A 60,948-nucleotide genomic window follows, 5' to 3' on the forward strand; every position below is an offset into this window, starting at 1 on the left:
TACTGAGTCAATGTGTGGGGGTACAGGTTAGTAGTGAGGCTATATACAGGGGGTACTGAGTCAATGTGTGGGGGTACAGGTTAGTAATGAGGCTATATACAGGGGGTACTGAGTCAATGTGTGGGGGTACAGGTTAGTCGAGGTAATTTGTAATGTGACTATGCATAGATAATAAACAGAAAGTAGCAGCAGTGTTACAATGTTGTAATGATGTGCAAATAGTTAAAGTACAAAAAGCATAGGTTGTATTTACAATTGTGTTTGTTCTTCACTGGTTGCCCTTTTCTTGTGGCAACATGTCACAAATCTTGCTGCTGTGATGGCACACTGTGGAATTTCACACAATAGATAAGGGAGTTTATCAAAATTGAATTTGTTTTATAATTCTTTGTGGATCTGTGTATTCTGAGGGAAATGTGTGTCTCTAATACGGTCATACATTTGGCAGGAAGTTAGGAAGTGCAGCTCAGTTTCCACCTCATTTTGTGGGCAGTGGGCACATAGCCTGTCTTCTCTTGAGAGCCCGGTCTTCCTACGGCGGCCTTTCTCAATAGCAAGGCTATGCTCATTGAGTCTGTACATAGTCAAAGCTTTCCTTAAGTTTGGGTCAGTCACAGTGGTCAGGTATTCTGCCACTGTACTCTCTGTTTAGGGCCAAATACCATTCTAGTTTGCTCTGTTGTTTTATTAAATCTGTGTATATAACTGTCAGCTCTCTCTTCCCCCTCTCCAGGAGAAAGATGACCTGCGTCGGGCAGAGAATATGCTGGTTCAGGCTGACAGATTGGGCTGTAGACAGTTTGTGACCCCTACTGATGTGGTCAGTGGAAACCCCAAACTCAACCTGGCCTTCGTAGCCAACCTGTTTAATAAATACCCATCACTCACCAAGCCTGAGGGGCAGGACCTGGACTGGGCCAAACTGGAGGGTGGGTACACATATAATATACATGTACCACCAAGTCAATTCTGCTCTGCCCAGAGTACCCCTGAAGTACACACTTATTTTACTAGTAGGCCTATGGTCTCATGACTCTTCTCAAGTACCCCTGTAGATATACCTAGTACCCTGTAGATATACCTAGTACCCCTGTAGATATACCTAGTACCCCTGTAGATATACCTAATACCCCTGTAGATATACCTAGTACCCCTGTAGATATACCTAGTACCCTGTAGATATACCTAGGACCCCTGTAGATATACCTAGTACCCTGTAGATAGGCCTAGTACCCTGTAGATATACCTAGGACCCTGTAGATATACCTAATACCCCTGTAGATATACCTAGTACCCTGTAGATATACCTAGTACCCCTGTAGATATACCTAGTACCCCTGTAGATATACCTAGTACCCCTGTAGATATACCTAGGACCCTGTAGATATACCTAGTACCCTTGTAGATATACCTAGTACCCCTGTAGATATACCTAGTACCCTGTAGATATACCTAGTACCCCTGTAGATAGGCCTAGTACCCCTGTAGATATACCTAGGACCCTGTAGATATACCTAGTACCCTTGTAGATATACCTAGTACCCCTGTAGATATACCTAGTACCCCTGTAGATATACCTAGGACCCTGTAGATATACCTAGTACCCTGTAGATATACCTAGTACCCCTGTAGATATACCTAGTACCCCTGTAGATATACCTAGGACCCTGTAGATATACCTAGTACCCTTGTAGATATACCTAGTACCCCTGTAGATATACCTAGTACCCTGTAGATATACCTAATACCCTGTAGATATACCTAGTACCCCTGTAGATAGGCCTAGTACCCCTGTAGATAGGCTTAGTACCCCTGTAGATATACCTAGTACCCCTGTAGATATACCTAGTACCCCTGTAGATATACCTAGTACCCTGTAGATATACCTAGTACCCCTGTAGATATACCTAGTACCCTGTAGATATACCTAGTACCCTGTAGATATACCTAGGACCCTGTAGATATACCTAGTACCCCTGTAGATAGGCCTAGTACCCCTGTAGATAGGCTTAGTACCCCTGTAGATATACCTAGTACCCCTGTAGATATACCTAGTACCCCTGTAGATATACCTAGTACCCTGTAGATATACCTAGTACCCCTGTAGATATACCTAGTACCCCTGTAGATATACCTAGTACCCTGTAGATATACCTAATACCCCTGTAGATATACCTAGTACCCCTGTAGATATACCTAATACCCCTGTAGATATACCTAGGACCCTGTAGATATACCTAGTACCCCTGTAGATATACCTAATACCCCTGTAGATATACATAATACCCATGTAGATATACCTAGTACCCTGTAGATATACCTAGTACCCTGTAGATATACCTAGTACCCTGTAGATATACCTAGTACCCCTGTAGATATACCTAATACCCCTGTAGATATACCTAGTACCCCTGTAGATATACCTAGTACCCCTGTAGATATACCTAGTACCCCTGTAGATATACCTAGTACCCCTGTAGATATACCTAGTACCCTGTAGATATACCTAGTACCCCTGTAGATATACCTAATACCCCTGTAGATATACCTAGTACCCCTGTAGATATACCTAATACCCCTGTAGATATACCTAGTACCCCTGTAGATATACCTTGTACCCCTGTAGATAGGCTTAGTATCCCTGTAGATATACCTAGTACCCCTGTAGATATACCTAGTACCCCTGTAGATATACCTAGTACCCTGTAGATATACCTAGTACCCCTGTAGATATACCTAGTACCCTGTAGATATACCTAGTACCCCTGTAGATATACCTAATACCCCTGTAGATATACCTAATACCCCTGTAGATATACCTAGTACCCCTGTAGATAGGCCTAGTACCCCTGTAGATATACCTAATACCCCTGTAGATATACCTAGTACCCTGTAGATATACCTAGTACCCCTGTAGATATACCTAGTACCCCTGTAGATATACCTAGTACCCCTGTAGATATACCTAATACCCCTGTAGATATACCTAGTACCCTGTAGATATACTTAGTACCCCTGTAAATATACCTAGTACCCCTGTAGATATACCTAGTACCCTGTAGATATACCTAGTACCCTGTAGATATACCTAGTACCCTGTAGATATACCTAATACCCCTGTAGATATACCTAGTACCCCTGTAGATAGGCCTAGTACCCTGTAGATATACCTAATACCCCTGTAGATATACCTAGTACCCTGTAGATATACCTAGTACCCCTGTAGATATACCTAGTACCCCTGTAGATATACCTAGTACCCTGTAGATATACCTAGTACCCCTGTAGATAGGCCTAGTACCCCTGTAGATATACCTAGTACCCCTGTAGATATACCTAGTACCCTGTAGATATACCTAGTACCCGTGGTGAAGAACTGACGTCTGATATGCTGTCTAGAGTGTATAAGTAAATACTCATAAACACACCTCTAATTCTGCTCTCTGTAGATCTGTGTACAGAGCTCCCCCTGCTGACTCTCAACAGAATTACACTCATTTTAAAGGGGGGCTGAACTTCCTTACTTAGCCCTGGTTTCATTCTCCTCATTGTGAAATGCGTCTGAGAAGCGTCTTTCTTTTCCCCAACGCAGTTAAGCCAAAACCACGCCCCTTTATTCAGAGAGGCGTTCTGCCATGCTTTGAGCCTCTCCAAGTCTCCAAGTCCGGAAGTGAATATCACATAGGGGGACATTTCAGTCACTGATTAATAACATTTGCCCTTTGTGTTTCAAGACTGATAAATATAATAACATAATGTGGTGGACCGAGCTAGCCGTTAACATCCCTTAACCCTCAGACAGATTCAATGGCTGGAGCATAGCGTATTCCACTGAATGACTAGCTAATAAATATTTGAGAAATCATGAATAATAAGCATAAGCATTAACCTGATAATAGACTACTGATGATAATATAACGACTTCAAATACCGAGCTGGTAACGTTAAGTAGCCTCGGTTAACTTAGCTGCCCTTCAATACAGGGAATTCAGCAGAGTTCTCTGAGACATTTTTACAACTCGTTGAAACTCTGTAAATAAATACATGGGCAAATGTTACCAAACATGATGATAATAGGCTTGTATTATGGTAGGCAGATCATTTTAAACACACCCAGTGGTAACACACGTCTTCCCAACTAAACACACGTCTCCCCCTACTAAACACACGTCTCCCCCTACTAAACACACGTCTCCCCCTACTAAACACACGTCTCCCCCTACTAAACACACGTCTCCCCCTACTAAACACACGTCTCCCCCTACTAAACACACGTCTCCCCCTACTAAACACACCCAGTGGTAACACTTCCTGTTTCCTCAGGTGAGACGAGAGAGGAGAGAACCTTCAGGAACTGGATGAATTCTCTGGGAGTCAACCCTCATGTTAACCATATATACGGGTAACTACCTTTACTATAATATCAACCCTCATGTTAACCATATATACGGGTAACTACCTTTACTATAATATCAACCCTCATGTTAACCATATATACGGGTAGTTACCTTTACTATAATAACAACCCTCATGTTAACCATATATACGGGTAGTTACCTTTACTATAATAACAACCCTCATGTTAACCATATATACGGGTAACTACCTTTACTATAATAACAACCCTCATGTTAACCATATATACGGGTAACTACCTTTACTATAATAACAACCCTCATGTTAACCATATATACGGGTAACTACCTTTACTATAATAACAACCCTCATGTTAACCATATATACGGGTAACTACCTTTACTATAATAACAACCCTCATGTTAACCATATATACGGGTAACTACCTTTACTATAATATCAACCCTCATGTTAACCATATATACGGGTAACTACCTTTACTATAATAACAACCCTCATGTTAACCATATATACGGGTAGTTACCTTTACTATAATATCAACCCTCATGTTAACCATATATACGGGTAACTACCTTTACTATAATATCAACCCTCATGTTAACCATATATACGGGTAACTACCTTTACTATAATAACAACCCTCATGTTAACCATATATACGGGTAGTTACCTTTACTATAATATCAACCCTCATGTTAACCATATATACGGGTAGTTACCTTTACTATAATAACAACCCTCATGTTAACCATATATACGGGTAGTTACCTTTACTATAATAACAACCCTCATGTTAACCATATATACGGGTAACTACCTTTACTATAATAACAACCCTCATGTTAACCATATATACGGGTAGTTACCTTTACTATAATATCAACCCTCATGTTAACCATATATACGGGTAGTTACCTTTACTATAATAACAACCCTCATGTTAACCATATATACGGGTAGTTACCTTTACTATAATAACAACCCTCATGTTAACCATATATACGGGTAACTACCTTTACTATAATAACAACCCTCATGTTAACCATATATACGGGTAACTACCTTTACTATAATAACAACCCTCATGTTAACCATATATACGGGTAGTTACTTTTACTATAATAACAACCCTCATGTTAACCATATATACGGGTAGTTACCTTTACTATAATATCAACCCTCATGTTAACCATATATACGGGTAGTTACCTTTACTATAATAACAACCCTCATGTTAACCATATATACGGGTAGTTACCTTTACTATAATATCAACCCTCATGTTAACCATATATACGGGTAACTACCTTTACTATAATATCAACCCTCATGTTAACCATATATACGGGTAACTACCTTTACTATAATAACAACCCTCATGTTAACCATATATACGGGTAGTTACCTTTACTATAATATCAACCCTCATGTTAACCATATATACGGGTAACTACCTTTACTATAATATCAACCCTCATGTTAACCATATATACGGGTAACTACCTTTACTATAATAACAACCCTCATGTTAACCATATATACGGGTAGTTACCTTTACTATAATATCAACCCTCATGTTAACCATATATACGGGTAGTTACCTTTACTATAATAACAACCCTCATGTTAACCATATATACGGGTAGTTACCTTTACTATAATAACAACCCTCATGTTAACCATATATACGGGTAACTACCTTTACTATAATAACAACCCTCATGTTAACCATATATACGGGTAGTTACCTTTACTATAATATCAACCCTCATGTTAACCATATATACGGGTAACTACCTTTACTATAATAACAACCCTCATGTTAACCATATATACGGGTAACTACCTTTACTATAATAACAACCCTCATGTTAACTATATATACGGGTATGATTATTCCTTTCTTAATATTAAAGCAATAAAACATGTGGGTATGATTCTGAAAGCAATAATTATAACAACAAAATGATCTCCCTCCCTCCCTCCCTCTCTCCCCTCCCTCCCTCCCCTCCCTCCCTCCCTCCCTCCCTCCCTCCCTCCCTCTCTCTCTCCCCTCCCTCCCTCCCTCCCTCGCTCCCTCCAGTGATCTGTTAGATGCGCTGGTCATCCTCCAGCTGTATGAGAGGATTAAGGTTCCAGTGGACTGGGACCACAAGGTGAACCGGCCTCCCTACCCCAAGCTAGGGGCCAACATGAAGAAGCTGGAGAATTGTAACTATGCAGTGGAACTCGGGAAGGCCAAGGCAGGCTTCTCTCTGGTCGGCATCGGAGGACAGGACCTTAACGACGGAAACCCCACCCTCACCCTGGCTCTGGTCTGGCAACTGATGAGGAGGTAGGAGAGAGAGAGGGAGGGGGGGATAGAGGGAGGGGGGGATAGAGGGAGGGGAGAGAGGGGGAGAGAGAGGGGAGGGAGGGGAGAGAGGGGGGAGGAAGAGAGAGGGGAGAGAGGAAGAGAGAGTGGGAGGGAGGGGAGAGAGGGGGAGGGAGGGGAGTGGAGGGACCTTAACGACGGAAACCCCACCCTCACCCTGGCTCTGGTCTGGCAACTGATGAGGAGGTAGGAGAGAGAGAGGGAGAGAGAGAGAGAGAGAGAGAGAGGGAGGGAGGAGAGGGAGGGGGGAGGGAGGGGAGCGAGAGAGAGGGGAGGGAGGGACCTGACTAATAGATCACCTCCTCCTGCTCCTCTATCAGACCTGACTAATAGATCACCTCCTCCTGCTCCTCTATCAGACCTGACTAATAGATCACCTCCTCCTGACCCTCTATCAGACCTGACTAATAGATCACCTCCTCCTGATCCTCTATCAGACCTGACTAATAGATCACCTCCTCCTGATCCTCTATCAGACCTGACTAATAGATAACCTTTTCCTCATCCTCTATCAGACCTGACTAATAGATCACCTCCTCCTGCTCCTCTATCAGACCTGACTAATAGATCACCTCCTCCTGATCCTCTATCAGACCTGACTAATAGATAACCTCCTGCTCCTCTATCAGACCTTACTAATAGATAACCTCCTCAGATACACTCTGAATGTTCTGGAGGACCTTGGACATGGAGAGGCTGCTAATGATGACCTCATCATCAACTGGGTCAACAGAACCCTGACTGGAGCCGGGAAGAGCTCCAAGATCTCCAGCTTCAAGGTGACAAGACAGATGGAACAGAGTTGCTTTATAGTGTCTGTTATACTGTGTGATCTGTGATTCACTAGGAACTCTGTTACTAAACCTTAGAGACAGTGGTTCTCTATAGCTCTAAAGCCAGTGGTTCTCTATAGCTCTAAACTCTGAAAGTAGTGTTTACAGCTGTGTGTGTGTGTGTATAATCCTCTGTGTTTTTCTGTGTGTGTGTGTGTGTGTGTGTGTGTGTGTGTGTGTGTGTGTGTGTGTGTGTGTGTGTGTGTGTGTGTGTGTGTGTGTGTGTGTGTGTATAATCCTCTGTGTTTTTCTGTGTGTGTGTGTGTGTGTGTGTGTGTGTGTGTGTGTGTGTGTGTGTGTGTGTGTGTGTGTGTGTGTGTGTGTGTGTGTGTGTGTGTGTGTGTGTGTGTGTGTGTGTGTGTGTGTGTGTGTGTGTGTGTGTGTGTGTGTGTCTCTCTCTCTCTCTCCAGGATCGTGGTATCAGCAGTAGTCTTCCTGTCCTGGACCTGATTGACTCCATCCAGCCACGCAGCGTGAACTATGACCTTGTCAAGACTGGAATGCTCTCCGACGTCGACAGATTGGACAATGCCAAGTCAGTCTGACATACACACGCAAGCAGCAGATACACACACGTACATGCATGTACCACACACACGCGGACACACACACTGTAATGTGTAGTTTGGGACCCTAGGGTATGGTTTTACTGACCCCTGACCCCTGACCTCTGCCCCCAGGTACGCTGTGTCCATGGCGAGGAAGATCGGAGCCCGTGTGTACGCCCTACCAGAGGACCTGGTGGAGGTGAAACCCAAGATGGTGATGACCGTGTTCGCCTGCCTCATGGGACGGGGTATGAAGAGGGAATAACACGTCAGCCACGCCATCAGCCTGTGCCTCAGCCTCTAGCCTGTTTGCTAAAAGGTTTAAACAATGAAAACAGCCATATTATATTAGATACATATTGAATGAATGACAGCGGCCATATTGCTCCACAGCTGATTTGATGACTCTGTATATCTGCCTTTAACTTAAGACACTGTGTCACACTGTATGTGATGCTGTAGTTTTTCTTTGACCTCTGTGGTGAACTTTAGACTGGACTATGGTTGTTATAGGACATGTCATGTGGGGGATGACTGGAATCGCTCTCACAACAGTTCTTAGATGAGAGAGAGATTGAGAGAGAGAGAGAGAGAGAGAGAGAGATTGAGAGAGAGACAGAGACAGAGACAGAGACAGAGAGAGAGAGAGAGAGCGAGAGAGAGAGAGAGAGAGAGAGAGAGAGAGAGAGAGAGAGAGAGAGAGAGAGAGAGAGAGAGAGAGAGAGAGAGAGAGAGAGAGAGAGTGTTTCTTTGATTGATAACTCTCCATCTGATGGCCTTAAGGTTCAGTCGTAAACGGGTCCCTAGTTTAGATTATTGACCAAATTACAGAAAACATACCGACACAATAGACATTCCATGTTATTAGTATGTTTTACTGGTATATATGTTATTCCATGTTATTAGTATGTTTTACTGGTATATATGTTATTCCATGTTATTAGTATGTTTTACTGGTATATATGTTATTCCATGTTATTAGTATGTTTTACTGGTATATATGTTATAACATGGCATTAGTATGTTTTACTGGTATATATGTTACAACATGCTATTAGTATGTTTTACTCGTATATATGTTATAACGTGTTATTAGTATGTTTGACTGGTATATATGTTATAACATGCTATTAGTATGTTTTACTGGTATATATGGTATTCCATGTTATTAGTATGTTTTACTGGTATATATGTTATAACATGCTATTAGTATGTTTTACTGGTATATATGGTATTCCATGTTATTAGTATGTTTTACTGGTATATATGGTATTCCATGTTATTAGTATGTTTTACTGGTATATATGGTATTCCATGTTATTAGTATGTTTTACTGGTATATATGTTATTCCATGTTATTAGTATGTTTTACTGGTATATATGGTATTCCATGTTATTAGTATGTTTTACTGGTATATATGTTATTCCATGTTATTAGTATGTTTTACTGGTATATATGTTATTCCATGTTATTAGTATGTTTTACTGGTATATATGGTATTCCATGTTATTAGTATGTTTTACTGGTATATATGTTATTCCATGTTATTAGTATGTTTTACTGGTATATATGGCCATGCCTTTAACAGAAAGGTAGCCAATTAACTATGCATAAACAATCTTTTTTGTTGATAAATAAACTCAGCAAAAAAAAGAAACATCCTCTCACTGTCAACTGCGTTTATTTTCAGTAAACTTAACGTGTGTAAATATTTGTATGAACATAACAAGATTCAACAACCGAGACATAAACTGAACAAGTTCCACAGACATGTGACTAACAAAAATTGAATAATGTGTCCTTGAACAAAGGGGGAATCAAAATCAAAAGTAACAGTCACTATCTGGTGTGGCCACCAGCTGCATTAAGTACTGCAGGGCATCTCCTCCTCATGGACTGCACCAGATTTGCCAGTTCTTGCTGTGAGATGTTACCCCACTCTTTCACCAAGGCACCTGCAAGTTCCCGGACATTTCTGGGGGGAATGGCCCTAGCCCTCACCCTCCGATCCAACAGGTCCCAGACGTGCTCAATGGGATTGAGATCTGGGCTCTTCGCTGGCCATGGCAGAACACTGACATTCCTGTCTTGCAGGAAATCACACACAGAACGAGCAGTATGGCTGGTGGCATTGTTATGCTGGAGGGTCATGTCAGGATGAGCCTGCAGGAAGGGTACCACATGAGGGAGGAGGATGTCTTCCCTGTAATGCACAGCGTTGAGATTACCTGCAATGACAACAAGCTCAATCCGATGTTGCTGTGACACACCGCCCCAGACCATGACGGACTCTACAAGGGGGGCACTTCGTAGTGTCATTCCAATAAGTGATCAAATTCAACATCTACTCACAGACTCCAACCTTGACTTCCTCTGCCTCTCAGAGACATGTCCTCTGCCTTTCAGAGACATGTCCTCTGCCTCTCAGAGACATGTCCTCTGCCTCTCAGAGACATGTCCTCTGCCTTTCAGAGACATGTCCTCTGCCTCTCAGAGACATGTCCTCTGCCTCTCAGAGACATGTCCTCTGCCTCTCAGAGACATGTCCTCTGCCTTTCAGAGACATGTCCTCTGCCTTTCAGAGACATGTCCTCTGCCTCTCAGAGACATGTCCTCTGCCTCTCAGAGACATGTCCTCTGCCTTTCAGAGACATGTCCTCTGCCTCTCAGAGACATGTCCTCTGCCTTTCAGAGACATGTCCTCTGCCTTTCAGAGACATGTCCTCTGCCTCTCAGAGACATGTCCTCTGCCTCTCAGAGACATGTCCTCTGCCTCTCAGAGACATGTCCTCTGCCTCTCAGAGACATGTCCTCTGCCTTTCAGAGACATGTCCTCTGCCTTTCAGAGACATGTCCTCTGCCTTTCAGAGACATGTCCTCTGCCTCTCAGAGACATGTCCTCTGCCTTTCAGAGACATGTCCTCTGCCTCTCAGAGACATGTCCTCTGCCTCTCAGAGACATGTCCTCTGCCTCTCAGAGACATGTCCTCTGCCTCTCAGAGACATGTCCTCTGCCTCTCAGAGACATGTCCTCTGCCTCTCAGAGACATGGCTCCATAAAAACTCTCCATATGCTGCTTTGATTGTGCCTGGCTACAATGTTTTCAGGAGAGACAGGACTGAAGGAAGAGGAGGGGGTGTGATGATTTACATTAAAGAACATATCCGATGTAAACAAATTGAGTGGTCATGTGATAATGAACTAGAATGTATTGACCTGAACGTTACACTGTCTCCCCAAATGTCTTTTACCCTCATTGGAATGTATAGGCCACCTTCCACCAAAAGTGTGTTTTTTGATCAGTTTAATAACATGCTTAGGGAATGTGATTTTGGGAAAGAGGTCATCTTAATGGGAGATTTTAATATTAATTATGAAGACAAGTCTTGTAGGAAAACCTGAAATGGATCACAAATATCCTTTAACTTACACAGCTAGTTAAAGGGCCAACCAGGGTGACTTGTTGCTCTAAAACACAGATTGATTTGGTGTTCAGTAATAAACCAGAGAGAGTGACTAAATCATTCAATATGGTTACTGGGCTATCTGATCATAATCTGACACTTATAGCCAGAAAGTTGTCTAAGAGCAGGTTTAACCTCTCTACTGAACAGGTTTAACCTCTCTACTGAACAGGTTTAACCTCTCTACTGTTAGAAAGCCGGATCAACTAAGAATACCTAAGAGTGAATTAAACTATTTTGAAAACGTCCTATACAGACGTGGAAGCTGATAGTCAGGTTTTTCTATCCATAATCCAAACTACAATAAATGGTTTCCTAAAGAAAATCCCATCCAAACCTGGCCAAAAGAGCCCTCTTCCTTGGCTAAATGGAGAAATCTGGAAATTGATGAAAGAACGAGATAATGCTCTAAAAATAGCCCTAAGATCCAAATTAGAGCATGACAGACGTAGGTTTTGCATGTTGAGAAATAAGGTGCTGAAAGAAATCAGACAGGCCAAGGCAAACTTTATTTTTTAACATAATTGGTGAAGCAAAGGGAAATTCTAAATTGATCTGGGAGAATCTAAAAATGTTTACAGGGAAAGACCATAGTAACACTGCAAAAAGAGTAGAAATCACAGTGAATAACAATCTAACACAGGGTGCAGTTGAAATAGCAATAGCCTTCAATTCCTACTTTATTGACTCTGTCAGGGTACTGACACAGACCCCTCCACTGGTTTCTGGGGCTCAGTGCTAGTAAATGAGACTCAACCTCTCTTCATCATAAGGGAGGTTTCTGAGTCAAAGGTGAACAAGGTGATTAGCTCACTAAAGAACTCTAAAGCCAAAGATGTGTTTGGGACTTTCTTAAAAACTACAAAGAGTCACTCATTGGCCCCATTACTAAGGTCACCAACACATCTATTGGTATCGGGGTGTTTCCAAGGGTATGGAAGTCGGAAGTATCTTTAAATCGGGCAATCCTGCTGACGTAAGTAACTACAGCCCCATTAGTATACTACCTGTGGTGTCAAAGGTTGTTGAAAAGTGTGTAGCAGAACAACTGCCCACCTCAACAACAGCCCCTTCACATTACACTCCATGCAGTTTGGCTTCAGAGCGAAACACTCCACAGAAACGGCCAACTGCTTTCTTCTGGAAAATGTGAAGTCCAAGATGGACAAAGGGGGCGTTGTTGGGGCTGTGTTTCTGGACCCAAGGAAGGCTTTTGATACTGTTAACCATGAGATTCTCATTTAAAACTTCTCTAGGGTATGTGGGATGGTAGCGTCCCACCTCGTCAACAGCCAGTGAAAGTGCAGGGCGCCAAATTCAAAACAACAGAAATCACATAATTTAAAATCCTCAAACATACAAGTATTTTACAGCATTTTAAAGATACACTTGTTGTAAATCCAGCCACAGTGTCCGATTTCAAAAAGGTTTTACGACGAAAGCACACCAAACGATTATGTTAGGTATGAGCCAAGTCACAGAAAAATACAGCCATTTTTCCAGCTAAAGAGAGCAGTAACAAAAAGCAGAAATAGAGATAAAATTAATCACTAACCTTTGATAATCTTCATCAGATGAGGTCACTCATAGGACTTCATGTTACACAATACATGTATTTTTTGCTCTGGCTAAAACCGGCACTTTTACTGAAACGTTGATTAATGTGCACTGTCCCTGTAAAAATAAAATAAACTCAAACTCAACCCTCCACCTCCAAATCGATCCGCTCCAGAGTACAGGCCTCGGTATAACGCTCATTCCTTCAACGATAAACGTGAATCCGACCATCAACACTGGTGAGACAAAACCGCGACTCGTCAGTGAAGAGCACTTTTTGCCAGTCCTATCTGGTCCAGCGGAGGTGGGTTTGTGCCCATAGGCGACGTTGTTGCCAGTGATGTCTGGTGAGGACCTGCCTAACAACAGGCCTACAAGCCCTCAGTCCAGCCTCTCTCAGCCTATTGCAGACAGTCTGAGCACTGATGGAGGGATTGTGCGTTCCTGGTGTAACTCGGGCAGTTGTTGTTGCCATCCTGTACCTGTCCCGCAGGTGTGATGTTCGAATGTACCGATCCTGTGCAGGTGTTGTTACATGTGGTCTGCCACTGCGAGGACAATCAGCTGTCTGTCCTGTCTCCCTGTAGCGCTGTCTTATGCGTCTCACAGTACGGACATTGCAATTTTTTGCCCTGCAGTCCTCATGCCTCCTTGCAGCATGTCTAAGGCACGTTCACGCAGATGAGCAGGGACCCTGGGCATCTTTCTTTTCGTGTTTTTCAGAGTCAGTAGAAAGGCCTCTTTAGTGTCCTAAATGTTCATAACTGTGACCTTAATTGCCTACTGCCTGTAAGCTGTTCGTGTCTTACAACCGTTCCACAGGTGCATGTTCATTAATTGTTTATGGTTCATTGAACAAGCATGGGAAACAGTGTTTAAACCCTTTACAATGAGGATCTGTGAAGTTATTTGGATTTTTACAAATTATCTTTAAAAGACAGGGTCCTGAAAAAGGGCCTTTTAATTTTTTGCTGAGTTTACATTAGCTGCAGTGTAATGTCTCCACACATCAGATAGTCCCCGTGACATTTTCCTGTAAAGAAAAAATGAGTAAAAAACCCCAAATACAATTCTATGTAGAGATAAATAGTTAAGACAGTTAGATTAAACAACTCCTTTGTAAAATACATGTTTTAAAATGAAACACGTGGAAATGGATGAATTAACACTCCTCAGTTAGCAGGCTCAAGCAAGCTAAAACCACATTGTTAACAAGTTGGAAATGATTTAACTTCTTGTGGAACAGTGGCCAACATCCGGTGAAATCAAAATAAAGCTTAACTTGTTGTTAATCCAGCCACCGTGTTTGGTTTCAAAAAGGCTTTACGGCGAAAGCAAACCATGCGATTATCTGAGCACGGCGCTCAGCAGACAAAACATTACAAACAGTTAGCAGCCAAGAAGATTAGTCACGAAAGTCAGAAATAGCAATACAATTAATCACTTACCTTTGATGATCTTCGTATGTTTGCATTCACGAGACTCCCAGTTACACAATAAATGTTAGTTTTGTTCGATAAAGATTCTCTTTATATCCAAAAACCTCCATTTGGTTGGCGCGTTTTGTTCAGAAATCCACAGGCTCCTGCGGTCACGACGGGCAGACGAAAATTCCAAATAGTATCCGTAAAGTTCGTAGAAACATGTTTTTTATAATCAATCCTCAGGTTGTTTTTACAATAAATAATAATATAATAATATTTCAACCCGACGGTAGCCTTTTCAATAGAAGAGAGAAAGAAAAGGTCTCGCTCCTGGCGCGAGCGCGAGCAAAAATCTGAGGACATCTGGCTATCCACTGACGTGATGTGATCATTCTCGCTCATTTTTCAGAATAAAAGCCTGAAACTATGTCTAAAGACTGTTCACACCTTGTGTAAGCCATAGGGAAAGGAATCTGGTTGATATCCCTTTAAATGGAGGATAAGCTTGCAATGGAAAAGAGTAGTTTCAGAAAAACAGCACTTCCTGGTTGGATTTTCCTCAGGTTTTCGCCTGCAATATCAGTTCTGTTATACTCACAGACAATACTTTGACCGTTTTGGAAACTTTAGAGTGTTTTCTATCCCAATCTCCCAATTATATGCATATTCTAGCTTCTGGGCCTGAGAAATAGGCAGTTTACTTTGGGCACATTTTTTATCCAAACATCAAAATACTGCCCCCTAGCTTCAAGAGGTTTTAAATAAAGTGCTTCTTCTTGAGCCACTCGTTTGTTAGCTTGTCCGTGTGTTTTGGTCATTGTCATGCTGGAAAACCCATCCACGACCCTTTTTCAATGCCCTGGCTGAGGGAAGGAGGTTCTCACCCAAGATTTGACTGTACATGGCCCCGTCCATCGTCCCTTTGATGCGGTGAAGTTGTTCTGTCCCCTTAGCAGAAAAACACCCCTGAAGCATAATGTTTCCACCTCCATGTTTGACGGTGGGGATGGTGTTCTTGGGGTCATAGGCAGCATTCCTCCTCCTCCAAACACGGCGAGTTGAGTTGATGCCAAAGAGCTCCATTTTGGTCTCATCTGACCACAACACTTTCACCCAGTTGTCCTCTGAATCATTCAGATGTTCATTGGCAAACTTCAGACGGGCATGTATATGTGCTTTCTTGAGCAGGGGGACCTTGCGGGCGCTGCAGGATTTCAGTCCTTCACGGCGTAGTGTGTTACCAATTGTTTTCTTGGTGACTATGGTCCCAGCTGCCTTGAGATCATTGACAAGATCCTCCCGTGTAGTTCTGGGCTGATTCCTCACTGTTCTCATGATCATTGCAACTCCACGAGGTGAGATCTTGCATGGAGCCCCAGGCCGAGGGAGATTGACAGTTCTTTTGTGTTTCTTCCATTTGCGAATAATCGCACCAACTGTTGTCACCTTCTCACCAAGCTGCTTGGCGATGGTCTTGTAGCCCATTCCAGCCTTGTGTAGGTCTACAATCTTGTCCCTGACATCCTTGGAGAGCTCTTTGGTCTTAGCCATGGTGGAGAGTTTGGAATCTGATTGATTGATTGCTTCTGTGGACAGGTGTCTTTTATACAGGTAACAAACTGAGATTAGGAGCACTCCCTTTAAGAGTGTGCTCCTAATCTCAGCTCGTTACCTGTATAAAAGACACCTGGGAGCCAGAAATCTTTATGATTGAGAAGGGGTCAAATACTTATTTCCCTCATTAAAATGCAAATCAATTTATAATCTTTTTGACATGCGTTTTTCTGGATTATTTTGTTGTTATTCCGTCTCTCACTGTTCAAATAAACCTACCATTAAAATTATAGACTGATCATTTCTTTGTCAGTGGGCAAACATACAAAATCAGCAGGGGATCAAAAACTTTTTTCCCTCACTGTATATATACAGTGGGGAGAACAAGTACTTGAAACACTGCCGGTTTTGCAGGTTTTCCTACTTACAAAGCATGTAGAGGTCTGTACAAAAAATCCTGAAAATCCCATTGTATGATTTTTAAGTAATTAATTTGCATTTTATTGCATGACATAAGTATTTGATACATCAGAACTTTACCAAAAGTGGATGTAGTGGCTGTACCAACCTAGGAATGTCTTTCCCCTGTATGTTTACCATAATGGTCTACTTTCCCCTGTATGTTTACCATAATGGTCTACTTTCCCCTGTATGTTTACCATAATGGTCTACTTTCCCCTGAATGTTTACCATAATGGTCTACTTTCCCCTGAATGTTTACCATAATGGTCTACTTTCCCCTGAATGTTTACCATAATGGTCTACTTTCCCCTGAATGTTTACCATAATGGTCTACTTTCCCCTGAATGTTCTTTTTTTGTGAAAGTAAAGAAATTCCTGCTACATCCATGTTGTGTTCAGCTTGAGGACTAACCGACCCTAACCGGCCTGAGGACTAGCCGACCCTGACCTGCCTGAGGACTAACCGGCCCTAACCAGAGCGTTCTACAGTCTGTTAACTCTCTGTAGGTTGTTACAGTGTTCTTCAGGTCATCGTGGAAACACTTCCTTCTCTACTGATGTGCTCCACATATGAAGCTGCTAACACAACATTCAGACTGGAACACAGACGACATCCTGAAGATGTGACATGTTCTAATATTTGTATAAAATGTTTAACAATTAAACTAAGCTACTGACAAACTAATGGTGTTCATGCCTTTTCATTGACTTGAAGGCTGTACGTATCATCCCTCTGTGTGGCCATTTCATTTGACATTTAGAAAAGCTATCCTGTAGAAATCAAGGCAGCAGAATGAGATTATTATCAGTTTATTTGTATATTTACAGGGACAGTGTACATTAATCAACATTTCAGTAAATGTGCTGGTTTTAGCCAGCTGGCAAATTTTCATCTGCAGTTCCACATTTGGATGTAGAATAATTAAACCATCCCATGATTATAAACCATATGATGGCAGGAAGCAAACAAACCATGTTACAGTGCATTACATTATAATGTATATGATTTAACTGAAAGACACAAACGGTGGAGGTGAATCAGAGGTCAGAGGGGACAGGAGATCAGGGGTCATTCAGAAAGTATTCAGACCCCTTCCCTTTTTCCACATTTGTTGCCTAAATTCTGAAATGGATTAAAAAAATAACTTAAATGTGCTCGATCTACACACATTACCCCATAGTGACAAATCAAAAAAAAAAAAATTAGAAATTTTTGCTAAACAATTTACAAATAAAACAGAAATATCACATTTACATTAGTATTCAGACCCTTTGCTATGAGACTCAAAATTGAGCTCAGGTGCATCCTGTTTCCATTGATCATCCTTGAGATGTTTCTACAACTTGATTGGAGTCCACATGTGGAAAATTCAATTGATTGGACATGATTTGGAAAGGCACACACCTGTCTATATAAGGTCCCACAGTTGACAATGCATGTCAGAGAAAAAACCAAGCCATGAGGTCAAAGGAATTGTCCTTAGATCTTCGAGACAGGATTGTGTCGAGGCACAGATCTGGGGAAGGGTACCAAAACATTTCTGCAGCATTGAAGGTCGCCAAGAACACAGTGGCCTTCATAATTTTTTAAATGGAAGAAGTTTGGATGCACCAAGACTCTTCCAAGAGCTGGCCGCCCGGCCAAACTGAGCAATCGGGGGAGAAGGGCCTTGGGTCAGGGAGGTGACCAAGAACCCGATGGTCCCTCTGACAGAGCTCCAAGGTTCCTCTGTGGAGAAGGGAGAACCTTCCAGAAGGACAACCATCTCTGCAGCACTCCATCAATCAGTCCTTTATGGTAGACTGGCCAGACGGAAGCCACTCCTCAGTTAAAGGCACATGACAGCCTGCTTGGAGTTTGCCAAAAGGCACCTAAAGACTCTCAGACCAAGAGAAACAAGATTCTCTGGTCTGATGAAACCAAGATTGACCTCTTTGGCCTGGAGGAAACCTGGTACCATCCCTACAGTGAAGCATGGTGGTGGCAGCATCATACTGTGGGGATGTTTTTCAGCGGCATGGACTGGGAGACTAGTCAGGATCGAGGGAAAGATGAACGGAGCAAAGTACAGAAAGATCCTTGGTGAAAACCTGCTCCAGAGCGCTAAGGACCTCAGACTGTGGCGAATGTTCACCTTCAAACAGGACAACAACCCTAAGCACACAGCCAAGACAACGCAGGAGTGGCTTTGGGACAAGTCTCTGAATGTAGTTGAGTGGCCCAACCAGAGCCCAGACTTGAACATCTCCGGAGATGAAAATAGCTGTGCAGCGACACTCCCCATCCAACCTGACAGAGTTTGAGAGGATCTGCACAGAAGATTGGGAGAAACTCCACAAATACAGGTGTGCCAAGCTTGTAGCATCAAACCCCAGAAGACTTGAGGCTGTAATCGCTGCCCAAGGTGCTTCAACAAAGTACTGAGTAAAGGGTCTGAATACTTATGGAAATGGGATCTATTCTTTTATTTGATAAATTTTAACAAATTTAAAATAAAAAGTTTTTCCTTTGTCATTATGGGGTATTGTGATGTCATTATGGGGTATTGTGATGTCATTATGGGGTAGTGTGATGTCATTATGGGGTATTGTGTGTAGATTGATGAGGGAAACAACAACAATGTAATCCATTTTAGAATAAGGCTGTAATGTAACAAAATGTGGACAAAGTCAAAGGGTCTGAATACTTTCCGAAGGCACCGTAGAACAGACCTGCTTCTCTAACATGTAGAGTAGTGAAGCATGTCAGTTCTACTCATTTCTGTCAGAACGTTAAGCCTTTCCAACTGGTCCCACGGTCAAGCTCAGCTCTGTACAGTACTACTGCAGTACTACAAGAGCAAAACTAAAGTACTGCACTCCTGAGTCAAGGCCAGGGGGCTGAACCAGAAACCAGGCTGTGGACGAGAGGCTGAGCGGAAGCACCCTATCAGAGTAAGGGAAGAGTCAGCCTATCATAGCAGAGGAGGGGAAGAAGTAACATATCAGAGAAGAGGGATCTGGTTATATAACGTCATTAAATATTGTCTATTGATTTGTAACAGACTCGTTAGTGCAATCAATCTTTTTTAAAATCTAATTTCCTGTAACAACTGAACAGAGAGACATTGTAACTGTGTCTGGACAATAACTAAACAAGCAGGCCATCACAGCAGAGTGTGTATAGAACAGGAGAGATACACCTGTAATGTACCATGTCCTGATCTCCATGGTAATAAGACATGACAGGTGTAGTGTAGTAGCACTAGGTATGTAGATAGGTACAGACTGATCCTGACAGGGTAGCTACACAGAGACATTACAGGTGTAGTGTAGTAGCACTAGGTATGTAGGTAGGTACAGACTGATCCTGACAGGGTAACTACACAGAGACATTACAGGTGTAGTGTAGTAGCACTAGGTATGTAGGTAGGTACAGACTGATCCTGACAGGGTAACTACACAGAGACATTACAGGTGTAGTGTAGTAGCACTAGGTATGTAGGTAGGTACAGACTGATCCTGACAGGGTAGCTACACAGAGACATTACAGGTGTAGTGTAGTAGCACTAGGTATGTAGGTAGGTACAGACTGATCCTGACAGGGTAGCTACACAGAGACATTACAGGTGTAGTGTAGTAGCACTAGGTATGTAGGTAGGTACAGACTGATCCTGACAGGGTAGCTACACAGAGACATTACAGGTGTAGTGTAGTAGCACTAGGTATGTAGGTAGGTACAGACTGATCCTGACAGGGTAGCTACACAGAGACATTACAGGTGTAGTGTAGTAGCACTAGGTATGTAGGTAGGTACAGACTGATCCTGACAGGGTAACTACACAGAGACATTACAGGTGTAGTGTAGTAGCACTAGGTATGTAGGTAGGTACAGACTGATCCTGACAGGGTAACTACACAGAGACATTACAGGTGTAGTGTAGTAGCACTAGGTATGTAGGTAGGTACAGACTGATCCTGACAGGGTAACTACACAGAGACATTACAGGTGTAGTGTAGTAGCACTAGGTATGTAGGTAGGTACAGACTGATCCTGACAGGGTAGCTACACAGAGACATTACAGGTGTAGTGTAGTAGCACTAGGTATGTAGGTAGGTACAGACTGATCCTGACAGGGTAACTACACAGAGACATTACAGGTGTAGTGTAGTAGCACTAGGTATGTAGGTAGGTACAGACTGATCCTGACAGGGTAACTACACAGAGACATTACAGGTGTAGTGTAGTAGCACCAGGGAATGTAGGTAGGTACAGACTGATCCTGACAGGGTAACTACACAGAGACATTACAGGTGTAGTGTAGTAGCACTAGGTATGTAGGTAGGTACAGACTGATCCTGACAGGGTAGCTACACAGAGACATTACAGGTGTAGTGTAGTAGCACTAGGTATGTAGGTAGGTACAGACTGATCCTGACAGGGTAGCTACACAGAGACATTACAGGTGTAGTGTAGTAGCACTAGGTATGTAGGTAGGTACAGACTGATCCTGACAGGGTAACTACACAGAGACATTACAGGTGTAGTGTAGTAGCACTAGGTATGTAGGTAGGTACAGACTGATCCTGACAGGGTAACTACACAGAGACATTACAGGTGTAGTGTAGTAGCACTAGGTATGTAGGTAGGTACAGACTGATCCTGACAGGGTAGCTACACAGAGACATTACAGGTGTAGTGTAGTAGCACTAGGTATGTAGGTAGGTACAGACTGATCCTGACAGGGTAGCTACACAGAGACATTACAGGTGTAGTGTAGTAGCACTAGGTATGTAGGTAGGTACAGACTGATCCTGACAGGGTAGCTACACAGAGACATTACAGGTGTAGTGTAGTAGCACTAGGTATGTAGGTAGGTACAGACTGATCCGGACAGGGTAGCTACACAGAGACATTACAGGTGTAGTGTAGTAGCACTAGGTATGTAGGTAGGTACAGACTGATCCTGACAGGGTAGCTACACAGAGACATTACAGGTGTAGTGTAGTAGCACTAGGTATGTAGGTAGGTACAGACTGATCCTGACAGGGTAGCTACACAGAGACATTACAGGTGTAGTGTAGTAGCACTAGGTATGTAGGTAGGTACAGACTGATCCTGACAGGGTAGCTACACAGAGACATTACAGGTGTAGTGTAGTAGCACTAGGTATGTAGGTAGGTACAGACTGATCCTGACAGGGTAGCTACACAGAGACATTACAGGTGTAGTGTAGTAGCACTAGGTATGTAGGTAGGTACAGACTGATCCTGACAGGGTAACTACACAGAGACATTACAGGTGTAGTGTAGTAGCACTAGGTATGTAGGTAGGTACAGACTGATCCTGACAGGGTAGCTACACAGAGACATTACAGGTGTAGTGTAGTAGCACTAGGTATGTAGGTAGGTACAGACTGATCCTGACAGGGTAGCTACACAGAGACATTACAGGTGTAGTGTAGTAGCACTAGGTATGTAGGTAGGTACAGACTGATCCTGACAGGGTAGCTACACAGAGACATTACAGGTGTAGTGTAGTAGCACTAGGTATGTAGGTAGGTACAGACTGATCCTGACAGGGTAGCTACACAGAGACATTACAGGTGTAGTGTAGTAGCACTAGGTATGTAGGTAGGTACAGACTGATCCTGACAGGGTAGCTACACAGAGACATTACAGGTGTAGTGTAGTAGCACTAGGTATGTAGGTAGGTACAGACTGATCCTGACAGCTACACAGAGATGTTTACCACTGGTAGACGTGTCCATGTCAGATAACGTCTTTTAATTTAGTTTTTTTTAGCCCAATACACATTAGACGGCAAACATTTATAGAATTGCAAGAAATGTAGCTTTAAAACAGAAACATTTATTTTTCACCCCATGAGACGAGAGTGATCTATGACAACATGTGTACAATTACAGGAAATACGGTTAAAAACCTGCAAACATGTCCTCTCCACCAATAGAGGGGTGTGAACAGGGTGTCGTGTAGAGTGCTGTGCCAATAGAGGGGTGTGAACAGGGTGTCGTGTAGAGTGCTGTACCAATAGAGGGGTGTGAACAGGGTGTCGTGTAGAGTGCTGTACCAATAGAGGGGTGTGAACAGGGTGTCGTGTAGAGTGCTGTACCAATAGAGGGGTGTGAACAGGGTGTCATGTAGAGTGCTGTACCAATAGAGGGGTGTGAACAGGGTGTCGTGTAGAGTGCTGTACCAATAGAGGGGTGTGAACAGGGTGTCATGTAGAGTGCTGTACCAATAGAGGGGTGTGAACAGGGTGTCGTGTAGAGTGCTGTACCAATAGAGGGGTGTGAACAGGGTGTCGTGTAGAGTGCTGTACCAATAGAGGGGTGTGAACAGGGTGTCGTGTAGAGTGCTGTACCAATAGAGGGGTGTGAACAGGGTGTCGTGTAGAGTGCTGTACCAATAGAGGGGTGTGAACAGGGTGTCGTGTAGAGTGCTGTACCAATAGAGGGGTGTGAACAGGGTGTCGTGTAGAGTGCTGTACCAATAGAGGGGTGTGAACAGGGTGTCGTGTAGAGTGCTGTACCAATAGAGGGGTGTGAACAGGGTGTCGTGTAGAGTGCTGTACCAATAGAGGGGTGTGAACAGGGTGTCGTGAAGAGTGCTGTACCAATAGAGGGGTGTGAACAGGGTGTCATGTAGAGTGCTGTACCAATAGAGGGGTGTGAACAGGGTGTCGTGTAGAGTGCTGTACCAATAGAGGGGTGTGAACAGGGTGTCGTGTAGAGTGCTGTACCAATAGAGGGGTGTGAACAGGGTGTCGTGTAGAGTGCTGTACCAATAGAGGGGTGTGAACAGGGTGTCGTGTAGAGTGCTGTACCAATAGAGGTGTGTGAACAGGGTGTCGTGAAGAGTGCTGTACCAATAGAGGGGTGTGAACAGGGTGTCGTGTAGAGTGCTATACCAATAGAGGGGTGTGAACAGGGTGTCGTGTAGAGTGCTGTACCAATAGAGGGGTGTGAACAGGGTGTCGTGTAGAGTGCTGTACCAATAGAGGGGTGTGAACAGGGTGTCGTGTAGAGTGCTGTACCAATAGAGGGGTGTGAACAGGGTGTCGTGTAGAGTGCTATACCAATAGAGGGGTGTGAACAGGGTGTCGTGTAGAGTGCTGTACCAATAGAGGGGTGTGAACAGGGTGTCGTGTAGAGTGCTGTACCAATAGAGGGGTGTGAACAGGGTGTCGTGTAGAGTGCTGTACCAATAGAGGGGTGTGAACAGGGTGTCGTGTAGAGTGCTGTACCAATAGAGGGGTGTGAACAGGGTGTCGTGTAGAGTGCTGTACCAATAGAGGGGTGTGAACAGGGTGTCGTGTAGAGTGCTGTACCAATAGAGGGGTGTGAACAGGGTGTCGTGTAGAGTGCTGTACCAATAGAGGGGTGTGAACAGGGTGTCATGTAGAGTGCTGTACCAATAGAGGGGTGTGAACAGGGTGTCGTGTAGAGTGCTGTACCAATAGAGGGGTGTGAACAGGGTGTCATGTAGAGTGCTGTACCAATAGAGGGGTGTGAACAGGGTGTCATGTAGAGTGCTGTACCAATAGAGGGGTGTGAACAGGGTGTCGTGAAGAGTGCTGTACCAATAGAGGGGTGTGAACAGGGTGTCGTGTAGAGTGCTGTACCAATAGAGGGGTGTGAACAGGGTGTCGTGAAGAGTGCTGTACCAATAGAGGGGTGTGAACAGGGTGTCGTGTAGAGTGCTGTACCAATAGAGGGGTGTGAACAGGGTGTCGTGTAGAGTGCTGTACCAATAGAGGGGTGTGAACAGGGTGTCGTGTAGAGTGCTGTACCAATAGAGGGGTGTGAACAGGGTGTCGTGTAGAGTGCTGTACCAATAGAGGGGTGTGAACAGGGTGTCGTGTAGAGTGCTGTGCCAATAGAGGGGTGTGAACAGGGTGTCGTGTAGAGTGCTGTACCAATAGAGGGGTGTGAACAGGGTGTCATGTAGAGTGCTGTACCAATAGAGGGGTGTGAACAGGGTGTCGTGTAGAGTGCTGTACCAATAGAGGGGTGTGAACAGGGTGTCGTGTAGAGTGCTGTACCAATAGAGGGGTGTGAACAGGGTGTCGTGTAGAGTGCTGTACCAATAGAGGGGTGTGAACAGGGTGTCGTGTAGAGTGCTGTACCAATAGAGGGGTGTGAACAGGGTGTCGTGTAGAGTGCTGTACCAATAGAGGGGTGTGAACAGGGTGTCGTGTAGAGTGCTGTACCAATAGAGGGGTGTGAACAGGGTGTCGTGTAGAGTGCTGTACCAATAGAGGGGTGTGAACAGGGTGTCGTGAAGAGTGCTGTACCAATAGAGGGGTGTGAACAGGGTGTCGTGAAGAGTGCTGTACCAATAGAAAATAACTAAACAAGGGGGGGGGGGGGGGGGGGGGGTGTTCTCCAATGCTGGAAGGGGGGCCCAGAGTAAAAACGTTTGGTAAACCCTGCTCCAGATCATCAGTCTGTTTGTTAGGCTTGTAGACCCCTGGATGAGAGGGCCATGACTGGAGAACAGTATGGAGGACAGCTGGACTGGACTGAATTCCACTAGCACAATATCTTCAGGCTGCATATCCAACAATCACAAGTCTTTGGACAGATAACCTCATTCTCTTGTTTAGGAACAGAAAGCAAGACAATCACAACGTTGTTAAATCTCCACTATCTGGATGCCTTGTGGTGTCACCATCCTGTCCAATAGAAGACACTCTCCTCCCTGCTGACTGGAAGACAAGAGGGAGGAGAAGGAGAGCGATTTCTTTCCTTGTGGGTCCGCTGTCGTCTTCTCTTGCTCCCTCCTCGTCCTCCCCCCCATCTCTCCCCGTTCTCCCTCTCTTATTTCCTGATGCAGTTGGGCCAGCTGAGTCCTCCGCAGGCTGCAGACACAACTACATACAGGACCACCTGACGAGAACACAGAACATAGTTCAGACTATCACACACACACAGACACACGCAGACACACACAGACACACGCAGACACACGCAGACAAACACACACAGTACCTACCAGTGACACCACCACTACGACGACAGTCAGTTTGAGGTTCTTCATACACATAGCTCTGGCCAGGTTACGACTGGTGGTCTTAAAACTCACAGACTGGAGGAGAGAGGAAGTTAGTGCTGCTCTGAGCTGGGTTATAGGCGTAGTAGTAGGATAGTCGGTGTATAGTTGAGTAATTGTAGTAGATTAGAATGTGACTCACTGAGCCGACCAGGTTCTCTGTTTTATCAATCAGCAACTCCAACTTCTCTCCCCTCTGAGCCACCAAGTCTGTAGGAAACACAGAGTAAACCCAAGAAACTAAAGTACACTGGATCCTCAGACACTAGACACTTCTCCCCGAGCCCCTAATACTGCGGTGGATGTAGGATTGGAGTCTTATCTCACCGATGTTGCGCACCATGATGCCTTTCAGATCGTCAACCTGCAGCTGAGTCTCAGCCAGGCGATCTGATGGAGGACAGGAATGGTGCTTCTAGAGACACAGAGAGAGAGAAGGAGAGACAGGGAGGGAGAGAGAGAAGGAGAGACAGGGAGGGAGAGAGAGAAGGAGAGACAGGGAGGGAGAGAGAGAAGGAGAGACAGGGAGGGAGAGAGAGAAGGAGAGACAGGGAGGGAGAGAGAGAAGGAGAGACAGGGAGGGAGAGAGAGAAGGAGAGACAGGGAGGGAGAGAGAGAAGGAGAGACAGGGAGGGAGAGAGAGAAGGAGAGACAGGGAGGGAGAGAGAGAAGGAGAGACAGGGAGGGAGAGAGAAGGAGAGACAGGGAGGGAGAGAGAGAAGGAGAGACAGGGAGGGAGAGAGAGAAGGAGAGACAGGGAGGGAGAGAGAGAAGGAGAGACAGGGAGGGAGAGAGAGAAGGAGAGACAGGGAGGGAGAGAGAGAAGGAGAGACAGGGAGGGAGAGAGAGAAGGAGAGACAGGGAGGGAGAGGGGATCAGTGGTATGGTGTTCATGTGACTGAAGGTAAACAGACTGTCCTCACAAAAGCAAATGGAGTGTGTGTGTTTTCAGTGGTGTGGTCATGCGCTCAGAGTTCCCCCAGAGGCAGAGTTGTCATGCTCCCCTCACGAGCCCCTCCTTACACAACCTCCCCTCCACTAACCCTTCCTCCAGCTTCTCCACAGCCATAATCCCTTCAGTCCAGTCCTTGCCCAGGCCCCTGCTCTGGCCCCCTGCTCTGTCCCCTTTGAGCTGACTTTGTGTTCCTCACCTCTCCTGCCACTAGTCATTGGCAGTCTTGTCTTTGTCTCCTAAACGGCTCTTTGTTTAGTAGCCCGTCACATGTCCCTAAAACCATGTTGAATAGCTCATCTCTAATATAAAGCCCACAGAGTTGCCTGCCATTGGCAGATCGTGACATGTGAGTTCACAGCCATTTTTACCTGACCTAATGATTGGATGAGGGAGTGGAATAAGCAAGCAGGAAGTAGAACGCAGGAAGTTTGTTGTGGTGATACAGCACTTCAGTGTTTCTACTTCTATAAACACTTAGCCATTCGTTATATATGTCTAAGACAGCTATACATTATATACAGTTGAAGTCGGAAGTTTACATACACCTTAGCCAAATACATTTAAACTCAGTTTTTCACAATTCCTGACATTTAATCCTAGAAAGAATTCCCTGTCTTAGGTCAGTTAGGATCACCACTTTATTTTAAGAATGTGAAATGTCAGAATAATAGTAGAGAGAGTGATTTATTATTTCAGCTTTTATTTCTTTCTTCACATTCCCAGCGGGTCAGAAGTTTACATACACTCAATTAGTATTTGGTAGCATTGCCTTTAAATTGTTTAACTTTGGTCAAATGTTTTGGGAAACCTTCCACAAGCTTCCTACAATAAGTTGGGTGAATTTTGGCCCATTCCTCCTGACAGAGATGGTGTAACTGAGTTAGGTTTGTAGGCCTCCTTGCTTGCACACGCTTTTTCAGTTCTGACCACAAACTTTCTATAGGATTGAGGTCAGGGCTTTGTGATGGCCACTCCAATACCTTGACTTTGTTGTCCTAAAGCCATTTTGCCACAACTTTGGAAGTATGCTTGGGGTCATTGTCCATTTGGAAGACTCATTTGCGACAAAACTTTAACTTCCTGACTGATGTCTTGAGATGTTGCTTCAATATATCCACATAATTTTCCTGCCTCATGATGCCATCTATTTTGTGAAGTGCACCAGTCCCTTCTGCAGAAAAGCACCTCGACAACATGATGCTGCCACCCCCGTGCTTCACGGTTGGGATGGTGTTCTTCGGCTTCCAAGCCTCCCCTTTTTTCCTCCAAACATAACGATGGTCATTATGGCCAAACAGTTCTATTTTTGTTTCATCAGACCAGAGGACATTTCTCCAATAAGTACAATATTTGTCCCCATGTGCAGTTGCAAACCGCAGTCTGGCTTTTTTATGGCGGTTTTGGAGCAGTGGCTTCTTCCTTGCTGAGCGGCCTTTCAGGTTATGTCGATATAGGACTCGTTTTACTGTGGATATAGATACTTTTGTACCTGTTTCCTCCAGCATCTTCACAAGGTCTTGCTGTTGTTCAGGGATTGATTTGAACTTTTCGCACCAAAGTACGTTCATCTCTAGGAGACAGAACGCGTCTCCTTCCTGAGCGGTATGACGGCTGCGTGGTCCCATGGTGTTTATACTTGCGTACTATTGTTTGTACAAATGAACGTGGTACCTTCAGATGTTTGGAAATTGCTCCCAAGGATGAACCAGACTTGTGGAGGTCTACAATATGTTTTCTGAGGTCTTGGCTGATTTATTTTGATTTTCCCATGATGTCAAGCAAAGAGGCACTGAGTTTGAAGTTAGGCCTTGAAATACATCCACAGGTACACCTCCAATTGACTCAATTTATGTCAATTAGCCTATCAGAAGCTTCTAAAGCCATGACATAATTTTCAAAGCTGTTTAAAGGCACACAATAAATTTGTGGAGTGGTGTGTGAGTGTGAGAGAGAGTGAGTGAGTGTGAGAGAGAGTGTGTGAGTGTGAGAGAGAGATCTAGCTGAAATGTACACCTGGCAACCCTGTCTCACAGCCTGTTCTGACCACTCACTACCATACTAACATATTACACGGTTGGTTCTCGTCATCGGAGTAGCCAGAGTGGAGGAGAACTAACTCAACATCTGATCAAGGAGTGTGTGTGTGTGTGTGTGTGTGTGTCTCACCATCTGAGCCATCAGAGTGGAGGAGAACTCTGAGTTCATTGCGTAGGGAAGAGCTGTCTGAGCTCTGGAACCATACGTGGTCTGGAAACGCTTCTTCACCTCTCCCAGGAAGCTGAACGCACGTGACCGCTCAAAGTCCTGACAGACAGACAGTTAACACAATCAGACACTACAGTCCCAACAGACAGACAGACAATACACACTGCAGTCCTAGCAGACAGACAGTTAACAGAGTCAGACACTACAGTCCCAACAGACAGACAATACACACTGCAGTCCTAGCAGACAGACAGTTAACACAGTCAGAAACTACAGTCCCAACAGACCTGGCAACAGAGGGTAGTGCGTAAGGCCCAGTACACTAGGTCCAAGCTTCCTGTCATCCAGGACCTCTATACCAGGCGGTGTCAGAGGACGACCCTAAAAAATGTCAAGGACTCCAGCCACCCTAGTCATAGACTGTTCTCTCTGCTACCGCACGGCAAGCAGTACCGGAGAGCCAAGTCTAGGTCCAAGAGGCTTCTAAACAACTTCTACCCCCAAGCCATAAGACTCCTGAACATCTAGTCAAATGGCTACCCAGACTATTTACACTGCTGCTTCTCTCTGTTTATTATCTATGCATAGTCACTTTAACTCTACCTACATGTACATATTACCTCAATTACCTCCACTAACCGCTGCCACCGCACATTGACTCTGTACCTGTACCCCTCTGTATATAGCCTCCACATTGTACCGTAACACCCTGTATATAGCCTCCGCCCTGACCCTCCGTAAAGGCCTCCGCCCTGACCCTCCGTAAAGGACTCCGCCCTGACCCTCCGTAATGGACTCCGCCCTGACCCTCCGTAAAGGACTCCGCCCTGACCCTCCGTAAAGGACTCCGCCCTGACCCTCCGTAAAGGACTCCGCCCTGACCCTCCGTAAAGGACTCCGCCCTGACCCTCCGTAATGGACTCCGCCCTGACCCTCCGTAAAGGACTCCGCCCTGACCCTCCGTAAAGGACTCCGCCCTGACCCTCTAAAGGACTCCACCCTGACCCTCTAAAGGACTCCACCCTGACCCTCTAAAGGACTCCACCCTCACCCTCTAAAGGACTCCACCCTCACCCTCTAAAGGACTCAACCCTCACCCTCTAAAGGACTCAACCCTCACCCTCTAAAGGACTCAACCCTCACCCTCTAAAGGACTCAACCCTCACCCTCTAAAGGACTCAACCCTCACCCTCTGTAAGGACTCCACCCTATCATGCTAATTAGATGTGTACGGGTGTGTGGACATCGACTCTAGGGGGTTACACACAGTTGTAATATATATCCTGCAGCACACCCATATAGAATGGCAGGTTATTCAGATACATTTAGCTTTGTAAACCAAAGAACACTATATACTCTGTCTCTCACACACACATGAAAACTAAAGCCTGTATACTCACATCATCAGTGATACAGAGGTAAATGATTCTGTCATGGCAGATGTAGTGGAAGAGATAGCTGAAGGAGAAGACAAGATACTCAGTCAGATACTCAGTCAGATTTGATCTTCACGGTCTCACTAACATACATACAGTACAAGTAGAACAGGACTATCCAACTCCAGGTGTGGCTGTCTGAGTGTTAACCCTACCTGCCATGGCTGTAGGTGAGCTTGTTGTTCTCGGATGGTATCTTAGCTAGGATCTGTTCTGTCACCTCCAGGAAATTACCGCCACACCACGCATGCTTCGCCAGGATGGTACTGCCGCGGGCAACCACCGCAAACAGGATCGCCATGGTTGTGGACACGGTCAGGGAGGACAGCTGGTCAGGGATTCACTGAGATAGATGGAGGGATGGGTGGAGGGAGGAGAAACGTTATGAGGAGGGAGAGGGATAGAGAGATGGTGGGTTAACGTGTTTTCACCACTAAACTAGTGGCAAGGTAGGCAACGAATAGTAGACAAGTCTACAACAACACTGTTGAGACCAACAACACTGACATGTTGCTAACTAGCTAGCTAACGTTAGCTAACCCAATGCACTAGCTAGCCGTTTGCCTGCCTGCCGGACCTCGGGTAACATGAGCAAGAGATTCACCACCGTAGCTAACTTTACCGTTGTCGCTCTGAATAAAACGAAAGGAGCTAGCTAAGTATGTTGATGGCTGGTTAGCATAAATTACAACAATGACGTTAACAAAGACTGCCGTATGCATCCTGGGTACCTAAGGTTGCGATCATCATGACAAATCATAGTTAGCAATAATACGACAATATAAATGGTTTTGTTAGCAGTAATATACTATAACACATAATGATGCATACCTGCGATGCTCAGCAGTCTTCAAAACGATGTATTTTCAACATTAAAACAACTGTTACGTTAATCCTCTCGACTGACTTCTGCTTTCCCAGACCCTTCATCAGAAGCTTTATCTGGTTCCACCTAGGGAAATGTGGTTTTTTGCTTCCTTACGATGAATATGCATGCGGAATTTTGAACTACACTTCTTGGTGTACAGCTACTTCCTGGTTGTGTCTGACCAAAGTCACATGATGTTTTAATGTATGTCACATTTACGCGACGAAACAGGAAACGTTGTAGTCGAGTGTTTTTTGTTTTCAAGCATGGCGGGGGTAGATGGAGAAAAGAAATCGGTATTGGAGATGGTAAGTGTTGCTAACTACTTTAGCGACTAGGGCATGAAAATATGCCTCTGAATAGTTGTCTGAAATTGTTCTCATGTGGTGCCATAATTCGGCTATTGCAGCCTCATCGTGTATTGGCAGTTTTCCACGGTTCGTGTGGAAGAAGACTCACGGGCACTGGTCGTGATTTGACTACAGTAGCGTTATGTCAGACCAGGCACTGTTAACTCAAATACACAATGTACATACTTATTTTAATTGAGCCTGATCCATGCTGCCTGTGTTGCCAGTTATCTAGGGTTTGTTTTGACAACTCGTACATTTAACCGGCAAGAGGTTGACTGTACAACAACCTGTCATTTAGAAAGCAGTCCACTGGGGGCAGTGTTTCCATTATATTTAGTTTATTCAAAGCCCATTACATGTGTGTTTGCGCTACTCTTCCTTGGGTCCAGCAAAATTAAGGCAGTTTATATATTTTTTAAACATTACAATACATTCAGACTGTGTGCCCTCAGGCCACTTCTCCACCACTACCACATATCTACAGTACAATGTGTGTGTGTGTGTGTGTGTGTGTGTGTGTGTGTGTGTGTGTGTGTGTGTGTGTGTGTGTGTGTGTGCGCGTGCTTCACAGTCCCCACTGTTCCATAAGGTGTTTTTTTTTAAACTTTAAAAACAAGGGGAACCACTACTTCAAGGCCTCAGAGCGAGTGATGTCACCGATTGAAACGCTATTAGCGCGCACCACCGCTAACTAGCTAGCAATTTCACATCGGTTGCTTTTGCATCAGTTACCTGATGTGGAATAGAGTTCCATGTAGTCATGGCTCTATGTATTACTGTGCACCTCCCATAGTCTGTTCTGGACTTGGGGACTGTGAAGAGACCTCTGGTGGCATGTCTTGTGGGGTATGCATGGGTGTCTGAGCTGTGTGCTAGTAGTTTAGACAGACAACTCGGTGCGTTCAACATGTCAATACCCCCTCATAAATACAAGTATTGATGAAGTCAATCTCTCCCCCACTTTGAGCCAGGAGAGATTGACATGCATATTATTGTTAACTCTCTGTGTACATTCAAGGGCCAGCAGAGTTGCAAAGAAAAAGCTATATCTCAGACTTGCCAATTAAAAAGAAAAGATTAAGATGGGCAAAAGAACACAGACACTGGACAGAGGAGCTCTGCCTAGAAGGCCAGCATCCCGGAGTCGCCTCTGCACTGTTGACGTTGACTGGTGTTTTGCAGGTACTATTTAATGAAGCTGCCAGTTGAGGACTTGTGAGGCGTCTGTTTCTCAAACTAGACACTCTAATGTAATTGTCCTCTTGCTCAGTTGTGCACCGGGGCCTCCAACTCCTCTTTCTATTCTGGTTAGAGACAGTTTGTGCTGTTCTGTGAAAGGAGTAGTACACAGCGCTGTACGAGATATTCAGTTTCTTGGAAATTTCTCACATGGAATAGCCTTCATTTCTGAGAACAAGAATAGACTGACGAGTTTCAGAAGAAAGGTCTTTGTTTCTGGCCATTTTGAGCCTGTAATTGAACCCACAAATGCTGATGCTCCAGATACTCAACTAGTCTAAAGAAGGGCAGTTTTATTGCTTCTTTAATCAGAACAACAGTTTTCAGCTGTGCTAACATAATTGCAAAAGGGTTTTCTAATGATCAATTAGCCTTGTAAAATGATGAACTTGGATTAGCTAACACAACGTGCCATTGGAACACAGGAGTGATGGTTGCTGATAATGGGCCTCTGTACACCTATGTAGATATTCCATTAAAAATCAGCCGTTTCCAGCTACAACTGTCATTTACAACATTAAATATGTCTACACTGTATTTCTGATCAATTTGATGTTTATTTTGATGGACAAAAAATATGCTTTTCTTTCAAAAACAAGGACATTTCTTAGTGACCCCAAACTTTTGAACGGTAGTATAGGTTCAGAACTTTTATGAAATAGCACAGTTACAAATAAAAGTCAAACTGGATGGACATCAGAAATAGAGGAAGGGCAGGACCAAAAACAAATCAAATATAACTGTTGTAAAATAGATGGTGTCTGTAAAATGTGTATAAGATGTATAAGCTGGAAGTAGAAGCCTAAGTGTTATTGTTTATTAGTTTACTCTAATTAGGGGAGGGGTGGTAGGGTTAGTGGAATAATACAGGAAGGTATATTCTAAAGACAGAGAGTGTGTGTATTTACAATCTGTGTACAATATTTACAGTAGATATACTAGGAATGATATATACAGCAGGATATATGTTAGTGAGCTATATATAAATACACTGTATAAATACTAGAGGTTTTGCTGTTTATATTCAGTCACATTCCTGTAAAGATTAGAGAGGATCTCATGTTAAATACTGTTGAAGTAATATGGCTACAGGTTCATCTGCCTCACCTAAAGCCCATTCTGGTGGGAAGCTGCTATAGACCACCAAGTGCTAACAGTCAGTATCTGGATAACGTGTGACATGCTTGATAATGTATGTGATATCAACAGAGAAGTATATTTTCTGGGTGATTTGGAATTGTGAATTGGAACCTGGAACCTGATTCAGATCATCAGTCAACTTATCAGGGTAGTTACAAACAGCACAGGAACTAAATAATCCACTTGTATTGACCACATCTTTACTAATGTTGCAGAAATCTTCTCTAAAGCAGAATCCACACCCATCAGACATAGTGATCATAATATAATAGCCAAATCTAGGAAAACCAAAGTTCCAAAGACTGGGCCTAATATAGTGTATAACCGATCATACTAGAGGTTTTTGCAATGATTCCTATGTTGAAGATGTGAAAGAATGGTCTGATATGTAAATAGGAACATCTGACGCTGCACTTAAAGCATTTATGAAACTGCTTCTTCAGGTTACTGACAGGCACACATCAATAAACGGACTGTTAGATCTACCAAATCCCCATGGATACATGATGAATTGAAAAACTGTATTGACTGAGCGGGATGATGATATGGGAATGGAAAATAAATCTGGCAACACAGCAGATTGGCAAACGTACAGAGAAATCACGTAACTAAACAAAAAGAAGAAACGATTCTATGGAATAACGATGCATTCTTTAAGGAATGATAGTAAAAAGGAGTAGCTAGGTAGAAATGCTAACTCGGCTCCATCTTTCATTGAGACTGATTCATAACAAAACCCTTTGATATTGCCAACCACTTTAATCATGTTTTTGTTGATTAGCAAAGTTAGGCATGACATACAAAACAACATGCTGATCCTTCATATTCCTGCATAACGGATCAAAATAATGAAAGCTGAGCGCTGTAGTTTTGAATTTGTGTGGAAGAGGTGAAAAATATATTTGCTATCTATGAATTAGGACAAACCACCTGGAACTGAACTTGGATGGTAAGTTATCAAGTTGGTAGTGGAATACATTGCGATGCTATTTGGCACATCTTCTATCTATGCCTAGAAGACGGAGTGTGCTCTCAGGCCTGGAGGGAGGCAAAGGTCATTACGCTGCACAAGAAGAATAAAAGCACCCTATATGGATTAACATCATTTGCCTTATCATGGCTGGACACTTACCTATCCAATAGAACAGAGGGTTTTCTTTCATGGAAGCCTCTCTAATGCAAATTCAGTTGAGTGTGGTGTACCGCAGGGCAGCCGGCTTGGACCATTATTGTTTTACTAATGACCTTCCACTGACCTTGAATAAAGTCTGTGTATCCATGTATGCTGACAACTGAACAGTATACAGTGGGGCAAAAAAGTATTTAGTCAGCCACCAATTGTGCAAGTTCTCCCACTTAAAAAGATGAGAGAGGCCTGTAATTTTCATCATAGGTACACTTCAACTATGACAGACAAAATGAGGGGGAAAAATCCAGAAAATCACATTGTAGGATTTTTAATGAATTTATTTGCAAATTATGGTGCTAAGGTTTAAGGTTAAATTAAAGTTCCGGGTAGAGTACCGGGTGTTAGCCGGCTAGTGACTAAGGTTCAGGGTAGAGTACCAGGTGTTAGCCGGCTAGTGACTAAGGTTCAGGGTAGAGTACCGGGTGTTAGCCGGCTAGTGACTAAGGTTCAGGGTAGAGTACCGGGTGTTAGCCAGCTAGTGACTAAGGTTCAGGGTAGAGTACCAGGTGTTAGCCGGCTAGTGACTAAGGTTCAGGGTAGAGTACCGGGTGTTAGCCAGCTAGTGACTAAGGTTCAGGGTAGAGTACCGGGTGTTAGCCGGCTAGTGACTAAGGTTCAGGGTAGAGTACCGGGTGTTAGCCGGCTAGTGACTAAGGTTCAGGGTAGAGTACCAGGTGTTAGCCGGCTAGTGACTAAGGTTCAGGGTAGAGTACCAGGTGTTAGCCGGCTAGTGACTAAGGTTCAGGGTAGAGTACCAGGTGTTAGCCGGCTAGTGACTAAGGTTCAGGGTAGAGTACCAGGTGTTAGCCGGCTAGTGACTAAGGTTCAGGGTAGAGTACCAGGTGTTAGCCGGCTAGTGACTAAGGTTCAGGGTAGAGTACCAGGTGTTAGCCGGCTAGTGACTAAGGTTCAGGGTAGAGTACCAGGTGTTAGCCGGCTAGTGACTAAGGTTCAGGGTAGAGTACCGGGTGTTAGCCGGCTAGTGACTAAGGTTCAGGGTAGAGTACCGGGTGTTAGCCGGCTAGTGACTAAGGTTCAGGGTAGAGTACCGGGTGTTAGCCGGCTAGTGACTAAGGTTCAGGGTAGAGTACCGGGTGTTAGCCGGCTAGTGACTAAGGTTCAGGGTAGAGTACCGGGTGTTAGCCGGCTAGTGACTAAGGTTCAGGGTAGAGTACCGGGTGTTAGCCGGCTAGTGACTAAGGTTCAGGGTAGAGTACCGGGTGTTAGCCGGCTAGTGACTAAGGTTCAGGGTAGAGTACCGGGTGTTAGCCGGCTAGTGACTAAGGTTCAGGGTAGAGTACCGGGTGTTAGCCGGCTAGTGACTAAGGTTCAGGGTAGAGTACCGGGTGTTAGCCGGCTAGTGACTAAGGTTCAGGGTAGAGTACCGGGTGTTAGCCGGCTAGTGACTAAGGTTCAGGGTAGAGTACCGGGTGTTAGCCGGCTAGTGACTAAGGTTCAGGGTAGAGTACCGGGTGTTAGCCGGCTAGTGACTAAGGTTCAGGGTAGAGTACCGGGTGTTAGCCGGCTAGTGACTAAGGTTCAGGGTAGAGTACCGGGTGTTAGCCGGCTAGTGACTAAGGTTCAGGGTAGAGTACCGGGTGTTAGCCGGCTAGTGACTAAGGTTCAGGGTAGAGTACCGGGTGTTAGCCGGCTAGTGACTAAGGTTCAGGGTAGAGTACCGGGTGTTAGCCGGCTAGTGACTAAGGTTCAGGGTAGAGTACCGGGTGTTAGCCGGCTAGTGACTAAGGTTCAGGGTAGAGTACCGGGTGTTAGCCAGCTAGTGACTAAGGTTCAGGGTAGAGTACCGGGTGTTAGCCAGCTAGTGACTAAGGTTCAGGGTAGAGTACCGGGTGTTAGCCAGCTAGTGACTAAGGTTCAGGGTAGAGTACCGGGTGTTAGCCGGCTAGTGACTAAGGTTCAGGGTAGAGTACCGGGTGTTAGCCGGCTAGTGACTAAGGTTCAGGGTAGAGTACCGGGTGTTAGCCGGCTAGTGACTAAGGTTCAGGGTAGAGTACCGGGTGTTAGCCGGCTAGTGACTAAGGTTCAGGGTAGAGTACCGGGTGTTAGCCGGCTAGTGACTAAGGTTCAGGGTAGAGTACCGGGTGTTAGCCGGCTAGTGACTAAGGTTCAGGGTAGAGTACCGGGTGTTAGCCAGCTAGTGACTAAGGTTCAGGGTAGAGTACCGGGTGTTAGCCGGCTAGTGACTAAGGTTCAGGGTAGAGTACCGGGTGTTAGCCGGCTAGTGACTAAGGTTCAGGGTAGAGTACCGGGTGTTACCCGGCTAGGGACTAAAGTTCAGGGTAGAGTACCGGGTGTTAGCCAGCTAGTGACTAAGGTTCAGGGTAGAGTACCGGGTGTTAGCCGGCTAGTGACTAAGGTTCAGGGTAGAGTACCGGGTGTTAGCCGGCTAGTGACTAAGGTTCAGGGTAGAGTACCGGGTGTTAGCCGGCTAGTGACTAAGGTTCAGGGTAGAGTACCGGGTATTAGCCGGCTAGTGACTGACTAAGGTTCAGGGTAGAGTACCGGGTGTTAGCCGGCTAGTGACTAAGGTTCAGGGTAGAGTACCGGGTGTTAGCCGGCTAGTGACTAAGGTTCAGGGTAGAGTACCGGGTATTAGCCGGCTAGTGACTAAGGTTCAGGGTAGAGTACCTGGTATTAGCCGGCTAGTGACTGACTAAGGTTCAGGGTAGAGTACCGGGTGTTAGCCGGCTAGTGACTAAGGTTCAGGGTAGAGTACCGGGTGTTAGCCGGCTAGTGACTAAGGTTCAGGGTAGAGTACCGGGTGTTAGCCAGCTAGTGACTAAGGTTCAGGGTAGAGTACCGGGTGTTAGCCAGCTAGTGACTAAGGTTCAGGGTAGAGTACCGGGTGTTAGCCGGCTAGTGACTAAGGTTCAGGGTAGAGTACCAGGTGTTAGCCGGCTAGTGACTAAGGTTCAGGGTAGAGTACCAGGTGTTAGCCGGCTAGTGACTAAGGTTCAGGGTAGAGTACCGGGTGTTAGCCGGCTAGTGACTAAGGTTCAGGGTAGAGTACCGGGTGTTAGCCGGCTAGTGACTAAGGTTCAGGGTAGAGTACCGGGTGTTAGCCGGCTAGTGACTAAGGTTCAGGGTAGAGTACCGGGTGTTACCCGGCTAGGGACTAAGGTTCAGGGTAGAGTACCGGGTGTTAGCCAGCTAGTGACTAAGGTTCAGGGTAGAGTACCGGGTGTTAGCCGGCTAGTGACTAAGGTTCAGGGTAGAGTACCGGGTGTTAGCCGGCTAGTGACTAAGGTTCAGGGTAGAGTACCGGGTGTTAGCCGGCTAGTGACTAAGGTTCAGGGTAGAGTACCGGGTGTTAGCCGGCTAGTGACTAAGGTTCAGGGTAGAGTACCGGGTATTAGCCGGCTAGTGACTGACTAAGGTTCAGGGTAGAGTACCGGGTGTTAGCCGGCTAGTGACTAAGGTTCAGGGTAGAGTACCGGGTATTAGCCGGCTAGTGACTAAGGTTCAGGGTAGAGTACCGGGTATTAGCCGGCTAGTGACTGACTAAGGTTCAGGGTAGAGTACCAGGTGTTAGCCGGCTAGTGACTAAGGTTCAGGGTAGAGTACCGGGTGTTAGCCAGCTAGTGACTAAGGTTCAGGGTAGAGTACCGGGTGTTAGCCAGCTAGTGACTAAGGTTCAGGGTAGAGTACCGGGTATTAGCCGGCTAGTGACTGACTAAGGTTCAGGGTAGAGTACCAGGTGTTAGCCGGCTAGTGACTAAGGTTCAGGGTAGAGTACCGTGTGTTAGCCGGCTAGTGACTAAGGTTCAGGGTAGAGTACCGGGTGGTGGTTGTTTAAGGGTCTGATGGAGCAGACAAGGACTGTGTTTAAGGGTCTGATGGTTGTATCTGTGTCTCTAGGTGCAGGCTGATGGAGCAGACGAGGGCTGTGTGACGTTTGTTCTTCATGAGGAGGATCACACTCTGGGGAACTCTCTACGTTACATGGTTATGAAGAGGTTAGTCTCTAACCTCTAACCCTAACTCCCTCTGCTACAACGTCATGAAGAGGTTATTACCTGACCTCTAACCCTAACTCCCTCTGCTACAACGTCATGAAGAGGTTATTACCTGACCCCTAACCCCAGCCTAATACGCTATATGTGGTGTGTTCCTCTGCTCAGACGTTGCTGACGCTTGCCAGATCTCACAATGCCTGGATAGGTATTTTACCTCTCAGCTAACCACATGTTATTGCTATCTGGTGCCCAACGGCACAGTCGACGATTGATGCATGCAATGTCTGAGCAGGGGAACACGACCAAGGTCAAGAAGAGGTTATTACCTAACCCTAACTCCCTCTGCTACAATGTCAGGTTAGTCTTTGATCCCTAACCTCTGACCCTTAACCCTGGGCAACCAACCTCCTTTGATACAGGGCCATAATCCAGCCTTAGCCCCTAGTCCCCGCTCCACAGCCACCGCTGAGATGTTGGTGTTGTCAGTAGGTGTCCACCTTGCCTTTAGGTGGGCTGGTTGAACCTTCGTTGTATTGCTGACTCCTGTAATGCCTCACCGTAGTGATATGTCTTCATGTGTGTAATGGTCTGTTTCTGCTGTGTGTTTAGCCTGGATGTCGACTTCTGTGGTTACAGCATCACTCACCCCTCTGAGAGCAAGATCAACTTCCGTATCCAGACCCGAGGTACGCAGGACACAACTCTCCTCCACCCACTGTGTTCTTCTCTCCTCCACCCACTGTGTTCTTCTCTCCTCCACCCACTGTGTTCTTCTCTCCTCCACCCACTGTGTTCTTCTCTCCTCCACCCACTGTGTTCTTCTCTCCTCCACCCACTGTGTTCTTCTCTCCTCCACCCACTGTGTTCTTCTCTCCTCCACCCACTGTGTTCTTCTCTCCTCCACCCACTGTGTTCTTCTCTCCTCCACCCACTGTGTTCTTCTCTCCTCCACCCACTGTGTTCTTCTCTCCTCCACCCACTGTGTTCTTCTCTCCTCCACCCACTGTGTTCTTCTCTCCTCCTCTATTCTTGCCTGGAACGTGTGTGTGTGTGTGTGTGTGTGTGTGTGTGTGTGTGTGTGTGTGTGTGTGTGTGTGTGTGTGTGTGTGTGTGTGTGTGTGTGTGTGTGTGTGTGTGTGTGTGTGTGTGTGTGTGTGTGTGTGTGTGTGTGTGTGTGTGTGTGTGTGTGTGTGTGTGTGTGTGTGTGTGTGTGTGTGTGTGTGTGTGTGTGTGTGTGTGTGTGTGTGTGTGTGTGTGTGTGTGTGTGTGTGTGTGTGTGTGTGTGTGTGTGTGTGTGTGTGTGTGTGTGTGTTCCAGGTGGGGTTCCAGCAGTAGAACCTTTGAGAAGAGGACTGAATGAGCTCACTGATGTCTGTCAACACGTCCTCAACACCTTCCAGGTACCCTCCGTACTCCCTCCATACTCTCTCCATACTTCCCTCCATACTTCCATCCGTACTCTCTCCATACTTCCCTCCATACTTCCATCCGTACTCTCTCCATACTTCCCTCCATACTTCCATCCGTACTCTCTCCATACTTCCATCCGTACTTCCATCCATACTTCCCTCCATACTTCCCTCCATACTCTCTCCATACTTCCCTCCATACTCTCTCCATACTTCCCTCCATACTTCCATCCGTACTCTCTCCATACTTCCATCCGTACTCCCTCCGTACTCCCTCCATACTCCCCTCCATACTCCCCTCCATACTTCCATCCATACTCCCCTCCATACTTCCCTCCATACTCCCTCCATACTTCCCTCCATACTCCCTCCATACTCCCCTCCATACTCCCTCCATACTTCCCTCCATACTTCCCTCCATACTTCCCTCCATACTCCCCTCCATACTCCCCTCCATACTCCCATCCATACTTCCCTCCATACTTCCCTCCATACTCCCTCCATACTTCCCTCCATACTTCCCTCCATACTTCCATCCATACTCTCTCCATACTTCCATCCATACTCTCTCCATACTTCCATCCATACTTCCCTCCATACTTCCATCCGTACTCTCTCCATACTTCCCTCCATACTTCCATCCGTACTCTCTCCATACTTCCCTCCATACTTCCATCCGTACTCTCTCCATACTTCCATCCGTACTTCCATCCATACTTCCCTCCATACTTCCATCCGTACTTCCATCCATACTTCCCTCCATACTTCCCTCCATACTCTCTCCATACTTCCATCCATACTCTCTCCATACTTCCATCCCTACTTCCCTCCATACTTCCATCCATACTCTCTCCATACTTCCATCCGTACTTCCCTCCATACTTCCTCCATACTTCCCTCCATACTTCCATCCGTACTTCCCTCCATACTTCCCTCCATACTCTCTCCATACTTCCATCCGTACTCTCTCCATACTTCCCTCCATACTCTCTCCATACTTCCATCCGTACTCTCTCCATACTTCCCTCCATACTCTCTCCATACTTCCATCCGTACTCTCTCCATACTTCCATCCGTACTCTCTCCATACTTCCCTCCATACTCTCTCCATACTTCCATCCATACTCTCCATACTTCCATCCATACTCTCCATACTTCCATCCATACTCTCCATACTTCCCTCCGTACTCTCTCCATACTCCATCCATACTCCCTCCGTACTCCCTCCGTACTCCCCTCCGTACTCCCTCCGTACTCCCCTCCGTACTCCCTCCGTACTCCCTCCGTACGCCCTCCGTACTCCCTCCGTACTCCCCTCCGTACTCCCTCCGTACGCCCTCCGTACCTCCCTCCGTACATCCCTCCGTACTCCCCTCCGTACTCCCTCCGTACTCCCCTCCGTACTCCCCTCCGTACTCCCCTCCGTACTCCCTCCGTACGCCCTCCGTACTCCCTCCGTACTTCCCTCCGTACATCCCTCCATACTTCCCTCCATACTTCCCTCCGTACGCCCTTCGTACTCCCTCCGTACTCCCTCCGTACTTCCATCCATACTCCCTCCATACTCCCCTCCATACTCCCCTCCATACTTCCCTCCATACTCCCTCCGTACTTCCATCCATACTCCCTAAAAACTTCCCTCCATACTCCCTCCGTACATCCCTCCATACTCCCTCCATACTCCCTCTGTACATCCCTCCATACTCCCTCCGTACATCCCTCCATACTCCCTCCATACTTCCATCCATACTTCCCTCCATACTCCCCTCCATACTCCCTCCATACTCCCTCCATACTTCCATCCATACTCCCTCCGTACATCCCTCCATACTCCCTCCATACTTCCATCCATACTTCCATCCATACTCCCCTCCATACTCCCTCCATACTTCCATCCATACTCCCTCTGTACATCCCTCCATACTCCCTCCATACTCCCCTCCATACTCCCCTCCATACTACCCTCCATACTCCCATCCATACTCCCTCCGTACTCCCTCCGTACTCCCTCCGTACTCCCTCCGTACTTCCCTCTGTACTTCCCTCCATACTCCCTCCATACTCCCCTCCATACTTCCATCCATACTCCCTCCATACTCCCCTCCATACTCCCTCCATACTCCCTCTGTACATCCCTCCATACTCCCTCCATACTCCCCTCCATACTCCCTCCATACTCCCTCCGTACTTCCCTCCATACTCCCTCCGTACTTCCCTCCATACTTCCATCCATACTCTCTCCATACTTCCCTCCATACTTCCCTCCATACCTCCCTCCATACTCCCCTCCATACTTCCATCCATACTCCTTCCATACTTCCCTCCATACTCCCTCCATACTTCCCTCCATACTCCCTCCATACTCCCCTCCATACTTCCCTCCATACTCCCTCCATACTCCCCTCCATACTCCCTCCATACTCCCTCCATACTCCCCTCCATACTCCCCCCCATACTCCATTCATACTCCCCTCCATACTCCCTCCATACTCCCTCCATACTCCCTCCATACTCCCTCCATACTCCCCTCCATACTCCCCTCCATACTTCCCTCCATACTTCCCTCCATACTCCCTCCATACTCCCCTCCATACTCCCCTCCATACTTCCACCCATACTTCCCTCCATACTCTCTCCATACTCCCCTCCATACTCCCTCCGTACTTCCCTCCATACTTCCATCCGTACTCCCTCCGTACTCCCCTCCATACATCCCTCCATACTCCCTCCATACTCCCCTCCATACTCCCTCCATACTTCCATCCATACTTCCCTCCATACTCCATCCGTACTCCCTCCGTACTTCCCTCCATACTTCCATCCATACTTCCCTCCATACTTCCATCCATACTTCCCTCCATACTCTCTCCATACTTCCATCCATACTTCCCTCCATACTTCCCTCCATACTCCCTCCGTACTTCCCTCCATACTTCCATCCATACTTCCATCCATACTCCCTCCATACTCCCTCCGTACTTCCCTCCATACTTCCATCCATACTCTCACCATACTTCCCTCCATACTCCCTCCATACTTCCCTCCATACTCCCTACATACTCCCCTCCATACTCCCCTCCATACTTCCATCCATACTCCCTCCATACTTCCCTCCATACTCCCTCCGTACTCCCTCCATACTTCCATCCATACTCCCTCCATACTTCCATCCATACTTCCCTCCATACTCCCTCCATACTCCCCTCCATACTCCCCTCCATACTCCCCTCCATACTTCCCTCCATACTCCCCTCCATACTCCCCTCCATACTCCCTTCCATACTCCCTACATACTTCCCTAAATACTTCCATCCATACTCCCCTCCATACTTCCATCCATACTTCCCTCCATACTTCCCTCCATACTCCCTCCATACTCCATCCATACTCCCCTCCATACTTCCATCCATACTCCCCTCCATACTTCCATCCATACTCCCCTCCATACTTCCATCCATACTTCCCTCCATACTTCCATCCGTACTCCCTCCATACTTCCCTCCATACTTCCATCCGTACTCTCTCCATACTTCCCTCCATACTTCCATCCGTACTCTCTCCATACTTCCCTCCATACTTCCATCCGTACTCTCTCCATACTTCCCTCCATACTTCCATCCGTACTCTCTCCATACTTCCATCCGTACTTCCATCCATACTTCCCTCCATACTTCCCTCCATACTCTCTCCATACTTCCATCCATACTCTCTCCATACTTCCCTCCATACTCCCCTCCATACTCCCTCCATACTCCCTCCATACTTCCCTCCATACTCCCCTCCATACTCCCCTCCATACTCTCTCCATACTTCCATCCATACTTCCCTCCATACTTCCATCCGTACTCTCTCCATACTTCCCTCCATACTTCCATCCGTACTCTCTCCATACTTCCCTCCATACTTCCATCCGTACTCTCTCCATACTTCCCTCCATACTTCCATCCGTACTCTCTCCATACTTCCATCCGTACTTCCCTCCATACTTCCATCCATACATCCCTCCATACTTCCCTCCATACTCTCTCCATACTTCCATCCATACTCTCTCCATACTTCCATCCGTACTTCCCTCCATACTTCCATCCATACTCTCTCCATACTTCCATCCGTACTTCCCTCCGTACTTCCCTCCATACTTCCATCCATACTTCCCTCCATACTTCCATCCATACTTCCCTCCATACTTCCCTCCGTACTCTCTCCATACTTCCATCCGTACTCTCTCCATACTTCCCTCCGTACTCTCTCCATACTTCCATCCGTACTCTCTCCATACTTCCCTCCGTACTCTCTCCATACTTCCATCCGTACTCTCTCCATTCTTCCCTCCATACTTCCATCCATACTCTCTCCATTCTTCCCTCCATACTCCCTCCATACTCCCTCCATACTCCCCTCCATACTTCCCTCCATACTCCCTCCATACTCCCCTCCATACTCCCCTCCATACTCCCCTCCATACTCCCCTCCATACTCCCATCCATACTCCCCTCCATACTTCCCTCCATACTTCCCTCCATACTTCCCTCCATACTCCCCTCCATACTCCCTCCATACTCCCTCCATACTCCCCTCCATACTTCCCTCCATACTCCCCTCCATACTTCCATCCATACTCCCCTCCATACTTCCCTCCATACTTCCATCTGTACTCTCTCCATACTTCCCTCCATACTTCCATCCGTACTCTCTCCATACTTCCCTCCATACTTCCATCCGTACTCTCTCCATACTTCCCTCCATACTTCCATCCGTACTCTCTCCATACTTCCATCCGTACTCTCTCCATACTTCCATCCGTACTTCCATCCATACTTCCCTCCGTACTTACATCCATACTTCCCTCCATACTTCCCTCCATACTCTCTCCATACTTCCATCCATACTCTCTCCATACTTCCCTCCATACTCCCCTCCATACTCCCTCCATACTCCCTCCATACTCCCCTCCATACTTCCCTCCATACTCCCCTCCATACTTCCCTCCATACTCTCTCCATACTTCCATCCATACTTCCCTCCATACTTCCATCCGTACTCTCTCCATACTTCCCTCCATACTTCCATCCGTACTCTCTCCATACTTCCCTCCATACTTCCATCCGTACTCTCTCCATACTTCCCTCCATACTTCCATCCGTACTTCCATCCATACTTCCCTCCATACTTCCCTCCATACTCTCTCCATACTTCCCTCCATACTTCCCTCCATACTTCCATCCATACTCTCTCCATACTTCCATCCGTACTCCCTCCGTACTCCCTCCATACTCCCCTCCATACTTCCATCCATACTCCTTCCATACTTCCCTCCATACTCCCTCCATACTTCCCTCCATACTCCCTCCATACTCCCCTCCATACTCCCCTCCATACTTCCCTCCATACTCCCTCCATACTCCCCTCCATACTCCCTCCATACTCCCTCCATACTCCCCTCCATACTCCATTCATACTCCCCTCCATACTCCCCCCCATACTCCATTCATACTCCCCTCCATACTCCCCTCCATACTCCCCTCCATACTCCCCTCCATACTCCCATCCATACTTCCCTCCATACTTCCCTCCATACTCCCCTCCATACTCCCCTCCATACTCCCCTCCATACTTCCACCCATACTTCCCTCCATACTCTCTCCATACTCCCCTCCATACTCCCTCCGTACTTCCCTCCATACTTCCATCCGTACTCCCTCCGTACTCCCCTCCATACTTCCCTCCATACATCCCTCCATACTCCCTCCATACTCCCCTCCATACTCCCTCCATACTTCCATCCATACTTCCCTCCATACTCCATCCGTACTCCCTCCGTACTTCCCTCCATACTTCCCTCCATACTTCCCTCCATACTTCCCTCCATACTTCCCTCCATACTTCCCTCCATACTTCCATCCATACTCTCTCCATACTTCCCTCCGTACTCCCTCCGTACTTCCATCCATACTTCCATCCATACTTCCATCCATACTCCCTCCATACTCCCTCCGTACTTCCCTCCATACTTCCATCCATACTCTCTCCATACTTCCCACCATACTTCCATCCATACTCTCTCCATACTTCCCTCCATACTCTCTCCATACTTCCCTCCATACTCCCTCCATACTTCCCTCCATACTTCCCTCCATACTCCCTACATACTCCCCTCCATACTCCCCTCCATACTCCCCTCCATACTCCCTCCATACTTCCCTCCATACTCCCTCCATACTTCCCTCCATACTTCCCTCCATACTCCCTCCATACTCCCTCCGTACTCCCCTCCATACTCCCTCCGTACTCCCTCCGTACTTCCCTCCATACTCCCCTCCATACTCCCCTCCGTACTCCCTCCATACTCCCCTCCATACTCTCTCCATACTCTCTCCATACTCCCTCCGTACTCCCTCCGTACTCCCCTCCATACTCCCTCCGTACTCTCTCCATACTTCCATCCGTACTTCCATCCATACTTCCCTCCGTACTTCCATCCATACTTTCCTCCGTACTTCCCTCCATACTCTCTCCATACTTCCATCCATACTCTCTCCATACTTCCATCCGTACTTCCCTCCATACTTCCATCCATACTCTCTCCATACTTCCATCCGTACTTCCCTCCGTACTTCCCTCCATACTCCCTCCATACTTCCATCCATACTTCCCTCCATACTTCCATCCATACTTCCCTCCATACTTCCCTCCATACTCTCTCCATACTTCCATCCGTACTCTCTCCATACTTCCCTCCATACTCTCTCCATACTTCCATCCGTACTCTCTCCATACTTCCCTCCATACTCTCTCCATACTTCCATCCATACTCTCCATACTTCCCTCCATACTCTCTCCATACTTCCCTCCATACTCTCTCCATACTCCATCCATACTCTCTCCATACTTCCATCCGTACTTCCCTCCGTACTTCCCTCCATACTCCCTCCATACTTCCATCCATTCTTCCATCCGTACTCTCTCCATTCTTCCCTCCATACTTCCATCCGTACTCTCTCCATTCTTCCCTCCATACTCCCTCCATACTCCCCTCCATACTCCCCTCCATACTCCCCTCCATACTCCCCTCCATACTTCCCTCCATACTCCCTCCATACTCCCCTCCATACTCCCTCCATACTCCCCTCCATACTCCCTCCATACTTCCATCCATACTCCCCTCCATACTTCCCTCCATACTTCCCTCCATACTCCCCTCCATACTCCCCTCCATACTCTCTCCATACTTCCATCCATACTTCCCTCCATACTTCCATCCGTACTCTCTCCATACTTCCCTCCATACTTCCATCCGTACTCTCTCCATACTTCCATCCGTACTTCCATCCATACTTCCCTCCATACTTCCCTCCATACTCTCTCCATACTTCCATCCATACTCTCTCCATACTTCCCTCCATACTCCCCTCCATACTCCCCTCCATACTCCCCTCCATACTTCCATCCATACTCCCCTCCATACTCCCTCCATACTCCCTCCGTACTTCCCTCCATACTCCCCTCCATACTCCCCTCCATACTCTCTCCATACTTCCATCCATACTTCCCTCCATACTTCCATCCGTACTCTCTCCATACTTCCCTCCATACTTCCATCCGTACTCTCTCCATACTTCCATCCGTACTTCCATCCATACTTCCCTCCGTACTTCCATCCATACTTTCCTCCGTACTTCCCTCCATACTCTCTCCATACTTCCTTCCATACTCTCTCCATACTTCCATCCGTACTTCCCTCCATACTTCCATCCATACTCTCTCCATACTTCCATCCGTACTTCCCTCCGTACTTCCCTCCATACTCCCTCCATACTTCCATCCATACTTCCATCCATACTTCCCTCCATACTTCCCTCCATACTCTCTCCATACTTCCATCCGTACTCTCTCCATACTTCCCTCCATACTCTCTCCATACTTCCATCCGTACTCTCTCCATACTCTCTCCATACTTCCATCCATACTCTCCATACTTCCATCCATACTCTCTCCATACTTCCCTCCATACTCTCTCCATACTCCATCCATACTCTCTCCATACTTCCATCCGTACTTCCCTCCGTACTTCCCTCCATACTCCCTCCATACTTCCATCCATACTTCCATCCGTACTCTCTCCATTCTTCCATCCGTACTCTCTCCATTCTTCCCTCCATACTTCCATCCATACTCTCTCCATACTTCCATCCGTACTCTCTCCATTCTTCCCTCCATACTCCCTCCATACTCCCCTCCATACTCCCCTCCATACTCCCCTCCATACTTCCCTCCATACTCCCTCCATACTCCCCTCCATACTCCCCTCCATACTCCCTCCATACTCCCTCCATACTTCCATCCATACTCCCCTCCATACTTCCCTCCATACTTCCCTCCATACTCCCCTCCATACTCCCCTCCATACTCCCTCCATACTCCCTCCATACTCCCCTCCATACTTCCATCCATACTCCCCTCCATACTTCCATCCATACTCCCCTCCATACTTCCATCCATACTTCCCTCCATACTTCCATCTGTACTCTCTCCATACTTCCCTCCATACTTCCATCCGTACTCTCTCCATACTTCCCTCCATACTTCCATCCGTACTCTCTCCATACTTCCCTCCATACTTCCATCCGTACTCTCTCCATACTTCCATCCGTACTTCCATCCATACTTCCCTCCATACTTCCATCCGTACTTACATCCATACTTCCCTCCATACTTCCCTCCATACTCTCTCCATACTTCCATCCATACTCTCTCCATACTTCCCTCCATACTCCCCTCCATACTTCCCTCCATACTCCCCTCCATACTCCCTCCATACTCCCCTCCATACTTCCATCCATACTCCCCTCCATACTTCCATCCATACTCCCCTCCATACTTCCATCCATACTTCCCTCCATACTTCCATCTGTACTCTCTCCATACTTCCCTCCATACTTCCATCCGTACTCTCTCCATACTTCCCTCCATACTTCCATCCGTACTCTCTCCATACTTCCATCCGTACTTCCATCCATACTTCCCTCCATACTTCCATCCGTACTTACATCCATACTTACATCCATACTTCCCTCCATACTTCCCTCCGTACTTACATCCATACTTCCCTCCGTACTTACATCCATACTTCCCTCCATACTTCCCTCCATACTCTCTCCATACTCCCCTCCATACTCTCTCCATACTCCCTCCATACTCTCTCCATACTTCCATCCATACTTCCCTCCATACTTCCATCCGTACTCTCTCCATACTTCCCTCCATACTTCCATCCGTACTCTCTCCATACTTCCCTCCATACTTCCATCCGTACTCTCTCCATACTTCCCTCCATACTTCCATCCGTACTCTCTCCATACTTCCCTCCATACTTCCATCCGTACTTCCATCCATACTTCCCTCCATACTTCCCTCCATACTCTCTCCATACTTCCCTCCATACTCTCTCCATACTTCCCTCCATACTTCCATCCATACTCTCTCCATACTTCCCTCCATACTTCCCTCCATACTTCCATCCATACTCTCTCCATACTTCCATCCATACTCTCTCCATACTTCCATCCGTACTCTCTCCATACTTCCCTCCATACTTCCATCCGTACTCTCTCCATACTTCCCTCCATACTTCCATCCGTACTCTCTCCATACTTCCCTCCATACTTCCATCCGTACTCTCTCCATACTTCCATCCGTACTTCCATCCATACTTCCCTCCATACTTCCATCCGTACTTCCATCCATACTTCCCTCCATACTTCCCTCCATACTCTCTCCATACTTCCATCCATACTCTCTCCATACTTCCATCCGTACTTCCCTCCATACTTCCATCCATACTCTCTCCATACTTCCATCCGTACTTCCCTCCATACTCCCTCCATACTTCCCTCCATACTCCCTCCGTACTTCCATCCATACTTCCCTCCATACTTCCATCCGTACTTCCCTCCATACTTCCCTCCATACTCTCTCCATACTTCCATCCGTACTCTCTCCATACTTCCCTCCATACTCTCTCCATACTTCCATCCGTACTCTCTCCATACTTCCCTCCATACTCTCTCCATACTTCCATCTGTACTCTCTCCATACTTCCATCCGTACTCTCTCCATACTTCCCTCCGTACTCTCTCCATACTTCCATCCATACTCTCCATACTTCCATCCATACTCTCTCCATACTTCCCTCCATACTCCATCCATACTCTCTCCATACTTCCATCCGTACTTCCCTCCGTACTTCCCTCCATACTCCCTCCATACTTCCATCCATACTTCCCTCCATACTTCCATCCATACTCTCTCCATACTTCCATCCGTACTCTCTCCATTCTTCCCTCCATACTTCCATCCATACTCTCTCCATACTTCCATCCGTACTTCCATCCATACTTCCCTCCATACTTCCCTCCATACTCTCTCCATACTTCCATCCATACTCTCTCCATACTTCCATCCGTACTTCTCTCCATACTTCCATCCATACTCTCTCCGTACTTCCCTCCATACTCCATCCATACTTCCCTCCATACTTCCCTCCATACTTCCCTCCATACTCTCTCCATACTTCCCTCCATACTTCCCTCCATACTCTCTCCATACTTCCCTCCATACTTCCATCCGTACTCTCTCCATACTTCCCTCCATACTTCCATCCGTACTCTCTCCATACTTCCATCCATACTCCCTCCATACTTCCCTCCATACTTCCCTCCATACTTCCACCCATACTTCCCTCCATACTCCCTCCATACTCCCCTCCATACTCCCCTCCATACTCCCCTCCGTACTCCCCTCCATACTTCCATCCATACTCTCTCCATACTTCCATCCGTACTCTCTCCATTCTTCCCTCCATACTTCCATCCATACTCTCTCCATACTTCCATCCGTACTTCCATCCATACTTCCCTCCATACTTCCCTCCATACTCTCTCCATACTTCCATCCATACTCTCTCCATACTTCCATCCGTACTTCTCTCCATACTTCCATCCATACTCTCTCCGTACTTCCCTCCATACTCCATCCATACTTCCCTCCATACTTCCCTCCATACTTCCCTCCATACTCTCTCCATACTTCCCTCCATACTTCCCTCCATACTCTCTCCATACTTCCCTCCATACTTCCATCCGTACTCTCTCCATACTTCCCTCCATACTTCCATCCGTACTCTCTCCATACTTCCATCCATACTTCCCTCCATACTTCCCTCCATACTTCCACCCATACTTCCCTCCATACTCCCTCCATACTCCCCTCCATACTCCCCTCCATACTCCCCTCCATACTCCCCTCCGTACTCCCCTCCGTACTCCCCTCCGTACTTCCCTCCATACTCCCCTCCGTACTCCCCTCCGTACTTCCCTCCATACTTCCCTCCATACTTCCATCCGTACTCCCTCCGTACTCCCTCCATACTCCCCTCCATACTCCCCTCCATACTTCCCTCCATACTCCCCTCCATACTCCCCTCCATACTTCCCTCCATACTTCCCTCCATACTCCCTCCATACTCCCCTCCATACTCCCTCCATACTCCCTCCATACTTCCCTCCATACTCCCCTCCATACTTCCCTCCATACTTCCCTCCATACTTCCCTCCATACTTCCCTCCATACTTCCCTCCATACTCCCCTCCATACTCCCCTCCATACTCCCTCCATACTTCCCTCCATACTCCCTCCATACTTCCCTCCATACTTCCATCCATACTATCTCCATACTTCCCTCCATACTTCCCTCCATACTATCTCCATACTTCCCTCCATACTTCCATCCATACTCCCTCCATACTTCCCTCCATACTCCCTCCATACTCCCCTCCATACTTCCATCCGTACTCTCTCCATTCTTCCCTCCATACTTCCATCCATACTCTCTCCATACTTCCATCCGTACTTCCATCCATACTTCCCTCCATACTTCCCTCCATACTTCCATCCATACTCTCTCCATACTTCCATCCGTACTCTCTCCATACTTCCATCCGTACTTCCCTCCGTACTTCCCTCCATACTCCATCCGTACTTCCCTCCATACTTCCATCCATACTTCCCTCCATACTCTCTCCATACTTCCCTCCATACTTCCATCCGTACTCTCTCCATACTTCCCTCCATACTTCCCTCCGTACTTCCATCCGTACTCTCTCCATACTTCCATCCATACTCCCTCCATACTCCCTCCATACTCCCTCCATACTTCCCTCCATACTTCCATCCATACTTCCCTCCATACTTCCACCCATACTTCCACCCATACTTCCCTCCATACTCTCTCCATACTCCCTCCATACTCCCCTCCATACTCCCCTCCATACTCCCCTCTGTACTTCCCTCCCTCCATACTCCCTCCATACTCCCCTCCATACTCCCCTCCATACTCCCCTCCATACTCCCCTCCATACTCCCCTCCGTACTTCCCTCCGTACTCCCCTCCATACTTCCATCCATACTTCCATCCATACTCCCTCCATACTCCCCTCCATACTCCCCTCCATACTTCCCTCCATACTTCCCTCCATACTCCCCTCCATACTCCCCTCCATACTCCCCTCCATACTCCCATCCATACTTCCCTCCATACTTCCATCCATACTCTCTCCATACTTCCATCCATACTCTCTCCATACTTCCCTCCATACTTCCATCCATACTCCCTCCATACTTCCCTCCATACTCCCTCCATACTCCCCTCCATACTTCCATCCATACTCCCTCCATACTTCCCTCCATACTCCCCTCCGTACTCCCCTCCATACTTCCCTCCGTACTCCCTCCGTTCATCCCTCCATACTCCCTCCATACATCCCTCCATACTCCCTCCATACTCCCCCCCATACTCCCCTCCGTACATCCATCCATACTCCCTCCATACTTCCCTCCATACTCCCTCCATACTTCCATCCATACTCCCCCCCATACTCCCCTCCGTACATCCATCCATACTCCCCTCCATACTCCCTCCATACTCCCCCCATACTCCCCTCCGTACATCCATCCGTACTCTCTCCATACTCCCTCCATACTTCCATCCATACTCCCTCCTGTACTGTGTCAGTTATAACAGTAGCGGGGACTGTGTCAGTTATAACAGTAGCGGGGACTGTGTCAGTTATAACAGTAGCGGGGACTGTGTCAGTTATAACAGTAGCGGGGACTGTGTCAGTTATAACAGTAGCGGGGACTGTATCAGTTATAACAGTAGCGGGGACTGTGTCTGTTATAACAGTAGCGGGGACTGTGTCTGTTATAACAGTAGCGGGGACTCTGTCTGTTATAACAGTAGCGGGGACTGTGTCTGTTATAACAGTAGCGGGGACTGTGTCAGTTATAACAGTAGCGGGGACTGTGTCAGTTATAACAGTAGCGGGGACTGTGTCAGTTATAACAGTAGCGGGGACTGTGTCAGTTATAACAGTAGCGGGGACTGTGTCTGTTATAACAGTAGCGGGGACTGTGTCTGTTATAACAGTAGCGGGGACTGTGTCTGTTATAACAGTAGCGGGGACTGTGTCTGTTATAACAGTAGCGGGGACTGTGTCTGTTATAACAGTAGCGGGGACTGTGTCTGTTATAACAGTAGCGGGGACTGTGTCTGTTATAACAGTAGCGGGGACTGTGTCTGTTATAACAGTAGCGGGGACTGTGTCAGTTATAACAGTAGCGGGGACTGTGTCTGTTATAACAGTAGCGGGGACTGTGTCTGTTATAACAGTAGCGGGGACTGTGTCAGTTATAACAGTAGGGGGGACTGTGTCTGTTATAACAGGACTGTTAGATACTATTTACAGTTGCTTATGATTAGATCTCTGCTGTTAAACTGGTAGATGTACCCTAGTATCTGCTGTGTTATTGGGTTAACGTGTGTGTGTGTGTGTGTGTAGAGGAGGGTGAGTGAGTTCAGATCACAGCAGGAGGACGTCATGGAGTGAGGAGCCCAGCGGGAGCGTGGACGGGATATGAAACATACGTCTCTGTATTTTGATCCTAATGCTGTACATTGTTGATAGATAAGCCAGAAAAATGATTTGTTTTCCCAATGAACCAATCTCATGTTGTGTTGTTATTGGACGAGTATCCAGTCGGCATGACTTTCTGTTTGTCTAAACTTTACTAAAGTATTTTATAAGAGAATTGACTCGTTTGTTGTGACTGGTGTGATTTATAAATCCATTAATCAGATGAGGAATGCGTCGCAAATAGCACCCTATTCCCTATATAGTGCACTACTTTAGACCGGGGCACCCTATTCCCTATATAGTGCACTACTTTAGACCGGGGTCCATAGGATTCCATTTGGGACTGTAGAGAGCTGTCTCCCTACAGAGGAACAGACATCAACACCACTTCATGAAACTATTCTGTAGGATCTGTCCGGTCTCAGTTCACCTGGAGTCTGTTGGTGCAGTTTAACTCACAGAACTTTGTTCTGTTGAATGTTTTCCAGACTCTTAACTGATTTCAAATTGTATTGGTCGTGTACACATTTTGCAGATGTTATCGCAGGTGCAGCAAAATGCTAATGTTTCTATCTCAAACAGTGCAGTATATACCTAACAACACACACAAATCCTCAAAAGGAATTTAGAAATATCAGAACGAGCTAAGTCAGTCTGTGCATTCTGAAAGTATTCAGACCCCTTCCCTTTTTCCACATTTTGTAAAGTTACAGCCTTATTCTAAAATGGATTAAATAAATAAAAATCCTCATCAATTTACACAATACCCCACAATGACATCACAATACTCCACGATGACATCACAATACTCCACGATGACATCACAATAACCCATGATGACAAAGAAAAAACTGTTTTAGAAAGTTTTGCAAATGTATCAAAAAAATGTATCTGTATTTACATGAGTATTCAGACCCTTTTCTATGAGACTCAAAATTGAGCTCAGGTGCATCCTGTTTCCATTGATCATCCTTGAGATGTTTCTACAACTTGATTGGAGTCCACCTGTGGTAAATTCAATTGATTGAACATGATTTGGAAAGGCAGACACCTGTCTATATAAGGTCCCACAGTTGACAGTGCATGTCAGAGAAACCAAGCCATGAGGTTGAAGGAATTGTCGTTGAGTTCCGAGACAGGATTGTGTCGAGGCACAGATCTGGGGAAAAGCAGCAAAAAATTACTGCAGCATTGAAGGTCCCCAAGAACACAGTCCTACATTATTCTTAAATGGAAGAAGTTTGGAACCACCGAGACTCTTCCTAGAGCTGGCCGCCCAGATAAACTGAGCAATCGGGGGAGAAGGGCCTTGGTCAGGGAGGTGACCAATAACCCAATGGACACACTGACAGAGCTCTAGACTTTCTCTGTGGAGATGGGAGAACCTTTCAGAAGGACAACCATCTCTGCAGCACTCATACCCCACCCCACTGCTCATACCTCTTGTTCTATAAACCCAGAATACCATTTGTTTTATAAACCCAGAATACCACTTGTAGCACCCTGCAACAGTCAGCAAGGTTATTTGGGGAAAATAGGTTCTTTGTTTCATTTTAAAATTGTTTCATTCCATTATATGTCGATTCTTACTATTAAATATACACTGAGGGAATAAAACATTAAGAACACTTTCCTAAAAATGCGGTCTTAGTGCCACCATCAGTTTGTGGTGGTAAAAGGACAGCTACGAAGAATAAAGATATCAATTCTCTTGACAAATAGTGTTGTCTACAGTTTAACATTAGGTACTCTACCTAAAGTGAGCAAAACCTTGAGACTTCCTTAATATTAAAGATTGGCACCAGCTGTTGTTGACAGAGACACACCCCGCCCCCTGATCTTACCGGAGCCTCCTGTTCTGTCTTGCCGATGCACAGAAAACCCAGCTAACTGTATATTATCCATGTCCTTCTTAAGCCACAACTCAGTGAAACAGGATATTACTGTTTTTAATGTCCCGTTGATAGGATGGTCTTGAACGGAGCTTATCCAGTTTATTCTCCAATGATTGCACCTTCGGTAGTAGAATGGAAGGTAAAGGTGGATTATCCACTCGCTGACGCAGTCTCGCCAGGAATCCAGCTCGTCAACCTCTCTAGTGGCGTCAACTCTTCTTACGAACGACGGGAAATGGTGGGAACGATGGGCCTGGTCCGGGAAGAGCAGTATATCCTCCACATCCAACTCATTACAGAAAAACTCCTCGTCCAGTTTGAGGTGAGTACTCGCTGTTCTGATGTCCAGAAGCTCTTTTCGGTCATAGGAAACGATGGCGGAAACATTATGTACAAAAAAAGTTAAACAGAGCAAGGTTATTATTTATTATTTATTATTATTATTATCCTGAAAGTTAAACAGAGCAAGGTTATTATCCTGAAAGGTGAATTTGTCTCCCAGTGTCTGTTGGAAAGCAGACTGAACCAGGTTTTCCTCTAGTATTTTGACTGTGCTTAGCTCTATTCCTTTTATTTTATCCTAAAAAACTCCCTAGTCCTTGCCGATGACAAGTATACCCATAACATGGTAGAGACACAAACATGCTTGAAAATATGAGTAGAGGTACTCAGTGATGTGTTGTGTTGGATTGGATTTACCCCAAACAACGCTTTGCGTTCAGGACAAAGTTAATTTATTTGCCAAATTGTTTGCAGTTTAACTTTAATGCCTTATTGCAAACAGGGTGCATGTTTGGGAATATTTTGATTATGTACAGGCTTCCTTCTTTTCACTTTGTCATTTAGGTTAGTATTGTGGAGTAACTGAGGATGAATCTACAACATTGTCTTCTCCTATCCCAGCCATTAAAACTCTGAGTGTTTTAAAATCACGATTGGCCTCATGGTGAAATCCCTGAGTGGTTTCCTTCTTCTTGGGCAACTGAGTTCGGAAGGACACCTGTGCAGTGCATTAGGAAAGTATTCAGACCACTTTACTTTTTCAAAATTATCCTAAAATGGATTAAATTGATTTTTTCCCCCTCATCAATCTACGAACAACAACCCATAATGACAAAGCAAAAACAGGTTTTAAGAAATGTTTCCAAATTTCTTACAAATAAAATATCACATTTACGTAAGTATTCAGACCCTTTACTCAGTACTTTGTTGAGGCACCTTTGGGAGTGATTACAGCCTTGAGTCTTGGGTATTACGCTACAAGCTTGACACATTTGCATTTGCCTTATCTCATAAGGCTCCGTCAGGTCGCTCCAGCAGGTATATTGCACTGGTCATCCCCAAAGCCAACACTTCCTTTGGCCACCTTTCCTTCCAGTTCTCTGCTGCCAATGACTGGAACGATGTGCAAAAATCTCTGAAGCTGGAGCCTTATATATCCCTCACTAACTTTAAGCATCAGCTGTCTGAGCAGCTTACCGATCACTGTACCTGTACATAGCCAATCTGTAAATAGCCCACCCAACTACCTCATCCCCATATTATTACTGACCCTCTTGCTCTTTTGCACCCCAGTATCTCTACTTTTGTTTATTACGTTTATTACGTTTGTTTACTCCATGTGTAACTCTGTGTTGTTTTTGTCGCACTGCTTTGCTTTTTTCTTGGCCAGGTCACAGTTGTAAATGAGAACTTGTTCTCAACTGGCCTACCTGGTTAAATAAAGTTGAAATAAAAAATGTAATCTGTGGGGTACAGAAATGAGGTAGTCATTAAAAAATCACCAAATCATGTTAAATACTATGATTGCACACAGAGAGTCCATGCAACTAACGTGACTCAAAGTTGTGCTTGTGAACTTATTTATGCCACAACGAAGTGGTTAAATAGTTATAGACTCAACATTTCAGCTTTTCTATTTTTTTAAATTAATTTGTTGAAATTTCTAAAAACATAATTCCACTTTGACATTATGGGGTAATGTGTGTAGGCCAGTCACCAAAAAACTAAATGTAATCCATTTTAAATTGTGACACAACGAAATGTGGAAAAAGTGGAGGGGTGTGAAAACTTTCTGGGGGCGCTGTATGTTTTTTAAATCAAGTGCCCTGAGTACATCAATCTCAAGAGCCTCGAGTCAAATGGTTCAGTGTTTCCTGTCCCATCGTTGATCTCAGTGGGTTTTTGACAAGACAGCTGTAAAAAGAACCACTCCCCCGATGGTAACAGGTAAAGTCAAGAATATTCGCACGGCAGATTCCTCTGTCTCAACATGTGAAGCAATGCCCTGGCAGATGTTTTCTCACTTTTGATCAGTTCTTTAAACTGGATGACTTTATCTGGACAATAATGTTGCAAATCAGATATATCCTCTGCAGGTTGAGTGTAGACTAATGTAGGTATTGTGAGGAAAATAAAGGCACATTGTTTAAAGTCCAAAGCAGTTGATTAGCTCTTTGTATGAATCATACCTCCTATCCAACTCAGCAATAAGCGTGTCAATCACAACAGTAAACACACCGACAGCAAATTTCTTCTACCCCTAACCCCTGCACATCCACTCGGTACTGGTACTTCCTGTATATAGCCATGTTATTACCTCGTACCCCTGCACATCCACTCGGTACTGGTACTTCCTGTATATAGCCATGTTATTACCTCGTACCCCTGCACATCCACTCTGTACTGGTACTTCCTGTATATAGCCATGTTATTACCTGGTACCCCTGCACATCCACTCGGTACTGGTACTTCCTGTATATAGCCATGTTATTACCTCGTACCCCTGCACATCCACTCTGTACTGGTACTTCCTGTATATAGCCATGTTATTACCTGGTACCCCTGCACATCCACTCGGTACTGGTACTTCCTGTATATAGCCATGTTATTACCTCGTACCCCTGCACATCCACTCTGTACTGGTACTTCCTGTATATAGCCATGTTATTACCTCGTACTCCTGCACATCCACTCGGTACTGGTACTTCCTGTATATAGCTATGTTATTACCTCGTACCCCTGCACATCCACTCTGTACTGGTACTTCCTGTATATAGCCATGTTATTACCTGGTACCCCTGCACATCCACTCGGTACTGGTACTTCCTGTATATAGCCATGTTATTACCTCGTACCCCTGCACATCCACTCTGTACTGGTACTTCCTGTATATAGCCATGTTATTACCTGGTACCCCTGCACATCTAATCTAATACATGTCATTGTATTTCCACGACTACCGGCAAAACAGTTTTCGTCTTTCTATCACCCACGTGGGTATAACCAATGAGGAGATGGCACGTGGGTACCTGCTTCTATAAACCAATGAGGAGATGGCACGTGGATACCTGCTTCTATAAACCAATGAGGAGATGGGAGAAGCAGGACTTGCAGCGCGATCTGCGTCAGAAATAGGAACGACATCTATTTTAGCCCTTGGTGTCGCAGACACTCGTTGGCGCGCGCAAGCAGTGTGGGTGCAATAATTGAATAACATGGGTTTCTAAATTTATTTTGCGACGGGCGCACGCTACATGTCCGGTCTGGTCAGCATGTTAATACAGGTAATACAATGAAAGTTTAGATGCGATCACCATATAATTTAAACGATGAAAAAGCCTGGAAGGAGGAGAGATGACTAGAAACGATTCGGTTGGCCGTTTTATGTGTGGATTATTGTCGGAGTAGAGGTCCTTGTGCATTTCAGGTAAAATAACAACTCAATGTTTATATCCCAGGACAAATTCTAAATAGGACAAATTAACGTTACATTACATTACATTTAAGTCATTTAGCAGACGCTCTTATCCAGAGCGACTTACAAATTGGTGCATTCACCTAATGACATCCAGTGGAACAGCCACTTTACAATAGTGCATCTAAATCTTTTAAGGGGGGGGCAGAAGGATTGCTTTATCCTAGGTATTCCTTGAAGAGGTGGGGTTTCAGGTGTCTCCGGAAGGTGGTGATTGACTCCGCTGTCCTGGCGTCGTGAGGGAGTTTGTTCCACCATTGGGGTGCCAGGGCAGCGAACAGTTTTGACTGGGCTGAGCGGGAACTGTACTTCCTCAGTGGTAGGGAGGCGAGCAGGCCAGAGGTGGATGAACGCAGAGCCCTTGTTTGGGTGTAGGGCCTGATCAGAGCCTGAAGGTACTGAGGTGCCGTTCCCCTCACAGCTCCGTAGGCAAGCACCATGGTCTTGTAGCGGATGCGAGCTTCAACTGGAAGCCAGTGGAGAGAGCGGAGGAGCGGGGTGACGTGAGAGAACTTGGGAAGGTTGAACACCAGACGGGCTGCGGCGTTCTGGATGAGTTGTAGGGGTTTGATGGCACAGGCAGGGAGCCCAGCCAACAGCGAGTTGCAGTAATCCAGACGGGAGATGACAAGTGCCTGGATTAGGACCTGCGCCGCTTCCTGTGTGAGGCAGGGTCGTACTCTGCGGATGTTGTAGAGCATGAACCTACAGGAACGGGCCACCGCCTTGATGTTAGTTGAGAACGAGCTAGCAAGTGCAAGCAAGTGCAAGCTAGCAAGTGCAAGCTAACTAGCTAAATTACCATACATGTTTAATGCTTTTCGACCTGTCCCCAAATTAATGTAATTGGTTCAGAGTTTGTTTTGATATTTTAACCTGCGTGTCGTGATCGCGTTTAGTGTGGGG

At 45.9% G+C, this 60,948-nt stretch overlaps 3 protein-coding genes across 4 annotated transcripts in view; 2 read left to right on the forward strand and 1 right to left on the reverse strand.

Annotated features, from left to right (window-relative positions):
• The window catches only part of LOC139574868 (plastin-3-like), a 109,031-nt gene extending 99,241 nt beyond the window's left edge, over nt 1–9,790 (forward strand). The window contains exons 10-15 of the mRNA XM_071399835.1: nt 734–929; nt 4,324–4,402; nt 6,461–6,712; nt 7,407–7,530; nt 7,995–8,119; nt 8,265–9,790. Coding sequence (XP_071255936.1) covers nt 734–929; nt 4,324–4,402; nt 6,461–6,712; nt 7,407–7,530; nt 7,995–8,119; nt 8,265–8,397 — 909 coding nt within the window. The 3' untranslated portion in view covers nt 8,398–9,790. The remainder of the gene's footprint in view (nt 1–733; nt 930–4,323; nt 4,403–6,460; nt 6,713–7,406; nt 7,531–7,994; nt 8,120–8,264) is intronic.
• A 15,478-nt stretch (nt 9,791–25,268) lies between these two features.
• On the reverse strand, nt 25,269–31,216 carry LOC139574869 (vesicle-associated membrane protein 7). Its single transcript, XM_071399837.1, has 8 exons — nt 31,077–31,216; nt 30,401–30,588; nt 30,210–30,267; nt 28,771–28,908; nt 25,977–26,064; nt 25,792–25,859; nt 25,593–25,685; nt 25,269–25,486 (listed from the first exon to the last, which is right to left on the reverse strand). The coding sequence occupies exons 2-8, from the start codon at nt 30,544–30,546 to the stop codon at nt 25,418–25,420; spliced, it is 660 nt and encodes a 219-aa protein (XP_071255938.1). The 5' UTR covers nt 30,547–30,588; nt 31,077–31,216; the 3' UTR covers nt 25,269–25,417.
• A 24-nt stretch (nt 31,217–31,240) lies between these two features.
• Nucleotides 31,241–54,565, forward strand: polr1d (RNA polymerase I and III subunit D). Of its 2 annotated transcripts, XM_071399838.1 has the most exons (5): nt 31,241–31,421; nt 38,914–39,011; nt 39,621–39,697; nt 40,329–40,411; nt 54,316–54,565. In XM_071399838.1, the coding sequence occupies exons 1-5, from the start codon at nt 31,320–31,322 to the stop codon at nt 54,361–54,363; spliced, it is 408 nt and encodes a 135-aa protein (XP_071255939.1). In that variant the 5' UTR covers nt 31,241–31,319; the 3' UTR covers nt 54,364–54,565. The 2 variants fall into 2 exon arrangements, with proteins under 2 accessions (XP_071255939.1, XP_071255940.1); XM_071399839.1 differs by lacking the exon at nt 40,329–40,411 and having other exon boundaries at nt 31,295–31,421.
• Nucleotides 54,566–60,948: the final 6,383 nt, after the last annotated feature.

The sequence above is a fragment of the Salvelinus alpinus genome, chromosome 4 (assembly GCF_045679555.1).
Source record: "Salvelinus alpinus chromosome 4, SLU_Salpinus.1, whole genome shotgun sequence".
In the NCBI taxonomy this organism is placed as follows: Eukaryota; Metazoa; Chordata; class Actinopteri; order Salmoniformes; family Salmonidae; genus Salvelinus; species Salvelinus alpinus.

What these genes read in the sequence shown, in the direction of transcription:
- LOC139574869 (XM_071399837.1), bottom strand. Translation starts at nt 30,546, where the DNA reads ATGGCGATCCTGTTTGCGGTGGTTGCCCGCGGCAGTACCATCCTGGCG. An exon ending in CTCACCTACAGCCATGGCAG is followed by an intron (nt 30,268 to 30,400) that starts GTAGGGTTAACA and finishes CTTCTCCTTCAG; the next exon opens with CTATCTCTTCCACTACATCT. An exon ending in CCACTCTGATGGCTCAGATG is followed by an intron (nt 26,065 to 28,770) that starts GTGAGACACACA and finishes CTGTGTCTCTAG; the next exon opens with AAGCACCATTCCTGTCCTCC.
- polr1d (XM_071399838.1), top strand. Translation starts at nt 31,320, where the DNA reads ATGTCACATTTACGCGACGAAACAGGAAACGTTGTAGTCGAGTGTTTT. An exon ending in CTTCCGTATCCAGACCCGAG is followed by an intron (nt 39,698 to 40,328) that starts GTACGCAGGACA and finishes TGTGTGTTCCAG; the next exon opens with GTGGGGTTCCAGCAGTAGAA. An exon ending in ACGTCCTCAACACCTTCCAG is followed by an intron (nt 40,412 to 54,315) that starts GTACCCTCCGTA and finishes GTGTGTGTGTAG; the next exon opens with AGGAGGGTGAGTGAGTTCAG.